Raw genomic sequence first — 72,089 nt, 5'->3', positions numbered from 1 at the left:
GCTACTCGATAACCTTTTCTTTGCCTTTGCTCGATTCACCTCCTTTAACTCCTTGAGCTAAATCAATAATTTAACTAGTTTAACCACCTTGCTAAATATTTACAATCCAATTTCACATGTATATGTATGTTAGTGTATTCGGCCAATAGCCTCATGCAACTACCAAAGCCGAATCAACTAAATATACTTATGAATATATATATATCATCATCGAAATCACCTAAGCTTAGACATCAATTTTTAATTCCAAGCAAGTTGCCGAATGCAACCTTACTAAATTTTCATGGATTCAATATACCATTACCATGGAATCAACAACCAAAAATTCATAGACAATTTAGGAAAATCACATTACAAATCTCAAATTCAAGCAAAGACCATGGCCGAAATGCATGTATACATGTACAATGTCAACTATAACATCATTTAAACACCTAATTTCATCTCATGAACACTTAATCGAGTTTTCCTAATCTAGCATATTTTCACATCTATTTGTAACATCATGTAAGTCCACATATAACTACATTTCTTAAGTCCCACATCTTAATGCCCATTACAGCCACTCCCCTAGTCTAAATCTAGCAATCGGCAACACCACCTTTCCACTATGTTAGCCGAATACTCATTCTCTTCCTAGTCCTAAGTTCGGCACCTCCAACAAAATAGCTTAACAATTTTCAACTTTCATGCTAACATAACAAGCAACTTAACACAACCATATAACTAGCATGCTAATAGCATCAAGGTATCAACTAGCTTTTATTTTTAAACTCCTTAGCCGGATCCTAACTCTCCAACAACCCCAAATCCAACCATGGAATAGATAGAATCTAGACTCATCACCCCAAAGGTAGGGTAAGCTTCCAAAAATATCATTGAACATACCTTGGTCTAAAGGACCACCTTGGCCGAATCTTGCTTCCTCTTCTTCCTCTAGTTAGAACAATTGCAAAAGAAAGAAAATATGAACACTCCTTCTTCCCTCCTTATTAAGCATTCAAACTCCCTCATTTTTCATGCCACAACATCAAACACTCTCCCTAGGCACAAGCAATGGCCGAATTCCTTCCAAGTTCTTTTCTCCCCTTCTTTTTCTTGGTTTTTCGGCTAGGAGATGGCAAGTATGACACCCATTTTTTTTGTTCCCTTTTCTATTATTATCCCCATCATTTGTTCACCAAAGAAACATATTAAATTAGAATGAGTGGAGCATTATCACTCCTTGGCCGGCCACCATGAATTTTATGGGCAAATTGACATGCAAAGCCATGCTTCCTCAACCTATTATTAATTAATCCTTATAATTCATCTATCATCTTTCCTAACTTCGTCAACTAGGTCCTTTTTGAATGAATTCACAATCCTAATGCTAATATTAAGCATTTAATTTCTCATATATTCACTGTCACACAACAATTTATGCAATTAAAACACGAAAAAAAACCTTGGCTCGGTAATGTGGTCTCGAAACCACATTCCGACCAGGGTCTAATTTGGGTTGTCACAATTTTTCCATAATATAGGTAGATTCATCCATAGCATAAGCAGTTTACTCACATATAAATACATCAATTATCACATTAAACCTTTTATAACATCATAATACATCACAATTACATACTTACTGTTTCATTCCCTTTTCTTACCCGTTTCATATGCTTTGTACAAGCATACTCATAAACATAATTCATATCCACAAACTTGGCATAAGCCTAAGCACATCAACAACACATGTTAGTTCATTTAAACATGATTCATATGAATTTAACATGGATAATCATTATACTTGAGCATAATTCAATTAGATTTATCATCCATCTCATAGCATATCATGTTCTCCATGTATCACCATTTCAATGAGTTTCATGCATACATATCTTAATTCATATTAAACACTTACCATTTCATTTTCATAACACATAAGACATAAACATAGCATTAACTATAGTCACAAGTTAGTGATTAAACACATAACTTAGCAAAAATCACAACATGATAAACAAACTTTTATGAATATAGCATATAAGCATTCATACATTTCATGAACATGGCTATACATACTTTAATCATCAACAACTTATACATTTCCATACTTTCATGACATTTCCAATCGGAACACTTACCATTCCTTACCTTTGCATGCCCGTTGAACCACTTAGAATAATATGGGATACATGGAAATCTCACACACTGTGTGCTAACATATGGTCGAAACAATTTCTTTCCTTTTCTTTTACATAGATGCTCTCTTTCGAGCCATAAATGGGTCTTCTCACACAAGTTGTCAGTCAGAACGTAGTTACACGGTGCTGCTCACACAAGCTATCAAGTATCCACAGCACATGCCGAAACTCACCACCAGTAGGGCGTTCAGGACCAGCACCCAAAACATGGTAACTGTAATGATATATCATTTGTATCCTATATATTCCTAAGCTTCAAACGGGGCTCGATAGTCGTCATACGTCATTGATTTTCGTCGTTCCCTTACTCAATAAATTGTATAATTAACATATATATATTGATTCATTTTCAATAAAATCATATAATAACATTCAATTTAATCAACATTATACATAGTATAGTTCATACGAACTTACCTGGCTACATTGTAGAAATGTCAAAGTACATGGCCATTTTGATAATTTTCTATTCTCCTCGACTTTCCACCCAATCTTGATCTGAATTAATAATTTCATTCAATCTATTAATTTAGGCAGTAAAACAATGTATTTTATGCAATTTAGTCATTTTTTATTTTTACAAAATTCCCCTAAAGTTTTACTTTTATTCAATTTAGTCTTTGAGCCTAAAACATGCAATTTAACTATTTTTTTCCAAAATTGAGCCTAGTCGAATGCTTATGCCTTCCAATGCAGCCCATTTATGCAAAAATTTCACAAAAATATCCTTGTATTTTTATTATTTTAACAATTTAGTCCCTAATGATAAATTCATCAAAAATCACTTAATAAAATACTTTTAAATAATAACTAATATTTAAAATTCATCATTTAACATCAAAAGTCTCTAGATTCATCAATGGCAACATTCAAAATCTTTAATAGTTTCAAAATCGAAGGTACGGACTAGCTGGACCTAGTTGCAACGATTTCAAAAACATAAAAATCATTAAAAATGGGTGCAAACTGGACTTACATGCAAAAAATGAAACATGGCCGAACCTCAATTCTCCATAGCCATGGCTTTCGGATGAAACAAATAAAACTTAAGGTTGAAGTTGGCCACTTTTGTATTATTATTATCTTATTAACCATTTTACTTTATTAATAATAAATTAACTTATAAAACATATAAAATTAAAAGATTTTAAAACTTAAAACTGTCCCACCATCGTAGGTATGGGTAAATTACCCACTAAGGCCATCCAACTATAATTCTTTAATCAATTTACACCTTTGAACTAATAGCGATTGATTTTTTTAACTTTTACGATATAGTCGTTTTTGCTTAATTAACTATCTAAACGTTAAAATTTCTTAACAAAACTTTAATATCACCTTAATAACACTCCGTAAATATTTATAAAAATATTTACAGCTCGATTTATAGAAACGAGGTCCCGATACCTCATTTTCTAAAACCACTTGACTTTAAGGTCTTACCACTTGAACTTAATAAATTGCTTAATTAACATAAATTATCAAATCAAAAACCTTTTCAAAGTCACAGTTGACTTGTAAATATTAAATAATAATATTTACAAACTTACTCGTCGGGTTTGGTGGCCGCGAAACTACTGTTTCTGACACCACTAAAAAACGGGCTATTACATGCAAGTCCATAAATCTTATGCTCCTTATTAGAGTCATCACATCATATTTTACTAGTTCTATTTCACGACTTGGTTACTTAGCATAGAAGTTTTTAGAAAGCATATTATGCATGCATGAGTCAATTTTGTAACACCCCAAACCCGACCTGGACGTTATGGCCGAATCTGGCGATGTCACATGATAGCGGGTCGAAAACTGAGTTGTTGCGGTAAAACCATTTTCATGTGTTGACTTTTGTTATCTCCAAATTCATTTACCTAATTAATCGATTTTTTTAAAGCATAATTATTATACGGAAGCTTTAGCAATCATTTGTTTTAAGCAAAACCAGTTCATTTTATGGAAAGCCTTGATTGTTAGGAAAATTCATATTTTGTTAAGTTTGAAGTTAAAACCCATAAAAACATTTAAGTCTTTCCAAAGATTAAGTAAACAGTCCATAAAGTCCAATTACATAAACATTTCCCCAAAAATCAATAAATCCATAAATGAGAGAAAAGTAGTTTAAATACGTGTGGCCACCGTCGAGTCCTCCGTTGTGCTGATCCGTCAAGTTTGGGGATTACATGTACAGATTAAACAGAAAGGGTGAGCTTTCGCAAACTCAAGGTGTAATTCCCACAGAAAAAAAAGCATAAACAAACACCTCAGAATACAATCAAATACAGACTAGCCTAAGCCCATTGCAGATTCAGTTAGGGCCTTAGCCCACTCAGATGCAGAATCAGAGATGTACTAGGGCCTTAGCCCAATTAGATATAGTATGCAGAACAGAACAGATTAAACAAAGTCCTACCCACCATCCTCTACTCACCAACTCCATCCAACCCTACACCCTATGTGGGGATAAAATCGACCCACCCATCCCTACACACCACGCTGTACAAAAATGCAGCACATAATCAGATAATTGCAGCTGAGCTGCTAGATATCAGGCTTAAGAGTCTTTCAAAATACTTCCTCCAAACCATCAACCTAACCCCAATGCAATGCAACATACAAATCTGACATGCTAATATGCATTCTATCAAATCATACCATCAATTTAGATACCACAGTTCATGCTCAGTACAGAAATCAGACAGTCAGAATACTCGATTGGGGGTCTAAGTATCACTTATTGACCCTACAGTAGGTTCACAGTCGACTAGGGCGACCCGTGCAACCTTACAGATCATTTCAGAAAAATGGGCTCACACGCCCATGTGGTCTACCCGTATGGGCCCACATGGCTCAAATTGGCCTTGGCCGTGTGGATCACATGGCCTGGCCAAGAATTCCACACGCCAGTCTGGTCTACCCATGTGGACCTACATGCCCTTGTGGCCCACACGGCCCAGAAGTTTAAGCCCGTGTGTCACACACGGCCCCACTCAGCCATCACATGGCAGTGTCATGCGTCCGTGTCCTACTCCCACGACCTGGCTCGTCAATCACATGCCCGTGTACTACCACACGGCCTACCACACAGGCGACCACACGCTTGTATGGCGTCGACAGATTCGTTTTTCAACTTTCGCTGATTCTCATTTTTTATGCAATTGAGTATACACCTGGTATTGATTCGAAGCTAAGACGACCACTAGCACTCCAGAACCTTTGTTTAACCAATATAACGCCAAATTAGTCACTTAAAGCTTTACTCAAATGAAAACACACGACAAAAACCAAACACTAAACTCACAAACCATTACCTTCAATCGCACAGTCGAGGTTTCACACACTTCACACGTGAATCAGAGATCTCCAGCCCTTTGATTATCTCCTAAACACCAATCGACCCGGTTAACAATGATTCATTAATCCAAAATTAGCAATAAAACTCTAATTTCACTTACCAAACGTAAAGAGAGAACAGAATTAATGGATTGCGAAACCTTAGAAGTAGGAAGGGAACGATTTTACATAGGAAAAAGGAAGAACAAAATCGGCAACTTGGGGAGAGCAAAAACGGTAGCAAATTTGTACCAAAAACTAAAACTTGAAATAAGAAATCCGTTTTGGCAAAAATTCTGATCACCTTCCCTGTAACACTCCTAACCCGTATCCATTGCCGGAATAAGGTTATGAGGTATTACTTGACTGAACAAAACTTCTATAAGTTCAAAGATACTTACCAGACATAAATTATCAACAATGCAAACCTATCTCATTGATTTTCCATAAGAGCTCTTATAAAATTTCTAAAATGACTCACTATCAAAACATAACCGAATATCTAATAACAAATTAACTACTATCAAGTTATTATAAAAAATTTCAACACTTTAGTTCAATTATAAGGCTCCCCTAAACAAAATGAGCAAGCCATCTTCGCATGGCTATAATGTATACAAAGTCGAAATATCATTCTACCTATAGTCTATCCTATACATGCCTTAAACCATGATGATATACAATCTTCTCAACTAACCTAATGACTCGATAGTGTGATGATATCTCCGGCTCTTTCAACTCGAGCTAAAGTATAAACCTATAAGAAGTAGAAAAGAGAACACGGAGTAAGCTTCAATGCTTAGTAAGTTTTAAGCAATGCAAATAATTAATTTACTTATAAGCTTCAATGCTTAGTAAGTTTTAAGCAATGCAAATAATTAATTTACTTATAGATCGATTACTTCAAATTTTCAAGAAATCATTCCTAGACAATTGCCATTTTGGCCAAGTATCCATGAACATAATGCATATTTAGCAAATTCACCTCACTTGAATCTGAACTCAATTAAAACCAAATATTGAAATCACAAATAAGATCATAAGAACTCGAAAAGCATCTCATTAACTAGTTTTAACCATGTTTGCAACAAAATCACAAATTCACTACAAGCTGTCTTCCTGAGCAACAGTCACTAAATTATTTATAACTGGAGCTAAGAAACTCCAATTCAAGTGCCGTTAATTTTACCTAAAAATGGACTCATATATATTCCATCCATAAAATTTTCAGAATTTTTGGTTTGACCAATCAATACCAGATTTTTATTGAAGTTTCCCCTGTTTCACTGTTTGACTATTCTGACCACTCTTCACTACGAATCAATTTTCTCATTATACAGAATTTGAAATATGTTATCGTTTATTTCATTTGAAACTAGACTCATTAAGGAGTCTAAGTATATAAATTTTATCTTATAATCATCATTGTACAATTTACAATGATTTTCTAAAAACAAAACAGGGGATTTCAAAGTCATTTTGACTCTATCTCACGCCACTTCAAATATCTCATTATCTACAATTCTTTTACTTACAAGGTTTCTTTTATAAGAAACTAGACTCATTAATCTTTAATTACATAATTTATTCAGCTTCTAATTCAATTTCTACAATTTATGGTGATTTTCCAAAATTAATCTACTGTTGCTGTCCCAAGCAGATTTATTACAAATTTGCTCTTTCACACATTCCTTGCATTCAAATTATCTAAACATGTATATCATGTCATTCAAGTTCGAACTCATATAACATAGGCATTAAAATGCTTCACTAACAGCTTTAGTTCAATTGAAACGAATAAAATACAATATCATATTCACATTTAATTTTCCATGATCGTGATCACCTAAAAATAAATCATATACTTCCACAAACCTTTCCACAAGGACCAAGTGTTTATATTTGAATATAAACATAGAATCACTTCACATAACTTCACACATTTACCGAATATATCACGATCACATTTATAGTCATAACACTTGTTCACAGATGCATCACTTTATATATTTATAATTTAATTCAAATCAAATCGCATACGAGTATATGATACGTACCTGGCCAACTTAATATGTAATGCACTTTCAATTTGTCAACTTAGTGTAGGATCTTGTAGTTGTATACTTTTATCAAATTCATCGGCACTTGGCCTGCTAGGTATAAAACCCGAAATTATATTACCAGCACCAGCACGAAGCCTGCGGGTCTTTAGCCCGGACACATTTCCAGCACGAAGCCTGCGGGACTTTAGCCCGGATACATTTCCAGCACGAAGCCTGCGGGACTTTAGCCCGGATACATTTCCAGTGTCTTGCATATTTATTCACATGTTAACGCATTTCACATAACATATCACATTAGCAATTCCATTGCTTCTTTCAAATATAAGCACAAAATGTACACCTACCCTTTAACTTTCGGTTCAATAATCATACACAAGGAACACAAAATCTTTTCACTATCCCAGTTTCACTTTTAATAACCATTCGGCTATATGCCATATTCACAAATTATTTCACACACAACCTCGATCCAGTAGGAACAATAGTCACAATTCTTCTATTATACCAATATCCCATTCTTTGACTTTGTTTCATAATAGCTATTCGGTCACCTCATATATACCATTCAATTCACATTCGACTTTATACAAACAAGTACAATAAAATTGTATACACATATTACACACTTTCACATCATCACTTAATAGTCATTCGACCACATTATATACATAAATCATTCATTTCATATTCGGCTTTATAGCCTAAATTCAATATACTTATTGCAAATCGAACTTGAAGGTCAAATAATTACATATCATATTATATAATCTTAAGTGCGTAACAAATCAAATTTAATTACTTAAGGACTTACCTCAGACAACGATAATCGGAACGAGACGACTAATCGACCACTTTGATTTTCCCCCCGATCCAAATCCAAATTCCACTTTTGCCAATCTTGTATGGGCTTGAATATTGACCGAACCCTAGCTTGCTTTCTTTTCTTTTTATTTTGTTTAGTTTCGGCTACCAAGAACATATGAACACTCAAATATGGCTTTGTTTATTTTATGTTTATATTATAATATAACATATATTATATAATATTTAATTTACTTATATATCTTTACTAATATAATAGAAAAACCATGTAACTTATATTTTATGCCGTCTCACTTACTTATTAATGGGATATTTACAACATAAATGTCCCAACTTAGAAAGCCACTAACAATTTGGCCCTCATGCTTTAAACTATCAAGTTTTTAATTTATGCGATTAAGTCCTTTTTATTAAATCAAGCACACAACAATAAAATTTTCGTGCGAAAATTTCACACATATCAATTCACATACTTTAAACACGGAAAATAATATAAAAATATATATATATTTTTACTCGAATTCGTGGTCCCGAAACCACTGTTCTTACTAGGGTCGAAACTAGGCTGTTACATTCCCCCAAACTCTCCTCAAAACTCTCACTACAAAGCCACTACTCAGATTTTCAGTGAAACTCAAACTCTAGCATAAATTTGTACCAAAAATAAAACCCTTGCCACTGTGGAGATTCGAACACAAGACGTCCAACATTTTCAGCCTTCACTTAACCATTAGACCAATAGGCCCATTCTGCTAGAATTTTACACACCATCAAATATAAGCCTACTGAAAAAGAGTAAGGCTTTATTCATTAAAAAACCCAAATTTTGCCAAATGTAAGGCTTGAACTTGGGACCTCTCACACACACCCAGAACAATTACCCACTAAAGCAGATACACAATTGTGTCACACATCAGAATAGATGAAGATACTATTGACGCATCGCATCCTCAGGCTCCCACATAGCCTCCTCAGTGCTATGATTCCACCACAGCACCTTCACTAAAGGAATGGATTTCCTCCTCAGAACTTTAACATCCTGATCCAAAATCTAAATCGGCTCTTCCTCGAAGGTTAGGTATGGTCGAACCTCAATTTCCTAAACAGGAACAATATAGGTGGGATCAGAGCGGTAACGCTTCAACATTGAGATGTGGAATACATCGTGAATGCAATCTAACTCCAGAGGTAGTTTCAACTGATACGCGACTGGCCCCACTCATTTCAGAATCTGGTACGGCCCAATAAACCGAGGGCTCAGCTCGCCCTTGCCATCGAACCTCAGAGCCTTTTTCCATGGCGAGATCTTGAGAAAGATGAAATCCCCCACAAAATAATTTATCTCGCATCTCTTCCATTCCGCATAAGACTTCTGCCTGCCAGAAGCTGCTTCCAATTGATCTCAAATCAAATAGACCTTGTCCTCTGTCTCAGAAACCAATTCCGAACCCAGAAGACGTCGCTCATCCAACTCAGTCCAATATAAGGGAGTACAGCACTTACGACCATACAGTACCTCGTAAGGTGTCATCTTGATGCTAGATTGGAAGCTGTTATTATAGGTAAACTCTGCTAATGGAAAGTATTCCTCCCAATTGCCTCGAAAATCAATAACACCGCTTCTCAACATATCCTCCAGTATCTGAATCACCCTTTCCGACTGACCATCTGTCTAAGGATGGAAAGAAGTACTGAAGTCTAATCTCGAACCCAAAGCCTCATCCAGCTTCTTTCAGAATTGAGAAGTGAAACGAGGATCCCTATCAGAGATGATCGAGACAGGTACCCCGTGAAGTCTCACTATTTCAAAAATGTAGAGCTTAGCCAATTTTTGCAGAGAGAAGTCCATCCTGACCGGAATGAAGTGAGCAAATTTGGTCAATTGATCCACAATGACCCAGACAGAATCCTTCATAGTAGGTGTTAGAGGCAACCCACTAACAAAATCCATCGTTACCCGCTCCTATTTCCATAACAATAACTTAACCGGCTGCAACAAACCCGAAGGTAACTGATGCTCAGCCTTAACCTACTGACAAGTCAAGCATCAAGCAACGAAGTCAGTAACCTCACGCTTCAACCCTGGCCACAAGTATAATTCTTGCAAGTCTCGGTACATCTTGTTCCCGCCGGGATGCATAGCGTAAGGGCTACTATGTGCTTCCCTCAGAATCGACTGTCTCAAGTCCTCATCATTCAGTACACAAATTCGACCCTAAAAACAGAATACCCCATCCTTATTAATCCCAAAATCCGTAGTAACACCACTCTCCACTTAACGAAAATGCAACTCCAGAGACTTGTCTCCCAACTGTTTATCTCTGATCTGATCAATCCATGTTGGTTTCACTTGAAGTTCAGGTAGCAGACTCCCATCATCAAAAAGAATTAGTCAAGCGAACATCGCTCTTAGATCGGTCATAGCCCTACGGCTTAACGCATCGACCACCACATTACCCTTACCAAGATAGTACTTGATAGTGCAGTCGTAATCCTTAACCAGTTCAACCCATCTACGCTGCCTAAGATTTAACTCCTTTTGGGTGAGGAGATATTTGAAGCTCTTATGATCAATGTAAATAGTACACTTCTCACCATACAGATAGTGGCTCCAAATTTTCAGAGTGAAGACTACCGCTCCAACTCTAGATCAAGCATTAGATAGTTAGCCTCATGAGTCTTGAGCTGTCGAGATGCATACACAACTACCTTTCCATCTTGCATCAGAACACAACCCAGACCCACATGCGACGCATCACTGTATACCATGAAGTCTTTCCTGGGCTCAGCTGTATCAGAAGAGGAGCCTGAGTTAAAACCATCTTTAGCTTATTAAAGCTCTCCTGCTGTGCATCAGTCCAAATGAAAGGAACTCCCTTACGCATTAGCTTGGCCATCAGAGCCGCGATCAAAGAGAACCCTTCTACGAAGCGTCGGTAATATCCTACTAGCCCCAAAAAGCTGCAGATCTCACACACATTCTTCAGCTGTTTCCAATCCAACACAGCCTCAATCTTACGAGGATTGACTTCTACCACCTCAGCAGAAACTACATGTCCCAGAAATGTCACTTCCCGAAGCCAGAACTCACACTTGCTGAACTTCGCATACAACTGTTTCTCACGAAGAATCTGTAGAACCACTCTGAGATGCTCATTGTGCTGATCCTCGATCTTAGAATAAACCAATATGTCATCGATGAACAACATTATAAACTGATCCAGATAGAGCTGAAACACTCGATTCATCAAGTCCATAAATGTTGCTGGTGCATTCGTCAAACTAAAGGGCATAACTAGAAACTCGTAATATCCATATCGAGTCTTAAATGTCGTCTTATGCATGTCAGCCTCCTTTACTCTTAGCTGATGATATCCCGACCATAAATTGATTTTAGAAAACACAGAAGCCCCTCTGAGTTGATCGAATAAGTTGTCTATTCTTAGAAGTGGGTACTTATTCTTGATCGTTAGCTTGTTCAGCTGTCGATAATCAATACACATCCTCATTGTCCCATATTTTTTCTTTACAAATAGAACAGGTGCTTCCTACGGAGACACACTGGGACAAATGAACCCATGATCCAACAACTTCTGAATCTGAGCCTTAAGTTCTATCAGCTCTTTCATGCCATTTGGTAAGGGGCGATAGACACCGGAGCTGCACCAGGAATCAATTCAATCCCAAACTCTACCTCACGGCTCGAAGGCAACCCAGATAGCTCCTCAGGAAAGACATCCGAAAAATCTCTTACAGTTCTGATATCCTTAATAGAAGACTCCCCAGAATCTGAAACACTCACATAAGCCAGGTAAGCCTCACATCCTTTCTGGACCAACTTTTTTGCCACCAACGCAGAAATCACATTAGTCAAAAAATCTCGACGTTCTCCAATCACAACTACCTCGATGTCCTCCTCAGTTCTCAGAACAACCCTTTTAGTCGCACAATCTAGACTTACTTGGTGCTTGACTAACCAGTCCATCCCAAAATTAAATCGAACTCCCCAAACGAAAGCTCCATCAAATCTGCTAGAAACACTTTCCCTTGGACCTCTAACAGAACATCTATATACAAGTTACTAACCCGGATTGATTGCCCCAACGAACTTAACACAATTTCTTCACTATTGGTACTCCCGACTAGGATCCCCAAAGTCTCAGACACAGTACTAGCTACATATGAGTGTGTAGAGCCTATGTCTATCAATACAATATAAGGTACATCAAATATTAAAAACATACCCGTAATGACGTCTGAAGCATCTTGGTTCTCACGGCGACGAGTAGCATAAACCAAAACAAGCTGCCTCTGTAATAGCCCTAATTTGACCCTAGTCGGGAAGTGGTTTCGAAACCACAAAACCGAGTTATAAAAATAATTAAATGTCATATTCTATGTTTTTTATGTGAGTAAATGCATGTGTAAAAGTTTCATGTTTGATTTGGTCATTTGTATGTGAATTTATTTAATAGGACTTATGTGAGACACTTTTGAAATGTGATAGGCTAATTTTATAATGGTCTATTAATGCATGTATTGAAAGGAATGGTTTTGCATGTCAAATTAACCATTTTAGATAGTGGCCGGCCATGTTATTAGTTAACATATAATATATGAATTTTATATTAGCATTATTTTAATTAAATGGCTTTATATTATAGAATAATAAGAAATAAAAATGGGAAAAAGGGTGAAGAAAACAAGGTGTTCATCCTTGTTCCTTCTTAGCCGATTTTAAAGAAGAAAATGGGGCAAACCATTCGGTGATTTTAAGCCTTAAATAAGGTAAGTAATTCATGTTATCTCTTGGATGTTTAGCATATTTTAAGTTAGGTATTAAGTTCCTTGCTTAGCCCATGACAAAATTTTTAGTTGTGTAGTGTTTTGAGCATTCGGCCATGGGAGAAATTGAAGTGAATGGATTGTTGTTCTTATGGTTTAATGGAATTTGAGCTAGTTAATACTTGATTGTTAGCATTTATATGTGAAAGGGATGAATTTGGACTTGTTGAGTTACATGAATAAACCTTTTGTTTTTTTTTCTTAGTGTTAAATGAGAACAAATATCGTTGGGTGATTGTATGAAATAATTAGAGATTTTCATATCAAGAGGTTCGGCTTTGTAAATGAATTTAAGGGTATAAATCTTGAATAATGTTATGTACAGGTTTTGGCTTTGATAGTAATTATATAAGTATAATTAGTCATTTTGATAATATGGTATGAAGTGATAAGTAAAAATATAAGGGTAGCTTAAGTTAAATAACTTTCGGCTATGAATTTTCGTGTTTAATATTTTTATGTTGATGTTCAAATTGAAAATGGATGTTAGTTGTGTTATAACACTTGCTTAATAATGAAAAGATCATGAGCTTAAGGCTTGAGTGGCATTCGGCTTTGGAGTAAAAAAAAATTAAAAATTAATTAGGAAATGAATTCCAAGTTAGTGAATTATGTGTTAAGAGAGGGATTTAGGTTTTATATATATATATATTTATATATATATGTATATATATGTGATTATATTGAATTTAAGAGGCTATGTTAGCTAATTGAAGATTTCGGCCCTAATATTATAGTGAATATTATTTTGAACAAAGGTTTTAAATTATATAATAAAATTGGTGAGAATGTTTTGAGAGAGGTATATACAATTAAGTTGAGTTGAGAAATGATTTCTCAAATGTCTAAATGATATTCAGCTTAGGCTTGTAAACATGTCTAGTCAGTGGAGAATGTTTTTAAAACGGGGAAGGTTATAAGCCGAGTTTAATGTTAAAAGAAATATTTGAACCGATACAGATTGCCGAATGTATTCGATTGTGACTTACTAAGTATACAAATTTGATAATGCTATAATAGTAGACTTAATTGGACTTTAGCATTTTGAGTGATGCATTTGACTTGTGTGTCGACCTTGGATGATATGTATTATTATATGAAATTAAGTGATGTTTATGAAACTCGAAATTTCAACGTGATTAGCTAGTAATATGTTCGGTTGTAATGAGTGGAGCATATGCATGATGTTAAAATAGTAGTTAATAAGGTCAATTGTACTTTAATTGTACGATATACATGCATTAAATTGAATTGCTCAATTGATAAATAATTAAATAAATTTATTTGTTTAAATTAAGCTCAAGAGCTAAGAGGATCGAAATCAGATAAGGGAAAGGAGAAAGCAATCGAGTAGCCTATCCGTAACTATTCAAATATACTCAAGGTAAGTCTTTGAGGAATGAAACTTAGCTTATGATTTGATAAAATCGTGGTATATAAGCATAATAAATAAATTGTGACCTATTGGTTCTACTTGAATTACGTAGTGGGATAAATAATTTGTGTATATGACTTGTAGCCGAATGGTTATAGAAATCATGTTGGATAGCGAAACGAAATCGTGTTCTTTGTATGTGGCTATTGAGCCGAAAGTGGAATGGTTGATAAGCACGTTGTGCTTGTGTTCAAGTAATGCAAATAAAATGCTAATGTGTTATGATATATATATATGTGCATGATAATGGAGAATTATATCCAGGCTAAGTCTCGAAGGCATTCGTGCTGGTGTTATCTCCGGGCTAAGCCCCGAAGGCATTCGTGCTGGTGTTATATCTAGGCTAAGTCCCGAAGGCATTCGTGCTGGTGTTATATCCGGGCTAAGCCCCGAAGGCATTCGTGCTGGTGTTATATCCGGGCTAAGCCTCAAAGGCATTCGTGCTGGTGTTCTCTCCGGGCTAAAGTCCCGTAGGGTTTGTGCTGATATTATATTCGGGCTTAAAGTCCCGCATGCTTTGTGGTGGTGATTGGATTTGGGTTTTAAACCTAGCAACTTAATGTCGATGATTGGAGTAAGATTATGATTTCGAATGTTCGTAGTAAACTACCATTGAATATGTCAAATACATTAAGTTGATCAGGCATGTATTATATACTTTTATATGTTAGATTGATCAGAATTGAATCATGATTGAGAAATGAGAAGTATATGTGAAAATCTCATATGTGTATGTGTGTATTCGGTTATGGTGAAAGGTTATATGAGATTGATTTGGTGATATACATGTTAAATAATATGAATGCAAGAATGGGTAATAAATCTGCTTGGGACAGCAGCAGTAACGTGATTTCAGAAAATCACCATAAACTGTGGGAGTTGAGTTAGAAACTGAATAAATTATGTCATGAAATCTTAATGAGTCTAGTTTCTTATAAAAGAAACCGTGTGAGCAAAAGAATTGCCAATAATGAGATATTTGAAGTGGCATGGAATAGAGTCAAAATGACTTCGAGGTCCCCTGTTCTGTTTTCAGAAAATCATCATAAATGGTACAAAAATGGTTATAAGATAAAATTTATATTCTTAGACTCCTTAATGAGTCTAGTTTCAAATGAAATAAACGATAACATATTTTGAATCCTGTATAATGAGAAAATTGATTTGTAGTGAAGAGTGGTCAGAATAGTCAAACAGTGAAACATGGGAAACTTCAATAAAAATCTGGTATTGATTGGTCAAACCAAAAATTCTGAAAATTTTATGGATGGAAGATATATGAGTCTAATTTCAGGGAAAATTAAAGGCAATTGATTTGGAGTTTATTATCTCCAGTTATAAATAATTTAGTGAATGTTGCTCAGGAAGATAGCTTGTAGTAAATTTGTGATTTTGTTGTAAACATGGTTAAAACTTGTTAATGATATGCTTTTCGAGTTCTTATGATCTTATTTGTGATTTCAATATTTGGTTTTAATTGAGTTCAGATTCAAGTGAGGTGAATTTGCTAAATATGCATTATGTTCATGGATACTTGGCCAAAATGGCAATTATCTAGGAATGATTTCTTGAAAATTTGAAATAATCGATCTATAAGTAAATTAATTGTTTGCATTGCTTAAAACTTACTAAGCATTGAAGCTTACTCCGTGTTCTCTTTTCCATTTCTTATAGGTTTATACTTTAGCTCGAGTTGGAAGGGCCGGAGATATCACCACACTATCGAGTCATTATGTGAGTTGAGAATATTGTATATCATCATGGTTTAAGGCATGTATAGGATAGACTATAGGTAGAATGATATTTAGACTTTGTATACATTATAGCCATGCGAAGATGGCTTGCTCATTTTGTTTAGAGAAGCCTCATAATTGAACTAATGTGGTGAAATGTTTTAGTTATAATTTGACAGTAGTTAATTTGTTATTAGATATTCGGTTATGTTTTGATAGTGAGTATCTTTGACCTTATAGAAGTTTTGTTCAGTCAAGTAATACCTCATAACCTTATTTCGGCAACGGATACGGGTTAGGAGTGTTACAGCCTCGCCTCAGACGGTCTAGCACCTCTGCCCGGTGCTTTCTATCCTAGGCCTATGCCATTACCACCCTTGGCCTGGCCTCGGCCCCTAGATGGTTGCTGAACTACTCTCGGCGGTTGTACAGTACCAGAACCTAGAGCTTGCACCTAATTAGTTCTCAACGGGCAATCCCAAACATGATACTTAGTCGACCCACATCTCAAGCACACCCCAGTAGTCCTGCAACACTCGCCCAGATGGCGTCTACCATAGTGCCCACACAGTACCACTCCAGTAGGTACAACAGGAGGCCTAACTCTCATTGGCCCATCAGATCTAGCCTTTTTTCTTAGGCCTCATCCTAGAACTCGAGGACTCCGAATCCCTTTTGTTCTTAACCCTCTCACGATCTCTATTTTAGTGCCCCGTTTGCTTAACATCCTCAGTAATCTTGGCCTTCTCGACCAAAATAGCAAACTCACGCTCCCTCTGCGGAGCTATCAGCACCCTCAGGTTATCCCTTAGACCGTCCTCAAAACAGACACATCTTAAAAATTCAGTCGGCACCATGCCTCACGCATAACGGCTCAGTCTCAAAAATTCAGCCTCATACTCGGCCACTGAACGGTCTCCCTAGGTGAGATTAAGAAACTCACGTCTCCTGGCATCAATGTAGCTAGCCCCTACATACTTATCCTAGAACGTAGTCTTAAAATAATCCCAAGTCAATCGGTTGGGCTGAGTGCCCTCTTTAACCGTGAGCCACCACTGGTATGCCTTATCACGCAACAAAAACAGCCCCCTTAAGCTTCTGCTCAGTAGTAAAATGTAGGTCATCCATAATTCTCTTTGTGGCCTCCATCCAGTATTCAGCCACGTTAGGGGCGACTCCAACGACACCCCTGAATAACTCAGCCTCATTGGACTAGAGTTGTTCCATAACTGACCATCGAACCCCAAAACCAGTATTGGGCCCAGCGACCCTCTCCAGGATCCTGAGCATAGCCTGGGACAATGTGTCGTCCCCAGCCATGTGTTCACGAGACCCAATCTCAGTAGTAGGCGACACTGGCGTCTCACTCGTGTCCAAATTCGATATATTATCCATAAAAGAGGACTTAGTTCGAGCACCTCTACGGCCTCTACCTCGGCCTCTAGTACCACGTCCACGGATACCTCATGTGCTCATTGTCTAATCGAATTTATCTGCATTACAAAATTTATGGATCAGTTATAGTTTCAGTATTTATTAACTGATGTTTTATGCAATACAGTATCAGAAGTTCAGAGTTTGTTTCCGTAAGTCACAGTCTCACTACAATTTCAATATACACTAACTAGAGTGTTTTCAGTACAGTATACTAACTATAGTTGATTCAAACATACTAGTAGTATTTTCAGATAAACTTTTCAGAGTTTTTAGAATACTTAAAAGATCAGTGTCGGAGACTCTGCGAACCACACACTTACCAGAATATTTTGACAACATTGGCAAATATTTTCTTTAAAAACCAATTTTGGAACCCAAAATTCACAGCCGAGTTTTGAATCGGGCTTTGATACCACAAAATGTAACACCCCAAACCTGGCCTGGATGTTATGGTCGAATCTGGTGATGTCACATGGTAGCGGGTTGAAAACTGAGTTGTTGTGGTAAAACCATTTTCATGTGTTGACTTTTATTATCTCCAAATTCATTTACCTAATTAATCGATTGTTTAAAAGCATAATTTCGATGTGGAAGCTTTAGCAATCATTTGTTTTAAGCAAAACTAGTTCATTTTATGGAAAGCCTTGATTGCTTGGAAAATTCATATTTTGTTAAGTTCGAAGTTAAAACCCGTAAAAACATTTAAATCTTTCCAAAGCTTAAGTAAACAGTCCATAAAGTCCAATTACATAAACATTTCCCCAAAAATAAATAAATCCATAAACGAGAGAAAAATAGTTTAAATACGTGTGGCCACAGCTGAGTCCTCCGTTGCGCTGATCCATTAAGTTTGGGGAATACCTATACATATTAAACAGAAAGGGTGAGTTTTCGCAAACACAAGGTGTAATCCCCACAAAAAACAAGAATAAACAAACACCTCAGAATACAGTCAAATATAGACTGGCTTAAGCCTATTGCAGATTCAGTTTGGGCTTTAGCCCACTCAGATGCAGAAGCAGAGATGTACTAGGGCCTTAGCCCAATCATATACAGTATGCAGAACAGAACAGATTAAACAAAGTCCTACCCACCAGCCTCTACTCACCAACTCTATCCAACCCTACACACCATGTGGGGATAAAATCGACTCACCCATCCCTATACACCACACTGTACCGAAATGTGGCACATAATCAGATAATTGCAACTGAGCTGCCAGATATCAAGCTTAAGAGCCTTTCAGAATACTTCCTTTAAAACATCAACCCAACCTTGATGCAATGCAACATATAAATATGACATACTAATATGCATTATATCAGATCATACCATCAATTCAGATACCACAGGTCATGCTCAGTACAGAAATCAAATAGTCAGAATACTCGATTAGGGGTCTAAGTAACACTTACCGACCCTAAGTAGATCCATATTCTACTTGGGCGACCCATGCAACCTTACAAATCATTTCAGAAAAATGGGCTCACACGCCTATGTGGCCTACTCGTATGGGCCCACACGTCTGTTTGGCACACACGGCCCAAATTGGCCATGGGCTTGTGGATCACACGGCCTAGCCTAGAATTCCTCACGCCGATGTGGTCCACCCGTGTGAACCCACAAGCCCGTGTGGCCCACACAGCCCTAAAGTTCAAGCTCGTGTGTCGCACACGGCCCTACTCGGCCATCACACGGCCGTGTCATGTGCCTGTGTCCTGCGCGCATGGCCTGGCTCGTTGATCACACGCCTGTGTACTGCCACACGGCCTACCACACGCCTGTGTGGTGTCGACAAATTCATTTTTCGGCTTTCGCCAATTCTTATTTTCTGTGTAATTGAGTACACACCTTGTATTGATTTGAAGCTAAGACGACTACAAGCACTCCAGAATCTTCTTTTAACTAATATAACGCCAAATTTGTCACTTAAAGCTTTACTCAAAAAAAATGCACGATAAAAACCAAACACTAAACTCACAAACCGTTACCTTCAGTCGCACAATCGAGGTTTCATACACTTCACACATCAATTAGAGATCTCCAGCCCTTTGATTTCTCTTAAACACCAATTGACCCGGTTAACAACAATTCATTAATCCAAAGCAATAAAACGCTAATTGCACTTACCAAACGCAAAGAAACGCTAATTACACTTACCAAACGCAAAGAGAGAACAGAAATAATGGATTGCAAAACCTTAGCAGTAGGAAGGGAACGATTTCACGTAGGAAAAAGAAAGAACAAAATTAACAGCAAAGGGAGTTTAGGGAGAGGAAAAACGGCAGCAAAGCTTGAGAAAAAGGGTGAAAAGCTAAAACTTGACACAAGAAATCCGTTCTGGCAAAAATTCTGATCACCTTCCCCCAAACTCTCCTCAGAACTCTCACCACAAACCCACTACTCAGATTTTCAGTGAAACTCAAACTCTTGTAGAAATTTGTAGGAAAAAATAAAACCCTTGCCACTGTGGAGATTCGAACGCAAGACCTCCAACATTTTCACCCTTCACTTAACCACCAGACCAGCATGCCCATTTTGCTAGAATTTTACACACCATCAAATATAAGCCTACTAAACAAGAGTAAGGCTTTATTCATTAAAAAGCCAAAATTTTGCCAAATGCAAGGCTTGAACTTGGGACCTCACACACACACCTAGAACACTTAACCACTGAAGCAGATACACAATTGTGTCACACATTCGTAAAAACAAAAATTTAAATTTTTGGGGCATTACAAGTTTAGGAACTCACCTCATGATCTCAAAGGCAATCTAAACTTCAGATCTATCCTTTCCTTGTGAAATCAACAGTTTGGGCAGCAGATCCATCATTCAACCAGCTGTTACAACCTTATTTGCCTTGTAGTGAAGAAAATCACTAGAAATATCTAGGATTCTGAACTCAGCTCAGAGAAATGTTTATATCTCTCTTTAGCCTTAAATCCTTTTTTTATTTTTTAGAGAAAAATGGGAAAAAAGATAACCTTTTTCTTAATGCAACCGGAGTGTCCTTTTAAACCCAAGTCTCTATAGGAACTTGGAAAATGTCACATCAAGATTGAGTGGCCTTATCAAAGTTTGTTACCGTTAAGGACTTACTCGATTACTCCTTTAGCATTTAACCCTCTTAGTTCACGTTCGGTTAATTTCGAACCGACTTTCCTCACAAGTTAGCTGGCATGTGACCATAATGACTATAAGGTGTTGTAACACCCCTAACCAGTGTCTTAGGTTGTGTGGCCCCAAAATGAACATTAAAACACAAGTTTACCATTTTAAGCTTGCTTGGGACCTAAGCAAACCATTTACCAACCAAAACACCAATTCAAAGTGACTTTAATAAAGCCTAAAACATGCCAAAACAACCTATTATGTGCCAAACTAATGTACCCTCATTGGTACCACAAGTATATACAATTTAATGTCAAAACATAGCATCAATTTAACCTATCAACTCAATCAATCTATTGCCTATTAAAACCATCTCAAACATATTATATCTTACCACATAATAACCTATTTTTCACATATTCTTTTAACCATTCAACAATTATCATTTAGCCATGTTAACACATATTAATAAGGCACTAAAAGTACCAAAAAGGAGATCAACCAAAATAATTTATACAACTAAGTTCATAATTAACTATTTACAAATCCAAAACATTAGAACCTTATTCAAACCTACAACATGCCCTATAATCTAAAATAAACATTCCAAAAACTATTGAATTTAGTTGGATAGTGTGACTTGAGTGCTGATCCGATTGTTTAACCTTCCTAGTATCTACAAGAATAAAGTTTAACACGAATAAGCTCAATAAAGCTTAGTAAGTTCGACGTATTAAGATGATAAATCATACCAAATTAAATACAAAAAATCAAACAGTAACAATTCAACCACAAAGGTTCCCTGTCATCAACAATCTTATCCAATTAATGACATACTATCAATTTAATTCTCAATTGTATAGTAAATCCATCAAAATCATTAAACAAATTACCTTATCGATATTTTCAACTCGAAGAACAACTTACAGATAGAAGTACATTGTCAATCCATCCAAAACATATCAAAAACTCACACGAGCCAATCCCTCCAGCACACCAATGCTCAGAAGAGCTAATCCAACCAACACACTAGTGCTCATAAGAGCTAGTCCAACCAACACACCAAACAGAGAGTATAACACGAGAGTTCGAAACAAATGCTGAACCTCAGTTTACTCAGGTAACATGAATGTACGTCACTCCACAACCATCTACATTCCAATCCCCTTTAACACACCAAATCATGACAGTACTCTATCTTGCGTTCAAGCCAATCCGAACATCAATTTCAATTACATTACTCAAATAATCATTCAGTATCAACAAATATATTTACCTATTATGTCATGATATACAATTTAACAATTCATATAGATATTAAGTTTTTGAACTGTACGAACTTACCTGAACTGAATTGTATTAATTGCAGAAGTTCAGAGACTAATCCACGATTTTTTATTTTCCACGAGTATCTACTGGATCTCGATCTAAAATGTAAAATTCTTCATTTATTAGCATATATTTCATTTCCAAACTATTTTACAATTAATACCCTTTTATTTTCTCCAAATTACATAATTGCCCCAAACTTTTACCATTTTTTCAATTTAGTCCTTTAACTCGAATTTCATCAAATTAACTAATTTTCTCAAGTCAATATTTTATCCAAATATACTAGGCCCTCAAACAACCTCTAATAAACATCAAATTCACTATCCAACCCTAATATTTTGACATTTTCACAATTTAATCCTAAAATCAAAATCTAACAAAAATCACTTTACAAATTCATCAAATAGCATAATCAAAGCTCTAAATATATGGTATTCATAAAAAAATTTAATATTCATAAATGAAAACTTCCAAAATTATTAACAGAATCAAAAATAGAGGTATGGACTTAGCTGAACCTAGTTGCAACGATCTTAAAAATATAAAAATTACAAGAAACGACTTAGAAATCACTTACATGCATGAAGATAAAATAATAAAAATGTGAAGCTCTCCCCCAAACGCTGAATTTGGCCAAGATGAAGAAAATGAATAGGAATTGTTTTCTTTTTCAATTTGTTTTTAACTAATTTCAAGTTATTTACCATTTTGCCATTAATTACTTAATATTTTTATCTTTTTCCTTATTAATGTCGTACCACCTCATTAATTAAGGCATAATTACCATATATATCCTTCTTCAAGTAATAAATAATCCATTTAATCACCTAAATGTATTAATTAACAATTTTTTCATCTTTTTCAATTTAGTCCTTTTCCCTTAATAGACTAACTAAATATTAATATTTCTGCACCAAATTTTAATACAACTTTAGTGACTCTATAAAATATTTTAAAAATAATATTTACGAGTCGACACGACAAAAATTTATGGTCTTGAAACCACTATCCTGTCACCACTTAAAATCGAGCTGTTACAGGTGTACTACGCCATTGACATGAACTCACATTCTAAAGGTCATTTTACACAACCATAAGTCTCATTTCACCACTCATAGTAATCGGACTTGAAACCTTACTTTATTCTCATATTGAAGTCCCTGTCTATTTATTTTAATGTCAGAGTTTGTTCTATACATCGAAAAGGGCTCTTGGGCAAACACTACTTTGCCAATAGTACTTTTTTATTCTATGCACCATATATATATTCTTACCAGTACTCCTTGATTCGTCATACTTGTCTTTCTTTAGAGTTAGCCTTAAGCTTTGTTCTTTTAGAGTATCTTATATGTTGTACATACCAGAGTTCACCATGGGTTCATTTCCTTTCATTCAGAATCTCCCAGTCTAGGGCATCATTGGTGCACTCAAAAGGTCCTTACACTTAATCGAGTCATAACGTTGAGCACTTGAAACTTACCCTTAAGCCTTACTTTTATGAACAATACTTAAATAGTTAAGACTTCACAGGGCGAGATGTTACAAACCCAATCACAAAATCCATAGTAATTTTTCCTCATTTCCATTTTTGATATTACTATTGGTTGTAATAACACTGATGGAACTTGATGCTTGGCTTTTACTTGTTGGCAAGTTAGAAATTTGTAGACATAAGCAACTATATCACTTTTCATTCTTTTCCACTAGTAGAACGGCTTCAAATCATGATACATCCAGTTACTTCCCGGATGTACAGTAAAAGAACCACTGCAAGCTTCATAAAGAATGCCTTCTTCAACTCTTCTTTGTTAGGTACAGATAATTTGACACAATTTCATCCTTTAATCACTATATCTCCATAATTATCTTATTCAACTAATTATTATTTTATCCTTCATCTATTCTATAATACCATGTATGAATCATAATTTTATTTTGGTAAAATTTCATCTCTAGTCCTTCCTCATTTTCCATGAATTCTTTTATAACTTTCAATTTTCCTACCTTGCCCGAACACTTTTATTCTTCTACAATTAAGTCAATATCCTAAAATAAGTTTTCTCATCTAAAGAGAATTTTCTAATTTCTTATCACCTCTAATTACTTTCTCTAAATTAACATTAAAAAATTCTAACCAGACATAGCACTGTCCCCAATTCCGAGGAATAATGTAGATGTTACAATTGTTAAACCCTTAGAACTTGTGCACACTAATGTATGTATCCCTCATGTATCAATTATGAAGAAACATTTTCTCCAATTCTCATATTCATGTCGATCCGCATATTGTTGTCCATTTCGACAGCTCTTGATTATAAGATCTGACAAAAGTATTGGGGATGGAAATGTGGTATTTCTCGTTCTATATGTCAACGACATTCCACTCATTAGAAATGATATAGGGACATTGTCATCGATTAAACTATGGTTAACTTAACAGTTCAGCATAAAGGACTTCGGAGAAGCTAATTTTGTTCTAGGTAATTGAATCTTAAGGAATCGAAAGAACAAAGTCATAACTTTATCACAAGCTTTATGCATAGACAAGATGTTGACATGTTAATTCAAAAAAGGGAACTCAACCTTCTATATCGAGCTTTCATCTTTCTTTAGAGGATTGTCCTAAAATAATAAAAGAAAGAGAATGCATGATAAAAGTTCTTATAACACCCTATACCTGACCCAATCACCAAGTTTGGGTATCGAATGTTACAATTATCTTGGGTTACTTAATTTTGTTCTTCTAATTTATTTTATTATTCGCCAAACTTAATGCTAAGTTCATATACAAATATAAACCAATTAATTAACTAATAAAATATTTCTATAAATACATATCATATGAAATCTCTAATTATACGAATGATTAACTAGTAGAAAAATGTTCTTTACAACATACCCATCTACACTCATCTACAGAATGACCTGAAAATGAATGTGATTTCTCACTACGGAAATGACCTGAGAATTAACTTTAATTTTTTGAATTATTATTTAAGTAAATAATTGAAGTTAAAAAATAGAATTAAATTAATTAGTCATTATGAATCCATTGGATATGAAAATCAAATATATTTTCTTATAGATTCTTTTACAGTAAAGTTGTCATGACTTTAACGAAATTACAATTTGGTTGAGAATATTATTTATTTGAAAAAATTACTTTAATTTAATAAATAATATTTATTTTGGAAAATATAATAACATGTAATGAGTTGAATTAAATTATAAAGCATTGTGTTAAAAGCCAGAAAGCATATATAATTGGACTCAATACAAGAGAGGTCCAAAACCTCTTATAATTCATACGAGGGGTGACAACCCTAGTTTATTTAGCTAGGGTTTGTCACCCCTCTCTCCTAGTTGAACTAGGGGATTAGTTTTTGTAACACCCCGTACCCGAGACCGTTGCCGGAGTCAGACACGAGGGGTTCGCAGACTTAAATCACTTATTTGCACAGTCCATTTTAAATTTCCAGACGAGCTAGCTAACTGCGTCACTGTCACCTTAAAAATCATATCTCGAGTTCCAAAACTCGAAAACCAGTTCCGTAAATTTTTCCTGAAACTAGACTCATATTTTCATCTAAAAATTTTTTTCTAGAATTTTTGGTAGAGCCAATTAGTATAGTTTATTAGCTAGAGTCTCCCCTATTTCAGGGTTCGACTACACTGACCTTTGTGCATTACAACTTGGATATCTCCCTGTACAGGGCTTCAATACTGATGCCTTTTGTTTCTATAGAAACTAGGCTCGAAAAGGAATCTATACATATATGACATGACTTCTAATTATCTCTGGTTAATTTATAATGAATTTCCAAAGTCGGAACAGGGAATCCAGAAACCGTTCTGGCCCTGTCTCACGAAAACTTAAATATCTCTTAACATACTGTTCATATGATTGTTTCGTTACTTTCCTATGAAAATAGATTCATCAAGGTTCGATTACATAATTTATTCACTATTTAATTCCATTCCTACTATTTTTAGTGATTTTTCACATTCACGTCACTGCTGCTATCAGCATCTATTTTTAAGGTAGATTTTACCTATTACATAGTTTCCATGATTCAACTTGCCCTTTTGCATATATGGCACAAAATATGATCATGATTAACCATTCCAATGGCTAATCGTTCCCAAACATTTCCATACCTCTTAATGAACATCATACAAGACGATTATAATATTAAACTCAAAGTGTATATAAGCCATTTTCGCATGGCTATCCAAATTTATACAAAACCAAAGGGTCCATGACCAACAACAAAAAGGGTAGTCCTATACATGCCATTTCAAAATTCAACCAAAAGTGTACCAAAGGGCTTTGATAGTGTGGGCGACTTCGACTTCAATAATCCCGAGTCTGATACCTGACGAACCAAAATCTATAAAACAGAGATTCAAAGAAACAGAGTAAGCATTTAATGCTTAGTAAGTTTTGAGCCATAAAATTTGACACAACTAAAGGGTAGCATTCATATGGCTAAACGGATAATTTCATATGCACAAATTCTCAATATCACTTACTTCACATTACCAACCCTTATATTCATACACAAAAGATCAACTTAGCCAAAGGCCGGAAGCTCATTAATCGACTGAGCGAATAATATTTAAACGAAATCACTACTCCAATGCGTATACGAAACGTACCTCATCGTTGGGATTTTTCGAGCGTATTAATTGAAATTTTTACAGCAAGATCGCTCATTCCCAACCCAAGTACCTTCGGAATTTAGTCGGATATAACTACTTGCTCAAATGCCTTCGGGACTTGACCCGGTTATAGTAACTCGCACAAATGCCTTCGGGACTTAGCCCGGTTCAATAACTCACACCAATGCCTTCGGGACTTAGCCCAGATATAATAACTCGCACAATTGCCTTTGGGTTTAGCCCGGAATTTGTCACTAGCACAAATGCCTTCGGGACTTAGCCCGGTTATCATCCGAATATCCATGCACATATCAATAAATCATGACACATCTCTATTTCAATTTCATGACTAGAATTCAAGCACAAGTCACTTATCAAGCATTATCGTTTCGGCTCAATAGCTACATACAAGAGCATGATTTTGATTTACTTAAAACATGATCTAATCGAATCATAATCTAAGCTCCATTACTCAAAGACTTACCTCGGATGTGGTCGAACGATTTCGACGGCTATTCGATCACTTTTTCCTTTCCCTTATCCAACTGTGGTCCTCTAAGCTCTTGAGCTTAACCTAGCTACAAGCATGGCCGAATCTCTTCAACATTTCCTCCTTTCTTTCCTTTTGAATTTCGGTCAAGAAGAATGAAAAAGGATGGACATTTTTTTTTCTTTGTTTTCATCATTTTCCTTTTTCCATTTCTTTATTACTAGCTTTTTATTTTATTGTTTCCTACATACCACATTAGCACACCATGCTTAAAATATGCTATGCCCCATAGCATGGCCGGCCACTAGCTCAAATATTGGGCAATTTGACATGCAAACCCACCATTTCACAACATGCATTATTAGGCCTCTTTACATTTGCCTAGCACATTTCTAAATTTTCTCACATAAGTTCTATTTGATAAAATTCACATACAATTAACAAAATTCAAACATGAAATTTTCACACATGCATATATACATATAATGAGCATCAACTATGACGGTGAATTATTTTTATGACTCGGTTTTGTGGCCCCGAAACCACTTCCCGACTAGGGTCACATTAGGGCTGTCATAGTTTTTCCATCAAATAAGTATTATTTGTATTATACTAATTCAAGCAAGATTCTTCTATCTCCTCTATAAGTAGATGACATTGATAGAGCTAAACATATACAAAAGTTGTACACAACTTTGGAATATTGTTACTTTGTAAAAAATATTGAGATTTTATTTTCTAAGTATAAATTCTATTTTTAGGGAATAACAATTCTACCAATTTCTATAAAAAGAGATTTACCTCTTATTGAAAGTAATAAAATTGTTTTTGGTTCTATATTTGATTTGTATTTGTTCGACCCACACTTAAAATGATTCATGGTACGAGAATAGCGGAGACCATTTAGTTGAAAGCTGAGAACGTCAATGATCTATCTTGCACAAAGCACATGTACTTTTTGGAAAAAAATGTTGTTATAAATATCACAAACCGACTCAATTTTCAAACTTTTAATTTTTTACTGTGACAAAAAATCGTTTGTTAGATTAGATTTTTTCCACACTAATATTTCGTCTATCAAGTCCAATTAGACATATGTTTTGTCTTGAACATTGGAGTGGATGACCAAAACATAAAGACATAGATGTGACTGACTAAACTGACAGTACATTGAACATGACCTAAGTTGAATACATTCTTGTTTCGTTTATGGATTTATTCATTTGCGGGTTCATAGTGTGACATAACTTAATCCTAAGTAGATGATAGACTATGTGTGTGTAACTCGTATACTTTGATGTAAATAAAAGCCTAAGCTCAAATAGATAACTAACTGAAAGCTAGTAAGTTGGTATATGACTTCTGAAATATGTAGCATCATTCACGATATTGAAATCCATAATTCAAGTAAAGGATAAATGATATTCTCTCATTGGCATTACATGAAAAATGAAAAGTAGACCGCATGTCATTTGTCTTTGTGATAAATGACTTGATTACTATTTAATAGTAATTGAATTTTCAAGAAAAAAAATGTAACGGTTACCAAGAGATCAAATATGATAATATTGAGAGAGCGAATTTATCTCACAAAGATTAAAGGTATCTTATAAAAGTAACATACTTATGGCAATGCCACTTGGAAGAGCACTTATTAAGTGGCTTTCATAATAGTATATAATTAGGAAGAGCTCTATCAGGATACTTTAGTGAAATGACTTAATGACTAAATAAGCTTATAATTAATAGGTGAAAAGTCAAAACCTAAATATAATTTATTTAAGCCCTAATTATATATATCCAATTAATCCCTCCGCTAGCTCGTTGAAACTAGAAATGAATTGCATGTATAATCAAATGGATAGAAATGAATGAAAATAATAAAGTAAGAGAAAAAAGGTTGCATTCACAAATAAGTATCATTTCTTGCTAGGTATAGAAATGACTTGAGAATTAATTTAAAATTTTTTAAATTATTTTTAATTAATTATAACTAAATAATTGAAGTTCAAAAATAGAATTAAATTAATTAGTCATTGTAAATCCGTTGAATAAGAAAATTAAATACATTTTCTCGGGTTGAAAAAAATGTTTAACTGAAAAATTAATTTAGTTAATTTAATTAATTAATTTTTAAAATAGAATATAAATGTTCAATTAGATTAAAATATAAAGTGTTGGGTCAAAAATTTAAGAAGAGTGTACAATTGAATACAATATATGAGAGTCTAATTCTCGTAAAAAATGAAAAGGGTGACTACCCTAGTAATATTTACTAGGGTGTGCTACCCACCCTCTAGTTAGAATAGGAGTAATTTTTATTTAAATAACATTATTTTATCAAACTTGTTCAACCAGAATTCTTGTATTTCGCTCTATAAATAGATGGCACTGATTGGCCTAAAAACATAAGTTTCGTACATCATTATTTTATCAAAAAATAGTGAAACTTTAATAACTAATAATAAATTATATTCTAAGAGTTATTTTATTTATCAGTTTCTAGTGAGAAAATTTACTTTCTATTAAAAGTAGTTACATCGTTTCTTTTTCTGTGTTTGGTTTGTGTTCCTCAAGCCCACACTCAACACTGTTAGGGGTACGAGGATAGTAGAGAATGTCGTTTTGAAAATCAAAATCGACTCGAATCCGTCTCGCACAAAACATGTATACTTTTCGTTAATTGTTTATTGCTATAAATACGAAAAAGTGATTTAATTTAAAATTTTTTAAACTTTCACTATAGCTGTTAAAATTAAAAATAAATCAATTTAATTTAATTAGTTCATTTGTTTCGTATAATCTAAAAATTGTTAAATTATCATAAAGGATAGAATAAAAAAGTTGAATAAATATGATGATAAAATGCTCATAATATTAATATTACCATGGAGACCTAAAAGGTGATATCTTGGCATGATTAAGATTTTATTGATTCAAGGTAATCTTCCAATTCCAAATAAGAAAATGTAATATAATTATGAAAATTTACATCACCACCGAAAATGTAAAATTTCGTGAGGTTTGTTTATCGGGGTTTGATTCTTTCTCCTATTAGAAGTCTCGATTTTTTAAATTGGTAAGGATGTCAGTATTATAATATAAGATATAGAGATGACAATGCAGTGAAACAGGACGAGAATAGATATTTCTAAATTCACTACCGCTCCACAATTAGCAAGTTTTACTCCACATTTTTTAAATCAATAAAGATGTCAATTGAGATAAGTGTCGTGATGCAAGAGATAGAGATGACAATGAAGCGAAACAGGGCGAGAACATATATTGCTAAATTCACTACCGCTCCACAATTAGCACGCTCTGCTCCACCATCTGTTCTGCTCTACTATGAATGTATAATCTTGAAAACCTCTTTCATTTCCTTGAATGTTGAATGCATTCATTTTCGCCTTACCCTGCTCCACTTCAATTTAATTATTGCTACTTATTTTTAATATTTTTATTTTTTTTAAAGTTAATACATATTTAAACATAATTCTTCAAAAAATATTTAAACATATAATATATGAATTTTTTTTCTTATATTACGCTATTATATTTTTATCTTTTTTAATAGTTTATATATATAATGATAAAATGATATTTTTATATAGTGAAGTGGGTTGGACAAATAATTACCATAATTGCTTCCTTCTCACTTTCTAAAAGAAAAAAATCATCTTATCCTGCATCCGCTTTTCAAACAAAAAATAAAAAATCCAATCTATCTAAAGTGAATTAGTTTGAAATTCATGAAGTGATTTGAGTTTTACCATCCCTAGTAAGAGAGAAGGGAAGAAAAAAAATTACAGTGAAGGCCGACATTAGTTTTTAAATACTCGATTAAACAAGGTTAGGCAAAAGGGAAACAAGGCAAAGGTGGTCACTAAGTTTGACAAGGTGTACGGCAATTAAGGCTAAAACAATGAACCCCAGGAAAGAACCCTAAAACTAATATCATGCTGAAAATTGAAAAGTGCTATGTTTAATTGGAAAAGAAAAGAGTTGGAAATTGAAAATAAGAATTCTACACTTTAATCTGAATATTACTGTTGAATATATACCCTTACCATCCTAAACATAAATTACTACATCAGATCACACTATACCTTAATAAATTAGGAAAAAAAAATCAACATAGGCTTAATTCTAAGGATACAATCCATCAGTCTTTTATCTAGGAATTTCCTAGAATAGCTAACTAGTTACACAGTTTTCCCACAAGTAGACCCAGACCACGGCAATGGATTTCAACTCTTAAAATTCTTATGAAATAACTTGCAAACAGAAAAAAAAAAAAACAGTATGAACCAGAGAGGCAAAATTTTCAGGACTTCCAAAATAATCAAAGTTAAGACTAACTGTTGTTGAATTGCCAGTAATTTTACAAAAAATTTCCACTGTTTATTGGTTTCAGATCTCACATGAACATTCTCCTGCAATGCTCTGCTCATGCTCAGCTGGGACTTTGTAATAAGCTTTAACTTTCATATTTAGAGATGATTGGGAAAAGAAACTAAATTACAAGACACATACATGTCATTCCAACTGAAAGCTCTCGTCTTGAACAACTTTTTTGTTGACATCTTAATTTGCAAGTCAATGTTGCTTCGATCAAAACCCTCCCTTATGCGGTTGCTTGAAGTTTCCATCCAGTTAAGACAATCATGAAAAGCTGCAACTAAGAATCATAAAAAGATTCTCTGGATAGTCCGAGCAGAAGCACGGGAAATCAGCCTTCTAGCCAGATCAGCTGGTAAGCGAAGAAGCTGCTGTTGCAATTCAGGCGGCAGCTGCCACATGCATTTAGAGTAATAGCTAAATAGGGTGCAGATTTCCATACATACAAAAGATGCTCAAGCATATGAATGTAGTTTTACAGTTCAAGGCAGTGTGGATCTACTTAAAGAATTTTTATCATTATAATAAAGCTAATTCTATTAAAATTGTAAGCAGCAATCTGGACGAGGTATTGGAAGAATAAACTAAATCACTACAGCAGAAAATAGAAATAAATGATATCAAACAGCTTGTAAAAGTTAAAAGCAGGAGAGAAATGGCCAGGAACCAAAGCCAAGAAAAACCCCAGCTGCACAAAAATTTGGGCTGAAAGCATACAGCTCAATGGAACAGAGGCAAATGGTTTCAAGCAAACATTGAGGTTATAAAAAAGAAAAAATGAATTAATTGGTGTAAGGATCCTATAAAACATGTCTCCTCTTAATGAAAATGAATTAATTGGTGTAAGGATCCTATAAAACATGTCTCCTCTTAATGATTACCTCGGGAATAATAGAAAGCATGGCCAGTATTTCTGAAACTAATGCAGGTTGATAGGAAAGCAGTGATGATTCCTCCAGGTATGCGCTTTGATTATTGTTGGGGTTGCCAACTCCATTAACTTCCTAAAGCATAAGAATTTGAAGTCAGTCTATCCTCCAAGACAGTAAAAAATTTAAAGCACTAGCCTCAATAGATTATAGGCAGCATAAGAAATGCAATGACCATTTCACGTTTTATGAGATATCAAATGCGTTCTTCACAATGTTAGCTGATCAACATTCCAGGTAGTATGTAGGATCAGATTGCTTGATAATAGTACATCTATAAATTGTATGAACCTAATTAGAGTTATGAACAAAGCTCTAAAATTATTACAGAAGTACAGATCTACTTACATTCCTGACAGATCAAAGTTTCACTTCTAGATATTCAATTTCACAACCAATTATAACAGAATATTAATTATGAAAGTCATCTATTTTTAATAAGCTTAACTTAATATAACAAGCCTCGGTAGAACAATGACTGATGTGTCACACATTTGAGTAATCCTTTTTCTAGTCTATGAGGTGGTCCGAGTTAGGAGAAAATTCAGTTCTACAACTATGGCTATTGCAGAAAGTAGAACTGGGGTGTAAGATTCAATGAGCTTTGATTTAACACTGATCTCCTAGCAGTAGTTACATAGAGGTGAAAACTTTTGCTGTTGCGGAGGATTTACATGTCAACAGAAAGAGAGGAACGCCAACATTAAGAAAGTATTGAAACTATACAAGAATATTATACATCATTGCACTGAGCTTAATTATAGGGTTTTGAATAGTGTAAAAAAGTGGAATATGATTTACCATCCAAGATTATATTTACTTATCTGAGTGCGGCATTTTTAATGTGGTCAACCTTGCAAACATATTCATTTGTTAGAAGTGTTTTAAATATAATCTGAGAGTTCCATCAAAATTCCATGTTCACGGTAATATTTAATTGTCTACCCCTATAGGTCCATCACCTTCTAACAATTTAGAAAGTCCACAAGGCCCCAACATCTTCGTTTAAACAAGTGGACTTGTATCAAAGATAAGTAAACTTGCCTTTTTCCCCTTCATTTGTCAACTGTTCAGTACATTCTAAAATGATATACCAAATACTTAAATTCTCACCTCAAAGGATTTTTTATTGCTTTCAAGACCTGCCAACAAAAACATGAGGCGGTGAAATGTTCTCAAGTTGATCATGTCTTCCTTGGACATAAAAGAGACTGAGGATCCAGTAAAGGGTATTCTTGTTGTAGCTGCAGAAGTCAATGAATCAAGTGTTGCTAATCCAAGTGCATCCAAACCCTGTACCAATTTTCAGAAAGCAATTTGATACCAAATACAAGCACTAGTAGTTGATGTAGAAAATTCCAAATTCTTAGGCAAGATTCTTAGGGATTTTTAGTCCAGTAAATCTGGATTTGATACTAATATCTGATCCAGAATCATGTAGTTGAGATAGGTCCTTGATTTATGGAGATTTCTTGAGATTTATGTATATTCTTAAGGTTTGAATTTCCCCATGTAAATCTAGTTCTGAATAGAGTGAAAATGATTTCGTACATTATTTTTCCGTTCTTTGACCATTTTGTTCATGGTATCAAAGCCAATTTGTAAGAGATCCTAACAGTTAAAACAGCCATGGCTAGAGAGTGGGTTTCAACATCTTCGGATGTAAATACCAATGGTACTTTGGAAAATGTTTTGCATAGTTTAGAAGGAACTACTGAGACATCTCCTTTCGCTAAGGAACAATATCTACTGTGTAAATTGTTTCAACTTCCACTTGTTCCATAGCACAAAATGGTAATTATCTTCAAGCCATAGCATTAATGGTACGTTTGGTAGAAGTATTACTTTTTACGCATGTTTTAGTATATGAGTTAGTAATAAACTAATTCAATTGATAATATTTGGCCACTTTCATGACTTATTTTTCGCTTATTTTGAAGAGATCTTATTTTTTGCAAGAGCTTTTACTCATATTTCTAATTTCAAGTTTAAAATTGTACTAACTATTCTTTGCTTTATGTCTAACTATTGTAATACATATGAAATAAATAAGTTTTTTCCTCATATTATTACACTAGTAACGAAACGAGGCATCAATGTGTCTGTTAACTTTAGTCACTCAAATGGTCACATGACAGAATGTTCTAAATTATTTTCTTCTTATAGTCCATGTGCAGGAAATCTATGTGTCTATTAACTTTAGTCACCCAACTGCTGGAAAAGGACTTGTAGCCATCTCAAAATCTCTTGTACTTTATAACGTACTTCATGTTCCAAATCTCTCCTACAATTTGTTATCTATTAGTAAGCTAACTCATTATCTAGGTAGTTGTGCTAAATACTTTCCTAATCACTGTGAATTTCAGGAAATGGATTCGGGGAAGACGATTGGCAATGCTAGGGAAAGTGGACTCTATTTATTTTGAAGATGGAAGTTCTACATGTCGACAAGCTTAAGTAACCAGTTCATGGTGAGTTTTCAGTAATGATATGATTTATGGCATTATAGGTTAGGCCACCGTAACTTTCAAATTTTGAAGTACATGGGTTTATTTATCAACCAGTTTATGGTCCATTTGCAATTTTCATATCTATTGATGATTAGACAAGTTTCTATTGTGCTTATTTATTAAAAGAAAAATTAGGGAAAAAGTATATAACATGGTTCGGACTCAAATTCAAGAAAAAATGAAAAATTTTCAAAGCGACAATGGGAGAGAGTACTTTAACCTACTTCGGGAGCCTGCTAGTTGGAAAAAGGAATCATTTATTAAAGCTCTTATACTGATACACCACAAAATAGTAGAGTGGCAAAGAGGAAAATAAGCATCTCTTAGAAGTGCTTGGGTCTTTAAATGTTATAACTAAAGAGCCTACATACTTATGAGAGGAAGGCATTCTTACTGCTACTTACCTAATAAATAGAATGCCATCAAAAGTTAGACCAACGAGCTTTAAAATGTGTTTTCTTGGTTAGGCACCAACAAAAATGGGTATTGATGCTTTGGTCCTCAAAAAATTTTCTTTTCAATAACCATGGATGCCACATTCTTTTAGTCCTTGTCGACTATTGATAGCCTTAATAGGCTGTGTTTTAGGGATTTATTTTGCTGGCTATTAGAGATTTTACTTATTGTATAGATTTTTATTTCCTAATTTAGACCTACATAATTTATATATATACCTTTGTATTTTTGAGTTGAAATACAAGTAATCATTCACAGTACCCTCAAAAATTTCGTCATTTTTTTCATGGTATCAGAGCTTAAAATCCAAATTTGAGAACTTATTTTTTCTTTCTTTTTTTAGAACACTAGAAACCCAAATGTGATACTTTCCACCCTAGCCTTCTCTTCTCTCATCGCAACCCTAAGAAGCTTCAGGACATCACCGCCGACAAAACCCCAAGTTCTGGTGGCCCACCTCCCTGTACGCGTCTCGCACTACCCTACTCCTCTGTGATTCCACTCACGCGTTGGCTTATGGAGCTCACCCTCTAAGAGGTTGTTGTTTTGGTAGTCTTCATTGGCCTCATTGGTGCTTTTTCAACCTTCCCTTGTTGGTTTTGATATTTTGGTGCTGGTGTGGAGTGTGTTGCATGGAAACCAAGTATTAAAGCCTTTTTTGGGGTTGGTTCTTGTTTCATCGATTTTTATTTTTATTTAAAAAAAAAGGAGACAAAAAGGTCTCTTTGCAAATTAGTCTTGTGAGGCTTGATGGGAAATATTATCTCCCATGGCCGCACTTATGTTTGGCCTTTATCAAAGTTGGAGGCTTGTAGGGATACATTACTAGAATTACTGAAAAACTCACAAAAGGGGATCCTACGTTTTCTAAGTGGGAATTGGAAAATTACCTGTGTGGTCTTGGCTTATCAATGCAATGGAGCCTCATATCTCAAATACCTATTTGTTGCTAGATAGTATAACAAAGATATGGGAGCCAACAACTCTTACGTACTCGAAAGTTGAGAATGATGCCCAAATCTTTGAAATCCAAAATAAAGTTCATAATACCAAGCAAGGTGACCTGACAATTTCACAATACTTTCTAGAATTGAGTGAATTGTGGCAGCAAGAACTGGGATATTATCAAGATTTTCATGCAAATTATACCTAAAGAAGCAAAAAAGAAAGTCTATGATCTCCTCGCTAGGTTAAATAATTTGTACAAACCAAATGAAGGTCCAAGTGCTTGGCAAGATACTATTTCCCTCAATTGAAGAGACTTTTTCTCATGTTCATTAGGAAGAGAACTGTAGGACTGCTATGCTCTACACGACACCTACTGAAAATGTTGGAATGGTTGCTAGTGGTTCAAAAGGGCATTATAAGGCCAGGAGTTCAGATAAAGATCACTTCCACTGTGAGTATTGTAGGAAGTTGAGTTCCACCAAGGAAACTTGTTGGAAATTACATAGTTAACCCACCAAAGGAAGGGGAGTAAAACGAGATAATTTGACTCGTAGTCCAGCCAACCTATCTAAAACCACAAAGTCATCTGAACAGACTTCCATCGAGACATTTTCTTCAAATGAAATTCAACATCTAAAGTGTCTTCTGGCCCAACTTAGCTCTTCCTCTAATGCAACATTTAATTTTGTGAAATTAAGTAATGCCTTTTAATGCCTGCATCCACATTAAGTCATGGATTATTAATTTTGAAGTGAGTAGACATGACAGGATCTTCTAAAAATCTTTTTAACCACTCTCCATGTCAAACAAAAGATGGTATCCGGAGGAAAGAATCTATTCAGGGAGAGATTATTGGACATCTAGATAGGCCAAATTTGAGGACTTATGGAGGAATAAGGTAGAAGCTATCATGCACCCTACTAAATGCCAAGCATCTACCTATCAGTGAGTCATCCATAATCCCTAATTCCACTAATGATTTAGAGTTACCTATAGCTCAAAGAAAAGGTGTTAGTTTTTAAACCAAACATCTTATATCTAACTTTGTTTTTGATGAATCATTGTATCCTTCCTATAGAGCCTTTGTCTTGTCCTGTATGTTTATTCCACAAGATTAGCGAGAAGCTTTCAACAATCTAAGGTGGAAAGAAGCCATGACTGAAGAGACGAAGGTTCTAGAAAACAATGAGACTTGAGAACTAGTTACTCCTCCGTAGAGAAAGAAACTGGTTGGATGCAAATGGGTGTTCACAATAAAATATAAGGCGGATGGTTCAGTTGAGAGGTTCGAAGCCATATGGGTAGCTAAGGGTTTCACTCAGACATATGGTGTAAACTATCAAGAAGTGATAGAATAATTAAAGAAGATCCTAAGAGAGACTATTGATCCCAATAGTAAATGAATTAATGAAACAAGAATTTAATTAAAGTCTCGTGTAATTAACAAGTGAAATAAACTTAAATGATATATTCATAAGTCCCATAATAAGAAAAGCTTTTCAATGTTGTATTAAATGAATTCTGCGAGGTTTGAAGGACTTAGATAACTTAGTTTTGTTCTCCTTGTATTAAAAGAGTTTGAAATGACATGTATATAGACCAAGTGGATTTCATGTTATATTTGTCAACTTCGTGATGTGTATAAATGTTTTTAACACTTATAGGATAAGTTGTGGTGTTAATTTGATTTGATCATGTTTTTAAGATGAAGTTAAGTTCAAAGCATTTTTATTGTTTTGAAATGAATTAAAACAATTTGGTGTGATTTGATGGTGTTTCGGTATAATTTAAAATGTTTTTGAGCTACTTTGCTACAATCGCAACATCATCCCTCGCAATGTCACGACATTGATCATACAAATGTCGCAAGATCATCCCTCGCAATGTTGTGACATTGATCATACATAGAGTGGCGCCGCGACGCCAAGTAATACTATGTCGCGACATTATGCGATGTCACAAATCATACACCACAGTCTCCCACTACACTATTTTGGCCCATTCGGACTTTTGGTGGCTTGTTTTAGGTCTTGGACACCTCTAATCACTCCCAAACCTTTTGTTAATGGTTTTAAAATATTTCTAAAACCCTCAAATGATCCTAATCATTATTTTATGATTTAATAAAATGTTTTAAGGTTTGAAATTTTAAGGGATTCAAAATTTCCATTACGTTTGCATTCCGGTAACACCTCTCATTCGTACCGTATGTCAGGACGAGTGAAAGTTGTTACACTAATAATAGGGAAAAAGAGAAAGAATAGTCAACCACCAAAAAAATATTCTTCTACCCAAATATAACTCCAATGAAAAAACTCAAACCAGCACTAGTGGACCCAATAATAGCAAGAGATGCTATCAGATTTCAGGGTTTTGCTGAAAATGAGGCTGTGGATCTCCTAAGAATGACGATGAGAAGTAAAAATGGGGCTAAGGGGGTACATACCAAGTTCATAATTCTAGGGTTTAAGAGAATCTAAGAATTTCAAAATTGGTCCTTTAAATATGGAATTATAACTCTAATACCATGAAGAAATCAAAGTATTTTCAAAGGAAATTTCAAAATTAGAAAGTAATTTAGAGATAAAACTGATTTTCTCTTATGAATTCAGATGAAAGAATACATAGGTATTTATACAAGCAATATAGGCATCTAAGGAAATTAGTAAGTTGTGCATAATCCAAGAAAACCCTAATAATCTGTAATTTAATCCCTAATAATCAGTAATTCCTAAGATCATGCATTTAGTCAAGCATAGGCTGTTAGAAATTATTGCCTAAGCTGTCAACACTGACAGCAGTAAGATGTCAACACTTGTTTTTCAAGAAAAATAAGCAAAGAAGTGTGGAGGCATTTACTGATGCAAATTGGGCAGTTTCAGTTGAAGATAGGAGGTCCACATCATGTTATTGTGGGGGATTTGGTTACTTACAGCTCATTTGGTTGGGATGAATAGCATCTCAACTCCAGGTCTATACTTAAGGGAATAGTTATTCAGTCATTTGGTTCACTGAATTACCTATTCGGTTGAATATGCATTACAGTCTGATTATGAATGCTCCCGTAATAGCTATTCTTTAACTATACCAAAGATAGCAATTCTGCACAACAATGAATAGATGCAAATTTTCTTTTCCAATTTTACCCTACATTATTTCAAGCCAAAACAAGAGAAAACCTAATTGAGCTTTTAATTGGTATTCTTCAACCTCATCTGCAAATGGATTACCAGATATAAAACAAATAAAAAAGGAAAGACACTTTCTGGGTTTCTTTTTAAAGTTAGAAATAAGAGGTTTTTGGTTAAAAATAAAGGGCGTTGAGCTCGAAATTTTGAAATAGAAGACAGCGATAAATAAAAAATTTAAGGGGGCAGGTAGAGAGGTGGACCATGAAAATTCATTGAAAGTCAACCATTTTTCTATAGATCTAGGCTTATTGGTAAGCTTTCAGAAAAAAAATCAAGCCAAAATTCAGAAAGTTGATGTTATAAGAAATCTGTCATGAACTTCCAATGACAGTTGACAGTGATGTAAATGGATTTGATAATAGCTTCAACTAAATAGGAGAATTAAACTGCTCTAGAAAGTGTTTTTTTCTCTAAACTCGTCCATGAGTTAGGGTTTCTTGAAGTTGTTGGGTCTTCCTTTTGTGATCTCAGTCTACATTTTTGTATGGCTATTTGAGGGGTTTGTCCCTTTTTCCTCTGCTGATTTTGTTTTCAGCGCCAATTTGGTGTGATCTCAGTCTAAGGGTAAAATTGTTATTTGTGATCTATTCCATATCTATTCCTCTAAGCCAAACGTATGAATACCATTACAATACTCATTCCATTCCATTCCATCCAACCAAACCACTGTTCTGCATATTCAATTCCGTTACAGTCCTATTCCATTCCAGTGAACCAAACATTCTGTTAGAGAAGCAAGAAGCAACCAGTTGTAGCTTGCAGTAGCACAGAGCTGAATTTACAGCCCTTGCATAATGAACTAGTGAGCTGATTTGGTTAAAAAGGTTAATGGAAGAACTTAAAGTTCATGTTACAGCCCTATTCCATTCCAGTGAACCAAACGTTCTGTTAGAGAAGCAAGAAGCAACCAGTTGTAGCTTGCAAGCACAGAGCTGAATTTACAGCCCTTGCATAAGGAACTAGTGAGCTGATTTGGTTAAAAAGGTTAATGGAAGAACTTAAAGTTCATAATATGGGATCTATGAAGCTATGTTATGACAATAAGGCAGCCAAAGTATTGCACATAATCCAGTTCATCATGACCGAACAAAGTATGTTGACATAGATCAAAATTTTATCAACGAAAAAAGAGGATGGGTAATTTCCTTGATCCTTGTGCCGAGCAACCAACAGACAACAGATGTCCTTACAAAAGGGGCTACCTAAGCCAAGTTTTGAAGTGCTACCAGACAAGTCAGGAATGATGAGCATCTTTCACCAGCTTGAGGGGGAGTACTGATAGTTCATCAATTTATTAATTGCTAGATTTCTAGGATTTAGCAGAGGGATATTATTTTATTTCTATTTTTCTTAATTACTCAGTATCATTTCCTAGTTTCTTGCTACCTAATTTTTAGTAATTTACAAATTCTAAATAGCCTAGATTAGAATCCCTCAATGAAAAATAACAATGAATTTCTTTCTATTCTCATTTACAAAAATTCCTTCTATTCTCTATTTTCATTTGCATAAATTCCTTCTATTTCTGATTTTAGTTTTAGAACAGATATATCAACAAAATTTTCAACAGAATTTTCTAAAATTTGGGCAGATCACCTTTAACATAACCTTTAACATAATAGACATCTAATTTTTTACTACTACTATTAGTAATTTTAGGGTGCATGTATGAGATCTATGCCCCAAACCATACCTTAGCGAACTCTTCAATAAGTATTTCCCTCACAAAGCTGCCCTGCCAAAAAGGAAAGGAAAAATATCAACTTCAATCGGGCCATTAAAAGTATACATATAATATAGAGATGCAATTTTCCGGATACCTTTTCTGTTAATGTAAAAGAAAGGATTTCCTTAAAAACCATCCTGGAATTTGCTTCTTCTCTTTGTATCTTAACAAAGGCCTTCTCAGTTCGAGCACGAAGGGACTGCCATATGAATCATTTTAGGACTTGAATAAACTGAGGAAGGTGTGGGAATATTCATCGAAGGTAAAGAAATAGGAATGGGAAAGATTAGAAATTATTATAGAAGAAAATGTCCATGAGTATAAGCTGCACAAAATGACCTAATTATTTGAAAGAAGCTCCTAATCAATACACATCTGATCTAAGTTTTTAGACTGGTGAGAAGAAATAGTTTGAAGATGACCTAATTGTTTGAAGAATGCAGATACGACAAATATACTACTAACTTTTTGACTGATGAGCAGAAATAGTTCCTTCAATACTTGGGACTGTTTAAAACTCAGAACTCCAGTGGCGGTTGTTTTGCAGGAATAAGACAAAAAGGCAAAACTGGACCAAAGATAAATAGGAAATTTATCAAGAGTTTTGCTTCTCACATATACAACAGGATGCCATATGTTGTAATCTGTGTGGTAAAAGGAGAGAGAAGAAACAAAGGGGGAGTATGGTGAGTAAGCAAAAAGATTGGAAAATCTCACCTCTGTCAATAGGGATTCAAGACGATCAATTCTGAAAGCACCATCCTAACAGATTACAAACCTAATTAGAATGTTGGTAAGCTATGTCCATGGTGTAAAGTACAAAATAGTAAACAATAACATTTCAATAAAGAAGAACCAGTATACATGTACCTTATAAAGAAGAGCCTGCAAAGAAGACTTCAGTTGAGGTGAACTGTCAGTCAATACTTTTTTTGCAATCCATGGATATGTACTACCCAAAACTTTGTAATTTGGGTCAGAACTTATTGCAATTCCCTCCAATACAGCTAGACTAGAGAAGGATAAGTAAATCAATTAATAGGCATAAACATGGCTACATATAAGATTCTAAAGTTCTGAACAAACAGCATGAAGTTGTATGGAAGACGCATCAAATCTCTGAGGAAAACCATTACCTACGAATAACCAGAGAAAAATATGAAGGTATTTGAAATTTGAACTTGTACCTGCCAAAAATTGAAAATGAAATCATGAATATTGGGAACATCTTTGAGAACAATTTAAGTGCCACCTCTTGAAGATCATATAACACAATACTAGTCAATAAACTTATTGAGATGACTAATCTGCTCACCCACAACAATAGTTCCTTCTTACTCCCCTACCAAAGAAAGCTATTTTTCTTTGCCCAATAGAAAAAAGCCATTCTTTCCGCTCGATCATCCAAAGATTCCATCTCCACCAAAAAGCAGTTTGTCAATGTAAATAATTGGGTTAATGCATGTTTTGCACCTGAAATGGACCATTGGTCTAGGTTGATAAAGTTTTGCTTGACGAAGACTTTTATTTAGCAACCATTACCTAATCAAAGCGTGTCATGTTGAATTCACATCACCCTAAATTAATCCACATCATCCTATTGTCTTATGAGAAAGGATTGTATAAAATTGTGATTCCACATCATCTATATCCCTTTCCAATTAGGGAATGACAAATTAAATTTTTCCTTCTGATTTTCAGCTTTTTTTTCTCCTGAAAAAATTCAAATCCAACTGAAAATGCTAAAAATCAGGAGGAAAAATCTGATTTGTCATTCTCATATTGTAAAGAGATATACATGACGTAGAATCACAGGTTCATACAATCCCTTCTCATTGTCTTATTAATAATGTCAAAACATTGCCAACTTTAGTTTAAAAGTTTCAAAAATAAAAAATAAAAAAACTATAAATATTAAAAAAATCAATTTTTTCAAAAGCATATAAATACAATAAAAATTCAAAAAAGAAAATATAATTTTTGCAAATCTAAAAAAATATAAATAAATTATTTAAAAAACCTCAAATATATAGATTATGAAAAAAGTAATGAAATTAAAGAAATTATAGATAAATTATAAATTAATATAGATCATATAAAAAAATTATATAAGTTTCTTTCAGCTGCAAATTCTCACTTTCTTTTATAAACCAAAAACTTGGCAAATACAAATTAATGGATTTGAAGATGAAATACAATTTGCACTGCGTCTTCAAACTTTCACTCCTTTTTTTCCCTTTGAACTTCTTGTTGTCTCAAACTGACGTTGTCGAAGTTTCATCCCCCACCACCAATTCTTGTAAGGAATCTTCTTATATTATGCTCACAACTCCGGAACAAAGCTAAAACCCACGAATTTGACTCACCAGCCATACAGATCCAAGTCATTTTTAATGGTGCTGAATAAGGCAAGGAAAGCTTAAATTGTGGGGTCTAGGGCACAGCTTTTGTTTGGGCAAGGATTAAGAGGGTTGGAATGGATCAAAGGGAACGAAAAGAAGCTTGCATCAAAAATTGAGATAGAGATGAAAGGAGATTACGTCTTTTTGGGAGGGTTTTAAAGGAAGAGAAAGTAAAAAAATTAAAGTGTTTTATTTATTAAATGTATTTAATTTACTGAAAACTGAAAGAAATTAAAAATTATTCATATGTATATTACACGTCTGCAAAGAGATATATAACAAAAAGCTAACATTGTTTAAATTTTTTTAATCAACATGTTTCCTAAGTGGTTGAAGATGCTAAATTGGCAAACAATTAGTAGTGCTAACTTTTAGGGGCAAAGCGTGTAATGGTAGAACTACCAAATTAGTCCAAAAAACTTTTATGTACCAACCTAGACCAAGTGGCAAAGTTTAGGTATCAATAAGGGCAAGCAAGCGATTAAATCAATTGATTTGATCATTTTTTAAACATAACCGAATTAACCAAAGACCCTCCTACTATAATCAAACTGACCAACCTTCACAGTCTTAACCAATTTAACCAAACTGATTTAACATCTCCAAAAGCATGGTTTAACAGGTTCAACAAAATCATGATCTCGTTTGGTTATCAGCAAAGCAATGATAATCATACTCTCTCCATAAGACATTACAAGGGTAAGATCACTCTTCTTATAATATATATTGATAACATAGTAATGACAGTAAATGAAAAAGAAGAGATGACTAAGCTAACAGGGTGGTTGGCTCAGGAATTTGAAATAAAAGAGCGAGGGAGGCTAGAATATTTCCTAGGGACTGAAGTTGCCTGTGAAAAAACAGGATATTTTCTATTATATTTTCCACAAGAGATTACACACATATTTATACACATAGTTAGCCTAATTAAGGTAACTTTATGTTAGGAAAACAGAATAATTGCAGGGATACTGTACAGCCTTAAAGTTAGGGATAGAATATTTTTAGAATCATATTTGATATACTCAAATATTCTGAAATCTGACACTCCCCCTCAAGCTGGGAAGTGGATATCATCCATTCTCAGCTTGCTTACTAATTTCTGAAACAGCTTCCCAGACAATCCTTTGGTAAGTATATCTGCTAGTTGTTCATCGGTGGACACAAATGTAGTGCAAATTAAGCCACTGTCCAGTTTTTCCTTTATGAAATGTCTGTCCACCTCAACGTGCTTCGTTCGATCATGTTGAACTGGATTATGTGCGATATTGATAGCAGACTTATTATCGCAATACAACTTCATTGGACCTTCCCACTTGATCTTCAAGTCTTCCAATATAATCTTTAGCCATAACAACTCACAAACTCCAAGAGCCATTGCCCTAAATTCAGCTTCTGCACTAGATCTAGCCACAACGTTTTGTTTTTTACTCCTCCAAGTCACAAGGTTGCCTCCTAGGAAAGTGCAGTAACCAGAGGTTGATCTTCTATCAACCATAGATCCTGCATAATCTGCATCGGTATAGGCTTCAAGGGTTAAATTCTCCTTTTTTAAATAAGATTCCTTTGCCTGGCGTACCTTTTAAGTACTGTAGAATCTGATATACAGCACTAAGATGTGATTCCTTAGGATTGTGCATAAACTGACTTACAACACCTACTGCATAGGCAATATCTGGTCTGGTATGGGACAAGTAAATAAGCTTCCCCACAAGTTTTTGATATGACCTTCTATCAACTGCTGTATCTTCTTATACATCTCCGAGTCTGTGGTTCACCTCTATGGGTGTCTCTGCTGGTTTACAGCCCAACTTGCCTGTTTCTGTCAACAAATCAACTATGTATTTTTGCTGAGATATGAATATTCCTTCCCGAGAGTGTGCCACTTCAATACCAAGGAAATATTTTAACTTACCTAGCTCTTCGACTTCGAATTCTTTTACTAGGCATTTTTTTAACTTCTCCATTCCTTCTAGATCATCACCAGTCACAATAATATCATCAACATAGACTATTAAAGCAGTCACTCCCCCTGAAGATGAATGTTTTACGAACAAAGTATGATCTCCTTGACTCTGTTTATACCCCAACTTGAGCATCACTTTGGTAAATCTTCCAAACCAAGCCCTCGGGGACTGTTTTAGTCCATATAAAGCCTTTTTTAGTCTGCAAACTGCCTGTCCTGTATTTGGACCGAATCCTGGAGGAACATCCATATAGACTTCCTCCTCAAGGTCACCGTGTAAAAAGGCATTTTTGATGTCAAATTGCTGTAATTTCCAGCCTCGGTTAGCAGCTAGTGACAGCAACACTCTTACAGTGTTCATTTTTGCAACAGGGGCAAATGTCTCAAGATAGTCTATCCCATACATTTGAGTGTACCCTTTAGCAACCAACCTTGCTTTGTACCTCTCCAAAGAACCATCTGACTTATATTTCACTGTGTACACCCAGCGACATCCCACCGGTTTCTTTCCTTCCGGTAATTTCACTAAGTCCCATGTCTTATTTTTTTCAAGAGCTTCCATTTCAACCTTCATGGCATTTCTCCAATTCTCATCTTCTAATGCCTCAAATACGGTTTTAGGAATGAAAATGAAATTTAGGCTAGTAAGAAAGGCTTTGTGGTTATGGGACAAGTTTTTGTAAGACATGAATAGGTGCAAGGGATGTTTTGTACAAGCTCTAGTCCCCTTTCTAATAGCAATGGGAAAATCATCTAAATCTATAGTATTAGAATTCAAAGTAGGTTCAGCAGTTACCTCAGGTCGTATAGGAGAAGGAGATGATTGAACTTGCACTGGTGGCTTCTTCCTTGAGTAAACCAGTAACAGACGAGTAGTGTCCTGAATTCCTCTTGGTGATTTGGGTGTACTAGGCTCAGTTTCAGGTTGTATAGGGGTCATTGTTTCAAGTTGGGCAGGTTGGGTAGCAGGCAAGGTCTGAGTGAGAGTGTTTGATTGCTGGACAGGAGCTAGAATGGGAGTGTTTGGTTGCTGGACAGGAGCTGGAATTGAAGTGTGTGGTTGCTGGACAGGAGCTGGAATGTCAAGAAGAAAGAATTCTTTGTCCTTATCTTCTGTGAATAAGATCTCCCCCTGAAGATAAAGACGAGTGAAGAAATTTTCTTGTTCAGCAAAAGTAGCATCAGCTGTTACAAAAAAAATTTTTATGGCTGGATGATAGCACTTGTACCCCTTTTGAGTGGAAGAATATCCAAGAAAGACACACTTGACAGCCCGTGGATCAAATTTCCCTCTATTTTGAGAATGAACATGGACAAAGGCGACACAGCCAAATACTTTGGGAGTAAGATTACTGGAGGTATTGAAATCAGGAAAAAAATTTGGCTAAAACTTGCATAGGACTTTGAGATTCAAGGACCTTTGTAGGCAATCTATTTAACAAATGAGTAGCAGTTAGAACAGCCTCCCCCCAGTATTGTTTAGGGACGTTTTTTTGGAACAATAGGGCTCTTGTAATGGCTAAAATGTGACCAATCTTTCTTTCGGCTACACCATTTTGTTCGGGTGTACTAACACAAGATGACTCATGTATAATGCCTTTTTCTTGAAAATATGTTGAGAGGAATTGATTGAAATAATCCTTGGCATTGTCTGACCTAAACCTTTTTATTTCGACCCCAAATTGTGTTTTGATCATGTTGTAAAAATTGGAAAGACAGACCTAACATCAGATTTTTGTTCTAAAAGAAAATCCAAGACACACGAGTACAATCATCAATAAAGGATACAAACCACCGAGCTCCAGAAATATTTGAAATATTGGATGGCCCCAAACATCACTATGAACAAGAGTAAAAGGAGTGGATGTTCTTTTATTGCTTACTGGAAAAGAGGTACGTTTATGTTTTGCAAGTTCACAGATATCACAATGAAATTTTTCAACAGTTAATCCTTTGAATAGTGAAGGAAACATAATTTTAAGGGCTCTAAACGATGGGTGACCAAGGCGAAGGTGATAGAGCCAAATTTAGTCTTTATTGGTTTTAATAGACTCGGATATGAGAGATAAAGGTGAGGAATTCAGAACACTAACTTCTTCACTGGATTCTTCAAGATAGTATAGGCCATTTATTTCCTTAGCATGTCCAATCATCCTCCTCGTATTCTGTTCCTGAAAAAGACACCGATTGTGATAGAAACTACTTTACATTTAGAGTCTTTGGTAATTTTTTTTAATGGATAAAAGATTGGTAAATAATTTTAGAACATGAAGGACATTTTTAAGTGTAAGGTTTTTGTTTATAACAATATCACCTTGACCGGCCACTGTGATCACAGAACCATCAGCTACTGTTATTTTTCTACTACTAGAACAAGGTGTATATGAAACAAATTTTTGTGAGGAGTGGGTCATGTGATCTTTAGCTCCTGAGTCAATGACCCAGGAACTTTTAGTATCTGTATTTGAGACTTTAGAACTTTGAGGAGAGGATATACCTAAAAAGGCCAAACTACAAGTACCTGTTGAAGTTTTTTCCAATGATCCCAGCAAATTTTTTAACTTCTCAATTTCTTCTTTATTGAATTCAATAGGTAATTCCTGAGAATTGTTTTTTTCATCTAGCTGTCTAACTGTACTGGTCTTGACAGTTTCAGTCATGTTGTGTCTGAACAAGTTCTATAGACTTGAGGACTGGTTGGCAGTCAGAAAAAAAAATCAGGCTAAAGAAACCGGCTAAAAAAATCCCAGAAATCGGGCTAAATAACAAGCTCTGATACCATGTGAAAAACAGGATATTTTCTATTATATTTTCCACAAGAGATTACATACATATTTATACACATAGTTAGCCTAACTAAGGTAACTTTATGTTAGGAAAACAGAATAATTGCAGGGATACCGTACAGCCTTAAAGTTAGGGATAGAATATTTTTAGAATCATATTTGATATACTCAAATATTCTGAAATCTGACATTGCCAAATAAAAAAAAATCTTCATCTCACAGAGAAAACATATCCTAGATTTCTTGAAAAAAAACTGGTATGATGGGTTGCAAGCCCGCTGAATGACCTATGAAGAGTAATCATAAGTTGCAACCAAGGATTGGAGAGTCAATGGAGAAGAAGATATATCAAAGATTGGTTGGAAGACTGATTTATCTCTTACAGACAAAGTACATGGAATCAATATAATAAGCTAGTTCATGCATGATTCATATTCAGACAGAAAGTACATGATTCATGTTCCAGCAAAAGGTCTTCTTTTCTCTAAACATGGTCATCTCCAAATAGAAGCATACACAGTTACAGATTGGGTTGGAACTCTAAATGATAGGAGGTCTACATCTGGGTATTGCACATTTGAGGGAGGCAACCTAGTCACTCGGAGAAGCAAGAAGCAAACTGTAGATGCTCAACCAAGTGCTAAGGCAGAATACAAAGCTACAGTTCAAGGAGTTTGTGAGCTCTTGTAGTTAGGAAAGTGTTGGAGGATTTGAACTTTCCACGAGAAGAAAAATTATCCTTATACAGAGACAACAAAGTTGCTGTAAGCATAGCTCAAAATCCAGTTTAACATTATCGAACAAAACACTTAGAGATCGACCATCACGTTATCAAAGAAAAATTGACTACAAGTGCATGTCTTAAACTTAATTCATGTGACATCTGACAAGAAGTTAGCTAATGTGTTTAAAGAAGGATTGAGCAACAAGACCTATCACAATTTAGTTAGTGAGTTGGGCATGTGTGATGTCTATGCACCAACTTGAAGGGAGTGTCGACAGGTGATCAAATCAAGCTAACCAAATCAAGATTAAGTTAGATTACTGATATTTAGGGATTGATTACTGATTTATAGCTATAATATTTCCTTAGATAGGCCTACATATGTTGTATAAATACCCATGTATTCTCATTCTCAATAAACACAAATTCTTCATTTCTTTCTTCTAATTTCATTTTTGATTTTCAACAAATAATTATCTGCTGATGCAGGTAGTAATAAGGAAAATCTATTAGAGAGATAATTCGTTCAATGTTTTGTTTTTTTCATGCAAGTCTATGCTTTCCAAAAGACAGGGCACGTGCCAGATGGATAAGTGGAACTTTCCTTGAGCCTTCAAATCTTTATTACACAACAAATACCAGCACAATTTTTAGTGGCTAGAATTCTTTAAGAAAGTTTAATGATACGACATCTCCCTTAAAAACTTACCCTAGGAGGAAAAATATAAATTACCACATGAGCATCACATGAATATGGAAGAAGTTAGCTATTATAGGGTCTCACAAAAATCAAGGGGAATCTTCAACAACTTGCAAAGTCTACATGACTTCCTCATATCAAGGGAAATCTGCAACTACTTGCAGATTCAAACTTCCTAATATCAAGGAGAATCTGCAACTACTTGCAAATTCTGCACAGCCACTTTCTTTTGTTATGTTATTGTAGGAATATTCTGTAAATATTTTAGGAATATTTTGTAGATATTTTTTTTATTAAAATCCCTTATTTTAAGGGATCATATCTCCTATTTAGTATCTTTCCTAACTTAGAGTTTCCTAAAGTAGTGTCATAGGTTGTATATAAAAACTCTGATTTATGTTCTATTTATTATAAAATACTCTGATTTCTACATGGTATCAGCTTAGGTTACGATTTCTTTTTCAACCTAGACCATGTCCGAAACTCCTCCTACTTCGGAGATTACTTCAAATCCAGAAAATTTTTCTGGTTCTGATGCTCCATCAGATTCGTCTGGTCTGACTATCACCTGCCATCGATTGAATGGCAACAATTTTCTTGAATGGTCCCAATCAGTTAAGATTTTTCTCTTGGGTAGAGAAAGATTGGACTACGTTACTGGTGAAATCAAGAAGCCTGCTGTGACTGATGCTGGTTTTGCTAAGTGGATGCGTGACAATGGTCAGGTTATGACTTGGCTCCTTAATTCCATGACCCCGAGTATAAGCAAAAACTTTCTTCTTTACACCACAGCCGCTGAAATTTGGAGTGCAGTCCGCGAAACCTACTCTAGCACGGATAACATTGCTGAATTATATCATGTTGAAGATCAAGCAGCCACCCTTAAACAAGGAACCATGCCTGTTACTCTCTACTACAATACCCTTACTGCTCTTTGGCAACAATTAGATTTGTATGCACATTATGATTGGGTAGATCCAAGAGATGCTGCTCTTTATCAGCAAATTGTTACTCAACGAAGACTTTTTCAATTTCTCCAAGGCTTAAATAAGGACCTGGACGAGGTTCGCGGCAGGGTCCTGGCTATTTCTCCTCTTCCCTCCCTTCGAGAGGCTTTCTCTGTGGTCAAGAAGGAAGAAAGCCGAAGGTGTGTGATGCTGTCTGATGAACCATATTCCACTTCTGAAAGATCTGCCTTACTGACCCATCAATCATCTCCCTCTTCCAAACGGGGGAGACCTTGGTGTGATCATTGCAAAAAGCCCGGCCACTCTAAGGAGAAGTGTTGGAAGCTTCATGGTAAGCCTCAGGACTGGAAGTCCAAGCACTCTCGAGATAATAAATCAAGCCTTGTCGTTGCCACCTCTGTCACTAGTTTCACTAAAGAACAGATTGCTGAACTTCAAAAACTATTTGGAAAGTTTCAAGGGTCTTGTGAAGGTAATCTGGTCATAAAAGATCCAGAAGGTAACCTTTCTTCTACTGCATTTTTCTCCTCCCAGTTGACTCCTAATTGGATCCTCGATTCTGGTGCTACGGATCATATGACTGGTAACAAGGCATTGTTTCACAATTTTTTCCATACCTTTGGTAAAGCTGTCAAAACGGCTGATGGTACCTTGTGCAAAATAGAGGGACATGGCACTGTTATTCTCAATGAACAGATTGCACTTAAAAATGTTCTCTTTGTACCAAATCTGGCGTGCAATCTCATCTCTGTTAGTAAATTGTCCACAGACTTGCACTGCTCTGTAATTTTTAATGATCGTGATTGTACTTTGCAGGCACTGAACTCGAAGAAGATGATTGGTAAGGCCAGCTTGCATAATGGTCTCTACATCCTCCCTACCTCTCCTAAAATCGAGATCTCCGAGTCATTTACCGCTTTAGGAAAAGTTGATACTGTTATGTTACGGCACTTTCGTTTAGGCCATCCTAGTTTCCAATACCTTGCAAAATTGTTTCCTGCTCTATTCATTAATAAAAGGCCTAATTCTTTTTCTTGCAAAGTTTGCTCTCTTGCCAAACATACTAAATCATCTTATTTTCCTTCTACATACAAGCCTTCTTACCCTTTTTCTTTGATCCATAGTGATATTTGGGGCCCTTCTCGGGTGAAGAATGCTGATAATTGTAAGTGGTTTATCACTTTTGTTGATGATCACAGTAGGATAACTTGGACTTATTTGCTGAAAGATAAATCTGAAACTGCTAGTGTTTTTGTGCAATTTTATAACATGGTTCTCACTCAATTTGGGTCTAAAATCCAGCTCTTTAAATCTGATAATGGCAGTGAATTTTTTGCTAGGTCTTTAGGTGATTTTTTTAAGGAAAAGGGCATAGTTCAGATTAGTTCTTGTGTTGGAACCCCACAGCAAAACGGCGTTGCCGAAAGGAAAAATAGGCACCTTCTTGAAGTTACTCGTTCTCTTCTATTTACCACTAATGTTCCTAAATATTTGTGGGGGGAAGCCTTATTAACTGCCACATATTTAATCAACCGGATGCCTAGTAAGGTTTTCAAATTTCAAACGCCTCAATCTATATTTTTGCAGCACTTTCCTCATTTTAAGCCTATCTCCTCCATTCTGCCACTTAAAATTTTTGGCTGCACTGTTTTTATCCAAAATATTGCTCCTAATAAGTCCAAGTTAGATCCTAAGTCTTTAAAATGTGTATTGGTTGGGTATTCTTCACTTAAGAAGGGTTATAAATGCTATCATCCTCCTTCTAAACGATTTTTCACCACTATGGATATAACATTTTATGAGCAGGATTCCTATTTCACTCAGGCTAAAATTCAGGGGGAAACATGGAGTGATTTTCAGCCACAACAGGTATCTCCTTCTAATCTTCATTCTCAACCTTCAGAATTGCCATCTTGTTCGCCATTACCTGCAGATCTGTCACCTGTGAATGCTCCCATTGATTCTCCTGTAGTACCTATGACTAATTCACCTACACCCACTTTAAACACTCTTCCTGAAAATACACCTACTCCAATTGACAGTCTTCAAAAAACACCATCACCCAAACAGCTTCGTGTCTACACAAGAAAAAGAAGACATATCCCTGAGACTGTTTTGCAATCTGATTCTTGCCGAGAATTGGATTTGGGTCCAGCTGCCGAAATGGAAGAAGAAATCAGTAAGTCCACTACTCTAGATGACTTTCCTATTGCTATTAGAAAAGGGGTTAGACAGTGCACCAAGCATCCTATTGAAAATTTACTGGTTATAATTCATTGATGCCGTCTTTTCAAGCATTTACAGCAACTTTGGATAAAGAACAGGTTCCCACAAGCATAGCTGAAGCTCTAAAGGATCTAAAATGGAGAAGGGCTGTTGAAGAGGAAATTTGTGCACTAGAGAAAAATGCTACTTGGACCATTACAGACCTTCCTCAAGGAAAAAAGGCTGTCGGCTGTAAATGGATCTTTGCTGTAAAGTATAACTCCAATGGCAGTATCCAACGATACAAAGCTAGACTAGTGGCCAGAGGTTTCACGCAAACATATGGGATAGACTTCACAGAAACTTTTGCACCTGTGGCAAAGCTTAACACTATTCGAGTACTCCTAAGTTTGGCTGTAAATTGCGATTGGAAATTACACCAACTTGATGTAAAAAACGCATTTCTTAATGGCAAGCTTGAGGAAGAAGTCTATATGCAATTGCCACCTGGCTCAAAGTCTATTGAAGGTAGCAACAAGGTTTGCAAGCTCAACAAGTCTCTATACGGGTTAAAACAATCACCCAGAGCTTGGTTCGAGAGGTTCACTAAAGTCATTCTTCAAAATGGCTACAAGCAGTCCCTTGCCGATCATACGCTTTTCATCAAGGTAACTTCTACAAATAAGAAAGCTATCCTAATTGTGTATGTGGATGACATCATTCTTACTGGTGATGATGAGGAAGAGATTAGCAATTTGAAGAAGTTGTTAAACAGGGAATTCGAAACCAAGGACTTGGGAAAGCTAAGGCATTTCCTAGGAATGGAGGTGGCAAGATCAAAAGAAGGACTTGTGATCAACCAGAGAAAGTATGTACTTGATTTACTCAAAGAAACTGGTTTTCTTGGCTGTAAGCCGGCTGATACACCAATGGAGGCAAACTTGAGATTCAATAAAGAAGATGAGTCCTTAGTAGACAGAGAGAAATTTCAAAGGTTAGTTGGGAAACTAGTCTACTTATCCTTGACAAGGCCAGATATAGCTTTTCCCGTAAATGTGATAAGTCAACACGACTAATCCTACTGAAGAGCATATGGCAGCAGCAAATAGAATTCTCAAGTACTTGAAGAAAGCTCTAGGACACGGCTTAATGTTTAAGAAGACACAAGACAGAACTGTTAAGATTTTTACAGACTCTAGTTGGGCTGGAGATCTCACTGAAAGAAGATCCACTGGTGGGTACTGCACTTTTGTTTGGGGTAACCTTACAACTTGGAGAAGTAAGAAACAATCTGTTGTTTCAAGAAGTAGTGCTGAAGCTGAATTTAGAGCACTAGCTTTGGGGATATGCGAAGGAATTTGGCTACTTAAATTACTAAAAGAACTTGGCACAAATCAGGAGGATCACTTTGAAGTTTTGTGTGATAATCAATCTGCCATTCAGATTGCCAAGAACCCAGTTCAACATGACCGAACAAAGCATGTTGAAATTGATAGGCATTTTATTGCTGATCAAGTCAACAAAAAGACAGCCACTCTTTCTTACATTCCTTCAGAAGGACAGATTGCAGACATTCTTACCAAGGCTTTGCCAAAACCTGTGTTCAATAAATTCCTATTCAAGCTGGGATTATACAATGTATATTCTCCAGCTTGAGGGGGAGTGTAGGAATATTCTGTAAATATTTTAGGAATATTTTGTAGATATTTTTTTTATTAAAATCCCTTATTTTAAGGGATCATATCTCCTATTTAGTATCTTTCCTAACTTAGAGTTTCCTAAAGTAGTGTCATAGGTTGTATATAAAAACTCTGATTTATGTTCTATTTAGTATAAAATACTCTGATTTCTACAGTTATTCTGTTGAGTTTGAGGAAATGTCTTAAGGCTTTACTAGAATAAATAAGCTGTTTAACCGGTTCAATTTCAGCACAAGTCATTTTGTTCATTGTATTGGAGATTTGTCCACTCCACACAAACAGTGTTTGGGCGTTTAAGATTCTTGCACTCATGTTTGCAAATAAATACTTTTCCTTTTATTCTTTTTCTGCAGCTCCTATCACTTAACAAGCTGTATTATACCTACAGATGTGCTTTCAATTCTTATACTGGCAAAAGTAAATGCTTCCTGAATTAATGAATAAAAATTTCATCTTAACTGTACATCAGTTTTAACTCAGAACTAACCATCTTAAATTTTCCAGGTAGCATGGCATTGTTCACAAGTTAGCTCTCTTCACCATTGGAGCATCTCTTTTGTGGGTTCCCTCACTTTCCTGTCTATTTAATTTTCCGTATTTCAAGAAATGTCCCTGGTTTCTATTTTCAGTGCTTTCAATATATTATTATTTGCTTCAAGTAATCAATCTTTGTTCATACGTGACTTGCACATGCTAGAGAGAAGATCTACACACTTATAGACATACAAATTACCTACATAACAAGGACAAACATTGGAGAATAGCACATGAACATAATTTCAATGCATATGATAAAAATAAAACAGAACTCCTTACATGGTAGTTCCCAAATTTCCTAAAAGGTCTCCGAAGCTTATATTTTGGACTCCTTTGGCTACTGCATCTTGGAAGACACCTAAAGACAGATGATCAAGGAGAGGCGATTATTACTAATTAGTTCAGAGAGGCAATCAATTTCTAAAAATACAGATCTTTGGAGCTCAGTCTCATCTAGAAATAGAAAGGAAACCTGTTAAAGCTTTTGTAACAGCCTCCTTTTCCGCAGTTGGTGGAAGAAGCCTGTAATTTAACCAAAACAAATAAGATTCCCAGTACGTACTGTTAGTTAATAATTAATCCAGGCATCGACATGTTGAATCAATATAATAATATTTTTTCAGATATAATTGGAAAACGTGAAAATTGCAGTACCCGAGAGTGACAAAGTCCTTAGACAGTGCATCAAAATCACGGTTTACAAGATGGAGACAAGCTTCAATAAATCCTTCTCTGAACTCTTGTTTAAATTCACCCATCATACCAAAATCTGGTCATTAAAGATATTAAAGGTTAATTCTGGACCTTTAGCAATTATTGATAGATGATAATGGTTCAGATGTTATTTATATGGGGTAAAAGAGTATAGCTAATAGGCAAATCCCCCATCCCCACACCCAAAGAGAGAGAGAGAAGTAGAAAAAAGAAAACTAATATATTGGATATTTAAATGTAGCAAGGTGATTGCTAACATCAATTAAAAAATCATTCCCATATTATTAGAAAATTTGTTTAGAATATATGGAATAAACAAATTTTAAATAACTAATTTAATGGACAGCCATCCCAACAAACTATCAACCTTCAAAAGTTACCCATCTCTATTTCTACATAGAGAGTGAAAAGCATTTATAAAACGACAACATGATCAATATATAATGAAATCATCCTAACTTTAAAATTAGGAAAATTTTAAAAGATAACAAAAAAAATGTTAATCTAAATGTGAAGCAAAAGTAATTAAAACTAAAAACAGAATCCTTAAACTGACTATAATTAACCAAAAATTTATCCATATTCAAGAGGAATACCAATATATGCCAATTTCCCATCATATGTACGAAAAAGGTTTCCTGGGTGAGGATCAGCATGATAGAACCCATTCTCTAAAAGTTGATTGAATGAGCAGTAAACTCCTACCTAAGCAGCATCACGGAAAAGATATTCAAAAGTCATTAAGCCACAACACAAACAACAGAATTATTGACATTAATTGCTAAATAATAAAACAATAGCAAATAGCTTTAAAAATGACCTCAACTAGGTATAGATCCTTTACTTCAGACAACTTTTGCCCCTAAAATTAAAATAAAAGACAATCAGCACAACATCAAGTAAATACACAAGAAGTGTTATCGCACTTCTAAGAGATATAATGGTCACTTTAATGAGGTAGAGCATGTTATTCTATGAATCCAGAAAAAAGTATGCCTGAAATATGATGTAGTTACTCATAGTTGGACAAAGAAAAGAATGGGAGTCATGCACAATGAAACTTTTCTTATTCAAGGAACACTAATTTTGCCAATCCAAATAGAAAGAATAAGAGACAGGGAGGGAGATTTAGGCTCATTTCAATAAAGTATAAGCAGAATGAATATGCATTTATTAATTGATTGATGTGGAAGAAATATCTCAAACAAGATGCAAGGCTTAATAGAATCCTGCTCTAGATTCTCCATAAAAGGTGACCAAAAACAATATAGAACACTTAAAATGGGTGGCATGTCCATGTCCTTTTTCATGTTGAGGAGGAAGAAATAGGCGAAAAAGTTGTTTACTAACATTGCAAATAACTTTTGTTTATAATATACAAAACATAAGATACTACTATTCATGCAGCAAAAGAATAATTCAAAGCATTCTTTTCATTTTTCAGTAATAAATTTGTGATTCTCACTTCTTTAGTTCAAAAACAGACTATACAGACAATACCTCCACCCATTCCATAACAAGGACTCTGCGAGTTGTGTGCTCCATGTTTATGTTTGGAACAAAAACATCTTTTATACCACCATATAGACGTCTGCTTAAGAAAAACACAATAGTGGTTAGCAGCTTAGAGCATTAAGTAACCTTTAAAAAAATAAAAAAGGAAAAATTAGTTAAATAAAGTAATGACGAAGAAATAGATTGAAGATTAACATTCTTAACAAGATAAAAGACATACAGTAAGAACTCCCAATTGAAAGATACAGTGAAACCAAATGACAAGTCATGAAAAATATATAATAATGAGTCTTTTAAAACTCTAACGTATCGGTATTGTTTGTTTAAGGACATTATGAACTCACCCACTGCCTATCAGCTTCAAGAGAACCACAAGTACATGAAGCTCACTACAGTAGATGACAGGTGTGCCTAGTGGAAAGAAAGTACTAACATAATGAAGCAAACCCATATGTAAAAGAAACACCTGAGTTGACCAAAATGATAGTTTTCCAATAAAAGTTTACCAAGGTGAGAGCAGTAAGAAGCCACTAGATTGCATGCTTAAGTATTGAAGACATTGTTGAACCAGCAAACATGAACAAAGGTTGCAGATTGCTGAGAGAAAGGGGGGAAGGGAGAGAGAGATGACATCAAAGAAGAAAAAAAATGGAAAGTGAAGAATTGAGTGGAAGAAATTTTTTCTTCTCTTTTTTCTTTCTATTTTCTATATATCCAGCAGTGTGTTACACCATAATACTTGTAAGAAAAGATTATACAAAAGACTAGAAACTAAAACCTAAACTTAAGGGGTTTATCTCCTAAATTAAAGGGATCCTAATCTCAAGTGATATTAATTACCTACGATTATAGATTATAAAAGATCTCTTCTAATCTCTACCCTTCCCCTCAAGTTGGAGCATAGATATCTATCATGCTTAACTTGCTAATTAAAGACTCAAAAGAAGGCTTCAATAATCCTTTGGTAAGGATATCCACAACTTCTTGTGAAGTTGGAATAAAAAGGTAAGCAAATCATCCCAGCTTCAATCTTTTCTTGGATAAAGTGTTAGTCAATCTCAACATGCTTTGTTCTGTCATGTTGAACTAGATTATGGGCAATACTAATCGCAGCCTTGTTATCACAATAGAGCTTTATAGGCATGGCTGTATATTTCTTCAATTCTTCCAATATCTTCTTTAGCCACATTATTTCACAAATACCATGAGCCATAGATCAATATTCTGCTTCAACACTACTACGAGCTACAAAATTTTGTTTTTTGCTTCTACAAGTCACTAAAATTCCCCAAACAAAATGTACAGTAGCCTGAGGTGGACCTTCTATCTGAAATTGAACCTAACCAGTCTGCGTCTGTGTAAAATTCAATGCCTCGCTACTCATTTTTCCCAAAAAAATAACCCTTTTCCAAGAGAACTTTTTAGATATCTCAATATACGATAAACTGCCTCAAGGGGCTCTTTGTGTGGTGAGTGCATTAATTGACTCACTAAACTTACAGTGAATGCAATGTCTGGCCAAGTATGAGATAAGTAAATGAGTTTTCCTACTAATAATTGATATTCCAAACTTTAGATTACCATTGATTGGTGTTATGCTGGTTTGCATTGCATCATTCCAGTTTCTTTAAGCATGTCATCCACATATTTTTTCTATGAAACCATCAAACCTCTTTTTGAACGAGCTATCTTCATGCCCAAAAAAATATCTCAAGTTTCCTAAGTCCTTAATCTCAAATTCAGATGCCAATTTTTTGCTTCAACAGTTTCAATTATGCTTCGTCATCTCGTGTGAGGATGATATCATCAACATATACAATCAGAATAGCAATCTTCCCCTCACTCGAGTGCTTTATAAACATAGTATGATCAGCTTGCCCTTGAGAATACCCCTGTTTTCTAATGAGCAGGGTAAATCTCTTGAACCATGCTCTAGGTGACTTATTTAAACCATACAAAGACCCCTTTAATTTGCACACCTTTGCTCAGAATTCTTTTTCAAACCCTGACGATGAATCCATATAAACTTCCTCATTTAGAACCCCATTAAGGAATGCATTTTTCAAGTCTAGCTGCTGAAGAGGCCAGTTAAGATTCACTGCAATTGAAAGAACTCTGACAGTATTCAACTTGGCTACTGGTGCAAAAGCCTCTTGGTAGTCAATCCCAAAGGTTTGTGTCAAACCTTTAGTGACCAACCTCACTTTGTATCTTTCAATCGACCCATCTGATTTGAACTTGATTGTAAATACCCATTTGCATCCAACCATCTTCTTCCCCTTTGATAACTCTACAATTTTCCATGTGTTATAATTTACACGAGCTTTAATCTCTTCTCGAATAGCCTCTCTCCATTCCAGAACCTTTGGAGCATCTTGTATATCCTTAGAGATCTCAACAATAGTTAATTGTGAGATAAAAGCAAAAAAACAGGTGACAAATTTTTGTAAGAAACAAAATTAGACGAAGGATATTTAACACAACTCCTCACTCCTTTCCTTTCGGAAATAAGGAAATCAAGATCTCAACAATAGTTAATTGTGAGATAAAAGCAGAAAAACAGGTGACAAATTTATGTAAGAAACAAAATTAGACGAAGGATATTTAACACAACTCCTCACTCCTTTCCTTTTGGAAATAAGGAAATCAAGATCAGATTCAAAATTAGATTCAGGAATATTTGACACAGTAACTAGTGGATCATTATAAGAATTATCTGACACTTGATTATGAATAATCTGGGATGTAGAGTCTTGGCAGTGTTGAGTAAGGTCAGTCTCATTTCTTTGACTTCGATTCCTCCATGAATAAACAAGTAATTCCTTGGTGTTTGTTTGAACATTGCTCTCATTCTTATTAATGTTATGAGATGTATCTAAAAGATCTTTATCTAAGCTTGAACCATTTAAATCATTTGATCACATATTTATTTGAATTTTTGTCTCAATAAGCTTTTCAAGAGAATTAGAATCTTCCACCAAGAATTTTGAATCTTCATTATAAGTCCCCCCTTGAAGATGAGATCTAAAGAAAAGTTGGGATTCAAAGAAGGTAACATCCGTTAAACAAGCATTCTTTTTGTTTGTGGATCATATACAAAAACATATTTTTGAGCCCCAAGGTGTAGCTTCACATAGTTTTGATCACGAATATGAACAAAGGCACTACACCCAAAGACCCTCAAAGGTAAACCACTTTTTATCCTAAACATAGGGTATGATAAGGTAAGTTTCTGTCAAAAGAGCCTCTCCCCAGAGGTACTTTGGTGCATTAGAAGTAACAAGTAATGCCCTAGTAACCTCTAAAATATGTTTACTTTTTTTCTCTCAGCTATCTCATTTTGCTGAGGAGTGTTGGGACATGTGCTTTGGTGGATGATACCTTTTTCATTGAAAATATCTCCTAGTATTTCATCGAAATACTCTCTACCATTATCACTTCGAAAAATCTGATTTTTTTTCCTTAAAATTGTGTCTCAACCATTTCATAAAAGGTTCTAAACACTTCCTCCACCTCAAATTTTTCCCTTAATAGATAAACCCAACTAACCCGTGTGTAATCATCAATAAAACTCTCAAACCATTTCCAAACAAGGCTGATGTGCTATATGGTCCCCAAATATCGCTATGAATCATTAAAAAAGGTTTTGATGCTTGGTAAGGCCTAGATGGAAAAGAAGAGCGATGGTGCTTAGCTAATTCACAAAATTCACACTTGAAAGAAGATGTAATTTTATTCAAAAATAAACTTGGAACCAATTGTTTTAAATAATAAAAACTTAGATGTCCTAACCTATAGTGCAATATCATAACATTATTGAAAATCAAACTAGTGTTCAAACAAACACTTGAAACTAGTTGTTCAGATTTGGTTCCATCTTCTAGGAAATAAAGACCTTCGCTTTCTCTAGCAATGAGAATCATCTTCCCAGAGACTATTTCCTGAAACTTACAATAAGACGAGTTAAATATAACACGACGATGTAAGGTGCTTATGATCTTGCTGATAGAAAAAAGATTACAAGAACATTTGGGAACAATAAGAACATCACATAAAATGAAGGAAGGGGAGAGTTTAATGGTTCCTATTCCAGGAACTGTCGAGAATGAACCATCAGCAATACGGATCTTTCTGGTTCTTGCACAAGGTGTGTAAGTTGAAAAAAATTGGGAGCAACTTGTCATGTGATCAGTTGCACCAGAATTGATGATCCAAGAGCAATCAGGCTTATATTCGCTGAGGAAAACCGAAGCAACGTTACCTAATTGAGCAAAAGAGCCAGAGAAAGTTGGTTTGTTTTGGAGATTCACAACTTGAAATTGCGGAGATAGGAGAAGTCTATACAGGTGTTCTAACTCTCCTTCGTAAAGGGAGGTGCCTCCTGAGTAGATTGTTGCTCCTGTTCTGCACCTGCTGCTCGGAAGGCTCGGCTGTCAATGCCTGGAGCAGATCTGTCTTCAGCATGTTCCAGCAGGTTTCACATGTATGCCATGGTTCTTTACAATGGTCACACAATGGCCATTTTTTCCTATCATTTTCAAAGTCATTTCTCATTGTAGCCAGTGCAGAATTTTCAATGGCAGATTTGCGATCAGGGTCAAGTTTTAACATGACTTTTCTCCTAAATTCTTCTCTTCTAATTTCAGACAAGGCTTCTCTAATAGAAGGTAACAGCTTTTTTCCAAGGATTCTAGCTCTCACTTCATCAAAATCTCGATTTAACCCAGCTAAAAAACGATAGACTCTATCATTTCTTCTTCTTTCATGAATCTTACACTATCTGAAGAACAATGTTATTCATCATTATAATAATGGTCTAGCTCTTGCCATAGTGACACCATTTCATTGAAATATTCTGTAACTTCTCTGTCTCCTCATCTAGCCCTCCATAACTTGGTTTTTAATTCATATATTTGAGAAAAATTGTCAACATCTGAATAGGTTTCTCTCTCAGCTTCCCATACATCTTTTGTAATAGGAAGAAAAAGATAAGGTTTACCAATTGAAGGTTCCATAGAGTTCAATAAGCCAGCAATGATCATAAAATTCTCGAACTGCCATATGCCTAGCCGTTTGTCATCTTCTTCTGGTTTCTTCATATCCCCTGTCAGACACCCAAGCTTACCCCTTCCATCAATGGCCAACTTCACAAATTGCGCCCGCTCCAAGTACTTTTTTTTTCCGTTTAGCTTATGAGGGGTCAGCTGCAATGAATCATGAAACAAATCTCCACCAAGACTCACAGTGCTCTCTGTTGTTGCTGTTGGTCTGCTACTTCCAAAAATGACTGATTCAACCATAAACAGTGGGGAATCTTATTCCAGCTCTAATGCCATGAAGAATTGAGTGGAAGAAATTATTTTCTATATATCCAGCAGTATGTTGCACATAGTACTTATAGAAAAGATTATACAAAAGAATAGAAACTAAATATTAAACTTAAGGGGTTTGTCTCCTAAATTAAAGGGATCCTAATCTCAAGGGATATTGATTACATAAGGTCAAAGATTACATAAGATTTCTTCTTATCTCTACAAAAAGCATCAGATCAAGGAATTAAGCTCCAGAAATAAAGGTAAATGATGTATCATTGATCATGCATACCACCTTTTTTTATATTTGGATCGTCCAGCTGGAATAAAGTAATGATTTATGTAGATCATGTACCACGAGGAGGGAGGCAGGGAGGGAGGGAGAGATGGCATCAAAGAAGAAAAAAATTGGAAAGCATCATATCAAGGAATTAAGCTCCAGAAATAAAGGTACATGCTGTATCATTGATCATGCATATGAACCACCATCTTACATATTTCGATCATCCAGCTGAAATAAAGTAAAGATTTATGTACCACAAGGACAGAGGGCATAAGCAAAAACACGCATTTTTTATCAATAGGCAAGGTTTTGGGCTAAAGATTTTTCCTGTCCTGTTAAGTTCTTGCAGTCCTTCTAGTCAATTAAGTTTTAGTCCCCAAATAAATATAGGAAAAGGGAAGAAAGGGCAGTTGACTAAACAAAAATGACTTTTGATCTGCATTTACTGATGTAAAGGTTAATAAAGCGGATGAACCATAACCATGTGACTAATGTAATTATATAATATATATAATTATATAGATCATTACAGCCAACAAAGTTCAATGGATATAATATGACACGCTCAACTAAGAATGCAGAAAACATAGCATAATGAGAGCTCAATTGTCATACATTTAGCCAGTCAAAATTTCCAGGTCATGAGATAAGGCACACCTTTTACAACGCTCTTACCTAAACTTGAGTCCATTATCAGCCTCTTTCCTATAGTCCATCTCCTGCATACAATGTGATTCGCCCGTATTCAATATGAAGTTCTAAGCATATTCTGGAAGAAGCAAAATAACATTTCAGATAGTTTGGGATAAAGACTTAGATAGACAAATTTTATAACAATTTAAAATTTTTGTCTACCACAAAAGATATTTTACTATACGTTTTATAAATAAAAGGGCAATCTATTATAATGAACATGGTAAAGGAAGATAAAAGAATGCTCACGAAGAAAAAGACGTAAGAAAGATTTTGAGCTAGCTACTTAAGATCAATTTTGAAAAGATTTCATGGGTTGAGATACAAATATTCCACTGTACAGTTATAAAGATGAGAATTTATCATCACAATTAACTGTTTTCACCAAAGACTTCCATTTCATGCACTTGCATAATATTTTTATATCAGGTTCTACTATCATTAAGTCTCTGAAGAATGACAATTAGTAAGACATATTTTCACAATCCAAGATGCACTGGTTAAAGAACTGTAGAACTCTTTTAGCTTCTCTTTATCAATTCATCCAAGTTAAAACCAACTCAAAATAGGTGGAAAGGCACACCATATGCATAAGCCCAAAATATACCCTCAAATTAAAATTGTCGGATGATAACACAACTTAACAACCCTCCTCAAATGAACAACTAACAGAAATGGACACACACACACACAAAAAAAAAAACGATTGATGAACAATGTTGGCGCCAATAAGATAACAAGTCAGGGCCTCCAACCTAAAACAAATGGTAACAGTGTAAAAGGAGAAAAGACCTACTTTGAATCCAAAAACCTGATGTAAGATAAATCAATTTTTTCTAGTATATTTATCATAGCTTTTTGATAAGTTAAAAGGAAACATTCAAGTTCATCAAGAAGGAAAATCATGTTATAACATGGAATATTCAAAGATGAAAATTAGACAAATTAAACATCTATTCATCCACTTACTTGTAAACTGAGAAACTCAAATAATTCTAGAGTGATCAAGTCCTTGATAATTTTTCCTAAAATCTTTGTATGCGTTCCTCTCGGATGGATTAATAAATTGAGAGCAAATTCAAAAAGCATAGTTGAAAATCACTTGATCTTACCCTTTGAAACAGCTTTGATTTCAATCATTCGAGCAAGCTCAGGCCTTAAAGCATTAACACCTAGGCTAAACTTAAACATCTAATGGTCTATAACGTTTTAACAGGTCCCTATTCAAAGCAAGATGCCCTTGCATTAGAAGACATCAATAGACATCGTTTGCAACTACATAAAAGAAGTTTAGAAGCTGTTTCCGCATTTTAATAGATAGAGTTAAAGCACGTAAAGGGAGAAGGAAATGAGTATATACCCGAAAAAGACTCGAAGCCCACTCATCAATGACTGCCTAAATATGGGGCATATTTCTTGGTTAATACCAGTCAATGAATAATAAGCAGAAATATATAGTTAAACTAGATGGGCTAGATCCAGAAACATATTTGCAGGGAAATAAACTCTACTCAAGTGAAGAGCAATGCAAACCCAAAATTACCTGAAGATCAGTATTAAATTTACCAGCTTTCTTAACCACCCCAGCTAGAAAGCGCAGGATTAATATGTCCAAGGAAATTGCAGCTTGAACACCAGGCCTCTGAACTTTGACAGCAACAACCTGTCCACTACGGCGAAGCCTAGCTTGATATACCTACTTGAGAGAGAGCACTGAATGTTGGGTTTAGTTTTCTACGAAAATTCCAAAAACACTAGGAAAGAAAGCACTCATGGATAGGTAAGCTGAGAATATAACTGGATACAACCTGTCCAAGGGATGCAGCAGCAACTGGCTCTGGCGAAATCTCAGAGAAAAGCTCATCTATTTGTAAACCAAGTTCTTTTTCTATAGTATCAAGTGCAACTTCAGTAGAAAATGGAGTTATTCGATCTTGCAACAATGAGAGTTCATCTAAATATGATGGTTGTATCAGATCCTACATAAAAGCATCTTGAAAGGTTCTTATATTGGAAATGAATACAGCACATTATGTATTATATGATGCAGAGCAGTATGAGCATTAAGGAAGCCCTATATGAAGCACACAGTTGACTTCAGAATGTTGCTGCAAAGGCTTAAAACAGATCGAAAGTGATTACCGACCCATCAACATCAAATCCTACACGTAGAGCTACAGGAATGTGTGATCTAATTTTCAAGCACAATGTCTAAGCCAGATACCAGCAATACTGATTCTGAAACTTGATGTTTCTGTAGAATGATCTTTGTTTGGAATGGCCAAGGCCACAAACTTTGGGAATGCCTTCCATTACCCTATCCTAGACATACCTAAATTGATAGTGACACAAATAAAAAGAAGATCAAGGAAAACCAGAGTTAGAGAGTACAGAATGGCAGTAAAACATATTGCAACAAGAAAATAAGTCAATAAATCAGCCTCCATGTTAAAATACCAACCCATCAATTTACATTACATGTACTGCTAGTTGTTTTATAGGAGGCCAAACTTAAAGCTAAACTGATGTTCGAGGAAAGTAAATGTGAGCTTTATAGGTAAAACTACATTTGAAGAACCAAGGGTGCAGTTAATGACATATCCATCATCATGCTAAGTGATATTTAAAGTGATTGAGGAGATGAAAATACAGTTCCAAATAACCATTCATCAAAATTTTCTTTTTGTGATTTGCTTTCCAGTGACTTGTTCTCAACAAATAACTTCTGGGATGAAATTAATCAAGTTTGAAAGATTGCAGAGACAACCTTCAAGTACAATGATATGTGGTTAGGATCCAATCAACTATCTTTCATATATATATATATATATACACACACATACATGGAAACTTCTTGTTCGAAATCTATATTAGCACATTAAACTATGTCTTTAACATAGTGCACAGATTCCTTCGAAACATGGATCCTGAACTAACCAAATAGAACTATTAGCTGTTCCTAAATTCTGAGACCATGCAACTTTGCTCCTAAAGGAACCAAACAGGAATGTAGAAATTTCATTAACCAAGGCAGTTTCAATAGAAATAAAAATCTAGTTTCAGCTGTCATTTTTTGTCTCCACTTTGTTTAAAAAAAAGTGTATCTCCAACCCATAAAAAAGAAAGGAAAAAGAACTCGGACAATACAAGAGATTAGTTCCTGTAATATTCATATGAACTTCAAAAGCCAAAAGGATGAGTTTATCAATAATAAAAAAATGTAGCTTTTCATTATAGTAGAAAAGCCCTTTCCTATAATTTGAATGCATATAACAAGAAGACCCATTGTAAAAACCAAGTTCAACAAACCAAAGCAGACAAAGGACCCAACATGCATCACAAGTTTAAAGGAAAATTAGAAAGCACGTAAATTTGTGAAGCACATGAAACTTATCCTAGATGCTACAAGAACTTACAGGTCGTGATGAAACAGCTTGAGCAATTTTAATGTATGCCTACAAAGAAGAAAGAAAACTAAATTTCTTTAAAAATGAAATCAAATCAAAGGTGATTCCAAGTTATTAGCAATCTAAATTCAAGCACAATAATATATAATTGTTTGTGTGTTAGTAAAAAGAAGCTAAACATTAAGAGACAGTATACCTTCTGGCCAAAAGAAAAGTTTATATGGCAGAAAACTCCATAGAAGAAATTCTCTTTAACAATTTTTTTCAGACAACTTTTCAAAGATACATTTAAGACAGACCCAGAAAGAATTTGAATTTGAGTAACAGTGTATCTTAATGGAATAATGCGAAGTATAGCTGCTCTGCAGAAAAATGAAATGACAGCATAAACCGCTCTTGTGGCTAAAACATGAATGATAAAGTAAACATCACATTAATATCTATATCATGATTTTCTAGAATTTTTAGGTGACATTTAAAGTGAACAAGCTTTTACTTCCTGCTGCCCCTGCCCCCTTTTTCCCTTTATCTCTATGATGATCGAATCATTTGTTCAGCTGCACTTTGCATTCTCTAAAACATTGTGAACCTTTTTCCACTATTTTCCACAAATATTTTAAACATTGACTGAATTTTCTGTACCATTTAACTTTTTTAAGTACTGATGAACCGGAATTTTGAGAAAAACAAAGGTACAAAAAAGCGTAATGTTCGGTAGAAAAAATTCATAATTTAACAGTAAAATTTAAATAGGGGACAGGTGAAAATGTAAAGATATCAGCCAAATGATGACCGGTTAGATTATAAAAGGAATCAGTTAATAGATGAACTAACAGAAATTTAAATCTCCCCGAGCTTAACATGCAAGACAAACGCTTTATAACTGAATCTTATGCACAATACTGAAATAATATACCGGCCCAAGTTCCACCAGAATTTTTCGAAGCTCGGCAGCTCGAACCTGCAAATCAGCAAGAGGAAAAATCAAAATTCCAAGAAAACTTCAAAATATGTAAGGCTTCCTTCGGCTGAAATTAAAATTTTGGAATAATAAAAAATTGAATTTTTAACTTTTGGGAGTAACAACACATAATTCTACCGGCGTAAAAATTTAGAAAACGGAATCAAATAAATTCGACGTCAGCATCAATTTTCTCAGAAAGTGAGTCTACTTTAAACGTAAGGAGTAATTAAAATTAAACCTTGAACATTTGATCGGATCGTTCCATGAGATTATCAATATATCGAATTCCGAACCATTTTCCAAAAGTAGTACTGATTTGAATAAGCCGACGCAACAAAATCAGAGGTTTTCTTCTATAAATAGCGGCGATTCGTGAAGGGCTGTAATCGAGTAAGGACTCAGCCTCAAAGGCACTGAGCTGGAAAAGGTAACCTGACTTCTTCGTGAAAGAATCAACTTCAAGTCCCGCAGCGGCGCGTATGATGGGGCGTGGTTTTGAACGGAAGCTAAGTTTAGGAGTGGCCGGAAAGGAGTGGATTGGAGAGGAAGTAAGGAGTAGTGGAGCCATTTACTCCTTTTTCGGTGTAACTGTTTCTGTTTAAACTATTTTCATGAAAATATGAAAGAATTAGGGAAACAGAAATGGTATGCGATGGACAAAATAGGAAAAAGAAAATGTGACAAAATAATAAATGCTGAAGTTAGAAAATTATGTGAAAAAGGAAAGAGGAGCAAGCGTACAGGCACCGTCCTTTTTTTTGGTCCTTTAATATTTTATCCATTTCCAAGTGATGCGTACCTGCCTCCTGCCAGAAAATAAAAAATTTAATTTTTTCCGTATCTTACCATAAGGTAGGATCTAGTTAGTGTATTCTATTCGTAAATCACATCGATATACAAATAGAAAGTACTAATAGATAATAAAATATATGAGTTAGAAACTAATTAATAATAAGATAAATTATTATAATAATCACTTTTATTTATTTTATATTACATTTTAGTTATTTATATTTAAAATATTATATTTTAGTCACTTATGTTATCGCGTTATAATATTTTAGTTACTTAACCATTATCATTAACGGTGTAACGATAAACTGACATGACATATTAAATCATTAGTTCAAACAAAAATTTTAGGTTAATTTATACGATCGGTCTCATATTTTTTAGTTTTGAGCAATTTTTTTCTTTTATATTCTTTTAACTTTTTTTTTCTTTATTTTCCATTCCCTTCTGATTTTCCCTCTATTTCCCTTCCTTATCTATTTCTTTTAACTAGTTTGTCTATATTTTTCATTTATTAAAATTAGTCTTTATACTTTTATTTTTTAAAACAATTTAATTTTTTCAAGTGAGGTGAGATTGTGGACTAGTTTTAACAAATGAAAAACATAGAAAAATTACATTAAAAGAAATGGAGAAGGGAGGAAAACAGAGGGAGAAGCAGAAGAGAACAAAAAAAAAAGTTAAAAGAACATGAAAGAAAAAATTAAATTGCTCAAAATGAAAACAATATATGGACCAATTGTAGAATTTAACCTAAAATTTTTGTTTCATATGATAATTTAACGCGTCATGTTAGCTTGTCGTTACACCGTTAACGGCTCAGTGACTAAAATGTTACAATGCGATAACGTAAGTGACTAAAACATAACATTTCAAACATAAGTAACTAAAATGTAACATAAGGCAAACAAAAGTGATTATTTTGGTAGTTTACCCTTAATAATAACACATTAAATATGTATGATGTTAAAATGAAAATATTTTAGATTAAAATTGTTCATTATGGTGTTGTCATCAATCTTGAGTGTCGAGTTAACTTGTTACACCAATTTAATGAAATATATTAACATAGATACACAATTGATATATGTAATAAAGTGTGCATGATAAAAATTAAAATAAAAATATCAAAATAAAGTTTTAGCTAAGTGGTAAGTTAAAGATTTTACTAACGCAATTGGTTCAAATTCAAATCTCATCATATTCATATTTTTATTGGTTTTTTAAAACACTTGAATAATATGACTTATTTTAACTATGAAAGAGTATTTTTGTAATTTCTCTAACTGAGTTGATGACTCATGTAACAGCCCGATTTTGGGCGTAGTCGGAATAGTGGTTTCGGGACCACAAATCCGACGAGGGAAAAATATGGTTATTATTATATTTTTATGGTCTACAATTTCACGGAAAATTTTCGTAAAAATTTCGTTCGAAAATTTCGACGTTTGGGCACTCAATTTAGTCAAAAGGACTAAATTGTAAATAGTGCAAAAGTTGAGTTCTATATGTAGAAGTATCTAATTGATATGAAATTTTAAATTGGAGGTCTTTATGTGGTAATTAGACCATTAATTAGTTGATGGACAAAAATAGACATAAGAAATGAGAGAAATAGATTTTTTTTAAGTGGGGGCATATTAGTCATTTGGTAATAAAAAAGAATAAAATGGGAAAAAGATGACAAAAATCATCATCTTCCTCATTAGTTGCTGCTGAAATTTGAAGGAAGCCATAGCTAAGGTTTCTTTGCTTTCTCAAGCTCATAGTAAGTGTATCCTAGCCCCGTTTTTAATGTTCTTCGCATTTTTGGAATCCTCGTAACTCGGTTTAGCTTATTCTAGCAATAATTCGTGTTAGGGCTCATATTTGGAAAAATACCCATAGGTGAAATGTGTTTATTTTGCTGTTTTATGGTGGAATATGAAGCTATAAATTATGTTAAACAACTTTTGCTAAGCGATTTTAAGCGAAAACGGGTAAATAGGCATAATCGGTAAAAATAATTATTGTTCATAAGTGTATGTTAGAGTGAGAATTTGATGTTGCCATAGAAGGGAAAAATGTTCAGCATGTCATAAAACCTAAGAATAAGTGATGAAGTTTAATTTCCGAGCTTGGGGACAAAAGTGTAATTATGCAAAAGTTTGGGGGCAAAATTGTAATTTTTCAAAAAGTTGGGTGGTGGATTATTTTAATGAATGTGAACATTAAATGAGTTAAATTTGCTATTATAGATCAAGAAAGACGTGAAGATTATCTCAAACGAGGAAAAGAAAAGATAGTGGAGTGAAGTGCAAAATTACGATATTTTGCACCGAGGTAAGTAAACACGTGACTTGATGTATTATTTTGACATTAATTGATATATGTTGAGATTTATTTGGAATTAAAATAAATGTTTGGCCATATCCTAAAAATGTTGTTAAATCGGGAAAGGTGGTAAAGAGTTGCAATATATGATTTATGGGTTGAACACTCGGAATAAGCCGAAGTATGTTGTACATAAAGGGGTTGCTGTGTGCTGATTCCCCGATTCATTGGTGGTGCTATGTGCGATATCCACCGTATCTTTGAAATGTGAAAGGGGGTTGCTATGTGCTGATTCCCCCGAGGGGTTACTAAGTGCTGATTCCCCGGTTCATTGGTGGTGCTAAGTGCGATATCCACCGTATCTCTGAAATAAAAAGGGGGTTGCTATGTGCTGATTCCCCCAAGGGGTTGCTAAGTGCTGATTCCCCGATTAAGTGGTGGTGCTAAGTGCGAGATCCACCAATAACGGTTAACATTCCGAGTGCTCAACGAAAAAGT

At 34.8% G+C, this 72,089-nt stretch overlaps 1 protein-coding gene across 11 annotated transcripts; it reads right to left on the bottom strand.

The window, feature by feature from the left end:
* Positions 1–31,755: 31,755 nt before the first annotated feature.
* LOC107962945 (uncharacterized aarF domain-containing protein kinase At1g71810, chloroplastic) lies at positions 31,756–69,220 on the bottom strand. 11 transcript variants are annotated; one of them, XM_016899515.2, is made up of 21 exons: positions 68,725–69,220; positions 68,439–68,483; positions 67,532–67,570; positions 65,924–66,094; positions 65,659–65,811; positions 65,476–65,511; positions 64,098–64,141; positions 57,813–57,903; positions 57,133–57,174; positions 56,909–57,017; positions 56,253–56,367; positions 56,071–56,120; positions 55,878–55,956; positions 42,747–42,797; positions 42,481–42,622; positions 42,328–42,372; positions 41,705–41,809; positions 41,578–41,619; positions 33,893–34,072; positions 32,732–32,854; positions 31,756–32,242 (listed from the first exon to the last, which is right to left on the bottom strand). In XM_016899515.2, the coding sequence occupies exons 1-21, from the start codon at positions 69,052–69,054 to the stop codon at positions 32,138–32,140; spliced, it is 2,097 nt and encodes a 698-aa protein (XP_016755004.1). In that variant the 5' UTR covers positions 69,055–69,220; the 3' UTR covers positions 31,756–32,137. The 11 variants fall into 11 exon arrangements, with proteins under 11 accessions (XP_016755004.1, XP_016755009.1, XP_016755007.1 ...); XM_016899520.2 differs by lacking the exon at positions 33,893–34,072; XM_016899518.2 differs by lacking the exon at positions 57,133–57,174.
* Between the last annotated feature and the right edge of the window lie 2,869 nt (positions 69,221–72,089).

This window comes from Gossypium hirsutum, chromosome A06, assembly GCF_007990345.1.
Source record: "Gossypium hirsutum isolate 1008001.06 chromosome A06, Gossypium_hirsutum_v2.1, whole genome shotgun sequence".
NCBI lineage: Eukaryota > Viridiplantae > Streptophyta > Magnoliopsida > Malvales > Malvaceae > Gossypium > Gossypium hirsutum.
The sequence above is the reverse complement of the archived record's forward strand: the minus strand, read 5'-3'. Positions and strand labels throughout refer to the sequence as shown.

Excerpts from the sequence above, each read along its gene's own strand:
- LOC107962945 (XM_016899515.2), bottom strand. The coding sequence starts at position 69,054 with ATGGCTCCACTACTCCTTACTTCCTCTCCAATCCACTCCTTTCCGGCC. Across the intron at positions 57,175-57,812 it reads TTGTTATGGAATGGGTGGAG|GGGCAAAAGTTGTCTGAAGT; the intron begins GTATTGTCTGTA and ends TTTTAATTTTAG. Across the intron at positions 41,810-42,327 it reads TTGAATCCCTATTGACAGAG|TCCCTTCGTGCTCGAACTGA; the intron begins GTGAGATTTTCC and ends TTCATATGGCAG.